Source organism: Sycon ciliatum, chromosome 2 (genome assembly GCF_964019385.1).
Source record: "Sycon ciliatum chromosome 2, ocSycCili1.1, whole genome shotgun sequence".
NCBI lineage: Eukaryota > Metazoa > Porifera > Calcarea > Leucosolenida > Sycettidae > Sycon > Sycon ciliatum.
The window spans coordinates 48,696,461-48,749,595 of record NC_088644.1 but is presented as its reverse complement, the minus strand read 5'-3'; the positions used below and the strand labels follow the sequence as shown (position 1 = coordinate 48,749,595).

The following is a 53,135-nucleotide window of genomic DNA, read 5'->3' as shown; positions in this document are numbered from 1 at the left end:
AACGAGCTTGAATAGCAGGGCGTCTCGCAAGTAGCAGGCCACCACTTGAAATGTCTGATTTTCACTTTGTTTGTGGTGAACGTTACTGCAGCGCCTAACCGTGAGAGGTGGTAAAGTGTAATGAATCCGTTTCCAGAGACTTTCAGCATACACGTATCCTGCACCCAAGAGAGCTTTGAACAACCCAGCCCTGTGTTTATTGCTCATTATGTAGCATATACTGTAACACGTGTAGTTTTCCTCACTGTTTATTTCTATTGCATGATTTGCATTAGGAGATCCCCTCGACAGGCCATCGCCTCTGGGAGATCCTTTAATAAAGATTATTAACAGAGGGAGATTGAAACGCACATTTGGAATTCTCGATTCGGCCTGCATCACATCCGTCTCAACAGACATATCCTGTGCCCAAGCGAGGAAGCCGGAGAAATATCTTTTGCATTCCCGATTCCTGGATGAAACCCATCTCAACATTATCCTGCATTCTAGGGAGGAAGACAGAGAGTTAACTTTGGTATCCTTGATTACTGGATGATCTACCAATCTCCGCTATGCTCGAGAGAGCTGGACTTAAAAGAGGTAGTCAGCGAGTGAGCGAATGGAACGTGTTGGCTGCCAAGCCAGTACAAGTTTCACTGCACACATCGAAGGAACGGTATTGCCCAGTAACATACGACATGAACAAGGGGAGCGAATGGGAAGGAATGCTATGACTTTACAGGCAACGTCGAGTTCGTGGGATCGCTGGGCATACGCGTACACGAGGAAAGCAATATCGATGGGCGCTGGCCCAAGAAGTCTACTTTTCTCCGAGGAAACTCTTCGTAGAGAGTGAAGGGTTGAGATAATGTGCCTATGGATGTGCTCTCTTGGAAGACCGAGTGTCAACTACGGGCTCAATCATCCGGGTAAGTGCTCAGGTTCACAGCAGCATAACTGCCACCATCAGTTGGTGTTGTTGGCACATTGTGTCACTCGGATAAGCCCTCTGCGTCTGAATAGGCACTCTCCGAGTCCACTCCACTGGGTCAAGCAATCAATCAGAAAAGATCACCTAGTGCATGCGTAGTGGCCATGCCAGAGCGTACAATAGGCACCTGGTATGAAGCAAGTCACTGTTACGTATCGGTGATAATGACAGTAATGACAGTAATGCTGATTGTTGTTTATTGTATTCAGTATCCCACACGCACACATGCACACACCAGGGGTCTGTCCTGCAGCCTGGTGCCTGGTCACATATTCGAGATATGCAGAACTGCAAGTGGCACAGAAGAATGGCAGTGGGTGGGCAACCTTCACCAGAGGTACAGCAGGGACATCTCTGCTCATACGCATCGAGGATTCCAAGTCGTATCACCCAGACCATAGCCAAAGGCATAGTGTAATTCGACCGTGCTCTGCCATCCACCTAGTTGCTGACACACACACACACCACCAACGTGGCTACTACTACTGCTAGCACACTGCATACACTGTAGCAGCACGTTCCCCCTATGGCCTAGCTCAGCTAGTACATGTACATAATCGTTGTATCCAGATCCACTGTACCAATAAACCGAGTATTGCTGGTAGACCATCAACAGAGCAATGTTGGTGACAACACCAACCACTCCGTGTTGATTGACGCACTCGAATACTGCCCGCTGAGACCTCAGCTCAGCCACGCACAAACTCACCACCACCTTCACCACCCTGTACCATCTTACACTCCGGCCTCGAGTGTGTTTCGAAATGTAATTGCCCCAACATGCATGACCGCACACTGACGAACGGCTACACAGCCAGTGCACCACAAACATGTCGTGACTTCGCAGCTGCTCGCCTCTCGACGAGATCAGTAGAGGCAAGAAGGGACCGATACGAGAGAGGCCCAAGTTGGCCAGCCAGAAAATGTCGAATATAAGAAGCAGATCTAACGCAAACGCGCAGCCAGTCTCAGCTGACCCTTGGGAAGAACTAGTATCAGCCTCTGGGGTATGTCAATTAGGGAAGTCACGAACACAACTGCTTGTGCCATCTTTCCGCGAATTATAGCGTCTTTATTTGTCTCATTCGAACAAGAAACTTGTGTCCCTTCCCCCTTTCCAATAGAGAATACATTGTGGCTTGCGCTAAGTAAGTCAGACCTCGTGGTGCACAGTTCTTGAAGATCGGCGAAAACTAGCTCCAAGGCTCCTTATAGTGTCTTCAAAGTTATACCAATCTGGTGGAAAGAGTCGGGAGCAGCGAAGACTGGGGAGAGTCCCCTGGTGGAAGGAGTTCGAAGTTTAGTTCCATAGCTGTTCTCGTTGCTGTTTACATCTACCGTGTAACGACCCATCGCCTAATTGCTCAAGTACCCAGGATTAAAATCGCGCGCTGGCAATCTACTAACTACTGTCTTTCTCAACGGTCGCGATGGTGCAACGTTCAGACACGCTGGCGAGGTTCGTGGTCGCTCTATCCCTCACAGTGATCAGTGCGAATCTTCCCGTGTGTCGTGCAAGCTTTAGCCAAGTGATGGACATCTCGGAGCATACTAGTAGTGATGTCACGCTGGGCATCTCCGAAGCCTCTCGCAGCGGAAACCATGGTTCAGCCTCGGCCAGGGGGCGCGGCGCGGCGGCAGCGGGCGCGGGAATGAGTGTCGCGGACGCGCAGGACACCCACCGCGGTACGACGTTCTTCTTGGGCGCGCGCTACGCCGTCGGCTTGCTGACGGACGAGGAGAAGTGCGCGCTGCAGAGTGCGAAGGTCACCGTGCTCTCTGGCGATTCTGACAATATCGGAATGCTGCTGCGAATGATTGGAGTAAATTACACGCTGCTGGATCGCTCGAGCAGCGAGGAGGATGTGAGGAATGCGCTGCACAAGGAGCAGTGTCGAGTGGCCTTCGTGAACGCTGGAACGCACCTACTGAACGAGGATGTAGCGGGCAAGAAAACTGTGCTCGTCGCTCGGTTTGCCAAGCGATTACTCAAGGTAGGGGGAACGCTGGTGACGACTGATGACGCTGTACGGTTACTGGATCAGGCTCCGTTTCGCACTCCCAAAGACGAACTGCCACTGAAGCACAAACCCTTTCGTGGTCGAACCAACATTCGCCTGGCCAGGACCCATTACAACGAGAGCGACGAAGCCATTTCCGATAACGCCTGCCTTCGCGACAGAAAGGTGATCGAGGTGGTGACAACACTCACGGAGCTGCTCAATCGCTTCGAGTCCACTTCCAGGTGGCACTTGGCTCCGACGTCGAAGGTCGTCAGGCGGCGTCGGCGCAAGATCGGAAAAGCTCCGACAGTGTTCAGCCTTCTGCGCTCCGACGATCTGCCGTCGCGATGGGACTCCATCCTTTCGTGCGGAAACAACGGCAAAGGGCTGTTCTGGCACGTGACCGGCCCTCTGGCCCAGACGTTTCCCACGCACCGCAACGGCAAGTCTGGGATGCCGCTGACGCGACTGCTGCTCTACATGTTCCTGCACAACGACATGCTGGAGCTGTCACCGACGGAGGAGACGTTCGTGCTGAATACCATAGCAACGCTGTCAGGTCTCGGCATGCCGCTGATAGTGGAGGATGTAGCGGCAGCGGCGATCAGCTCCACGTGGCTGGCACGGTTCGTGCTGCAGTCGTGGCGCGAGGACCGGGCCTGCATGCCCACGGCATGCCGCAGCAGATGTGAACAGAGCCACGGGGCGACGGCGGGGGAGAATGGTGCCACGCCGAGTGCCAGCTGCATCACGACGGCCGTGCGGAGCGGCGGTGACGGAGAGCAGGTTAGAGTAAGCAGTGCCGCCGTCCTGCAGACACCGCACGGTGAACCGGAGAGTGTGCCGGAAGGCGAGCCCGAGGCTGAAGCCGAGCCGGAGCACAGCCAGACCGTCACCGATCCACCCAGCACCACGGCGGCAGAATCATCCTAGTGTCGGCCATTGCATCGCGGTGACCCACGCAGCGTTTCCGTCACGCAGTCCGCAGTTAGGAGTGTATCCGGCACTTCTCCTTATCACAGGATACTGTACACTTTGCAGGACCTTATGGCTAAGTTATGCAGCCAGCATCACTGTGCCTGAAGGCTTTGTCTTAGCCAAAAACAGATATGAATAGAACCTTTTCACTCACAGATTCGTAGAGCTCAACTCTGAGTAATATGCGAGCTGTTCATATTATTACTATTATTATTATTATGCAGCCAGCAAACTTCTACCCATCTCATAGTATTGCTGAACCCGGACAGGATCAGCCTGCTAGTAGCTCCCAATGTCTAGAACCTTTTTTCTCTCTCTCTCTCTCCCTCCCCCCCCCCCCCCCCCCCGCCTCTCCCTCCCCCCCCCCTCTCTCTCTCTCTCTCTCTTTCTACAAAGATGGAATGTCATCCCCTCCCCACTCCCGATGACCACCTGCCCCACTTTGTCTATTTCTAAGTTCAATCACATTTGTCAAACTGGTAGTGTTAGATGAAGTACTTGTATAAATAAATTTTCTAAACTTCATTTAATTTGAGGAAGCTGAAGTTGATGACGCTAGCTTGTTACTAGGGAGTAGGTATTTTACTACTCCCTTCTTGTAATACTGGCAATGCTGTACATTCTATCATGTAGATATTCATACATGTATAATGGCCAATGTACTACATGACTTTAAACCACACTTTTCTATGCTGTTTTGAGTATGCGACAAATGCGGGGCAGTGTAACCACGTAATCCACAGGGGACACTCGGAGTTGTTACGGCAGCTTGAGAGAGAGAGAGAGAGAGAGAGAGAGAGAGAGAGAGTGAGAGAGTGAGAGAGAGAGAGAGAGAGAGAAAGAGAAAGAGAAAGAGAGAGGATGATCCGCGGCTTAGGCATGTACGCGTACACTCCTATCTCGTATATCCGGGCAGTCCAGGACCGGTCACTGCCCGTAATAATTTTGGAATGTCCGTAACTCGGAATTTGATACATGTACATTTCGATGGGGAAAGGCTAGAGATATGGCATGTGATGTGACTGATATCACTATTGCCACTAAAAGTAAGGAAAGAGTGGGAATATTTCCACCGCCACACTGACCCAAAACCAAGGGTACCTGGTAGACGAGTGCCTATAACTTTGGTGTCCGGATAAGCGAGGTATAAGTGTACATAATGCACTCATTCCGGGCGGTCCGGGACCTGTCCGTAACTCCCAATCGTATGCATTTTGATGGGGAAAGGTCACACACATGGCATATGTATGTATGCATTTAACAGTATGTATAAGTTAACCCATAACCATTCTGGTCGTAGGGGCGCCATGTGTGTCATAAGGCAGCAGCACCCATCTTGAAAAAGAACAGAAAAAAAGAAAAAATTAACTACACTGATAAACAAGCTGCCTGTACATATCACGATCAGCAGCAATGCATAATAATAACATCACTATTTCCACGAAAAGTGATAAGAAGAGTATTAATTCCTCTAAAACTCACTCAAAGGATGCCCGGTAGCAAGAGCACGTGAAGCCTGAGTTTCATGTGCTCTTGCCATGGTAGATCATGTACCAATGTGCCTGTATTATAAACGTTGGTGACCAGATAACCAGTGCTAGTGAGGCACACCAGGCACATGGATGAGTGTACGTGTGAAACTGTGAGTTCATTTATACAGCTAAAACATTTTTAGTTTCCTTTCTCTGTGCAGTAAACCAGTTACCTGGTGAATAAGGACGGCTCGGGTATACTATTAAAGTGTATAGTAAAACAATCTTCGGACCTTGTAGTGATTTATCATTGTTTCCTGCATCAGTACAGTCTCAACCTCGATCATAATACAGGTCGTCCCTCGTTAATACATAATCTCTGGGACTTGACAAATGTTATGTATTAACGGGGTTTATGTACTAAACGACAGTGTACATAACTTGCTTGTATACCAGAATTTTTCACTTTTTTCAATTTTTCTGAGTATTTCTTGCTGCCATGACTAGGGAGCGAGATATTCTTGATTCCCTCGATATAACATAAAAATTTTGTTATAACGGTCACAGTCAGCGAAGATTCTACAGTTGACAACATGATACATGCCCAGCGGCGCCTGTAGTCACTCGAAAAAACAACAGAGCTTTGTCGGTTTTTGATGTGCGCTCTGATTTCTGAGCTAATTGCGTCCACAAGTAGAAACTAGAACACGATGTGCCTCCACTGGAAGGCCAAAAGAACAACAAATTATGTACTATTGAGGTAGGTGGCATGCGGTTACGGAGAAATGTTATGTACTAACGGGGTTTATGTACTAACGAATTATGTACTAACCGACAAAATTTGTATGGAAGTGACCACGTTTCGTCCGGGACTTGAGATTTCTTATGTACTAACGGGGTTTATGTACTAACCGGACTCGTATTAACGGGGGACGACCTGTACAGTAGGATATTAAATACCGACACCTTGCCTGTCCCTCCAGGAAATCGCGATTCCACGGACGCGCGATTTTGGCCCAAACCCGCGATTTTCTGAAAAATCCGCGATTTCCCGCGTTTTTTGTTGTTTTCTGCACTTCTTTTGACATTTTTCTGCACTTTTCACGCAGTATACAGTGCTTTCCATGATTCTGCTCATAGGTTATTTCCACAGTACGCAAATAGCGATTCTAAGGATACAACAAATTTCGTGATTTGGCCCAAATCCGCAATTTTCTGCCAATAATTCCGCGAGTTCCTGGCAAGTTCCGCACTTTTCGCCGCATTTTTTGTTGTTTTCTGCCGCACTTTCTTGCGCAAGTTTTCGAGGATTTTTTCCGCAAATTCCCGCAGGGACAGCCTTGCGAATAACACTTTTATGAGGACCATTGCATGATCGAGGGCTATTATTCGCAAGTTTGACTGTACCGTGAAGTCTACAATTACAAAATTTAATATTCACTGTTCGTTTGAGCCTCGACTCATGGTGCATTCACATAATATAATTATGCTGACTACGGGGATTATATTTTGTAGGCCGAACTGACTGGTTCCCGACCGGAATCGGATGCCGGGTTGGAAGTGCTAGCACTGTGGTCGGCATTCATGTATGTGTATCACTATATGAATGCTCTACAACCTTCCATGGCATGGTTTCATACTCCACGAAGGAATTTCAACCTTGCTACAAGTAAATACGGCCGATATCACAATCTGATATTATAATTATTATATTCGGTGTCCTTTTTATTTTCGGTACTTTCGATGCATCTGTTTCATACCTAAAATTTCAATAACCAAACAAACATACTTGTACAATCCAGTAGGGAACTGCTTCTCTGTACCTATTATTTCTGTTCACCTAACCTGGCCTTTTGCCCTCGTACCTAAAACTTTGATTTTGAGCACTTAAAATTGGAGTATATCATAAATCTCTCTCCTCCCCCTCACACACACAACACCGGTATCGCCTCAAACACTAGGTCATCACGTGGGGTGAAACGAATGAACACGAGAAATCAAAGACTGAGAACCGATCTGAAAAATAAGAAACTAAAATGGGTTGAGAAGTACGAAAGCTGCTCAGGTGTTAAAATTCCAGCAGAGTTCCAAAGTTCCAAACCACCACACCACATACTTTAGGCGGGCACTACTGGATGTGACTATCATTAATACCGGTAGTGACACGTTCGGGGTGAATCGCTTACCGGTACATACAATAGGTTGGGTATAACGATAAGGCTAATTGGGAAGAGTAGTAAGTGTGCTGTACATGTACTGTCGATTGCGCCAGTTCGAAATTTGGGAAAGAGAGAAAGACACTGCGGCAACTAAAAAATTGGCCCGCACGAAAACAACAAATTCACAACGTGCGGATTTTGCTGATGACGAGCTGCAGTTTCGACATGTTGCAAACGTTGGTACATGCACTCGCATGACCTGTACGGGTATCTCAAGCATCGCACGCCAGGAGTAATATACACATTGTCCAAAACACTCACAACGCACCTAGCACAGCATGTATCTGTCTCGTCACGAAGTGGAGCACACACACACCTGGAAATGCAATGGGTACCGACACACTGCTTTCCTCATACTCATAGCAAAAAAAAAACAAGAAACAAACACTTACGCACCGTCCCCGGCACTGTCGCACACGGTCACACGCCTACTTCTGGCTGGTATTGGCCAGGTGCTTGGCGATCGGCGGCAACGCGTTGACACGGTCCACAAGCGCCTGAATCAGCGGGTACTTGGGCATGACGTCATCCGCCAGCTTCGCCCAGACCAGCACCTCCAGGAGCAGGCTCACTGCAATGTCGGCCATGGTAACCTTGCCGACGAAGAACTCGTCACTGCCAAAGTCCTGCTTGGCCTGCTCCAGCTCCTTGGTGAGAAAGTCCATGCACACAGGGAGCTTGTCTTCCAGGAACTCGCGGCGTAGTTCTGCCTTCTTGGCCTCGTCCTTCTCTCCAAACATGGGCATGGGCAGAAGAATGTACTCCATGGCCGTTGTGTGTATGATGTCGACCTGGAGACGGGCAGCCGGCGACTCGCCTCCGTTGAGGCCCGTCTGTGGAGACGAACAGACATACACACACACATCAATATGCACACATTGTACACACACACACACACACACACACACACACACACACACACACACACACACACACACACACACACACATATTGGTACACACAGGCGTCCTCATCTGGAAATTGCAATTGAAGCTGGGATTGTCACGACGTTGACATGATGCTCAACGTCATGAGATTATTTGCAGTGTAGTTTCTTAGTCTTCAGAGTACGCGTACTAGCCAATGTACACGTCATAGTTTTTGTGTTCTCATTCCCAGTTTGTTTCCGCGTTCCCACACCGAAGCTGGGCTGCGAGTCTATTGTTTCTGCTGACTGATGATGTTTTCTTGTCATCAGATTTATGCTATGCCGTACTTCCGTACGCATAGATTATTCCAGACGTACACACTCACCTCTAAGCTACGTCCTCCATGTTTTTTCCTGCTCCTTTTTGTCTCTGCGCAAGCGCCTTGCGCATTAGTTGTCTTCTTTCTCAGTTCACAACAAGAACAAGAATTTACCCCTTGTGCAATGTCAGATAAATTCAGTCTAATCAAGCTCTCCCAAGAATAAGAATATTGAACTGCCTGACGTGTGCACAGGGATTGCATACTTGCCAACCATACCGGTTTTCCCGGTATTATACCGGGAAACTGCGGTCACTACCGGCATACCGGGGCCTTTTGATTGACGTTGATTGAAAACTACCGGTATTGGCACTGAACCATGAGTGTTCATAAAAAAGGTTGTTTTGTGGTGTGACCGTTGAAGGGCACATGCGGCCCTGCATTTCGCAGAATCACACAACATAGGGGCGATCTGACAATAAAGAAACTCAGGTTTTGGTCCCCCAATATATTGCGAATGAATATAAGGAAAGAAAAAATATCCAAAAAGTTGCGGAAAAATACGCAAAAATAATCAAAAATTGCCCCCCCCAAAAAAAAAAGAGAAAATGGCCAAATTTGGCGAAAACCAGGAAAATAAGGGAAATGAGAGAAACTGGGTTTGTGACTAAGGGCCTGGTCAGACTGCGGCAACTTTTGGTTGCCTGACGAAAAAAGAACAGCGTCCAGAATTTGAATCGCGATCACACTACACATGTGGGGAGAATGAAAATTCAAACTTCATTTCGAGCGTCAAGTGGTAATCTCCACGAACGACGTCAAATTCCTTCACCTTGGGATCGCCAACACCTTCAGTGCAATCCTTGCAACCATCCTTATGAGTTTTGTTGTTGTCCGTGGCCAATTAGCTCCTCGATATCGAGATGAAAAATCAGTGATTATCAGCGTCAATGGCGTATCAGCGTCAAATCCTGTTTGGAGCGGAAAAGCGTGGCCCGTTCTTGCTTTTTTTTTGGAGCGTCAACTCTCGCTTTTGCCGCTCTGGCGGCAAGTTACTATGGAGATTCGGATTATAATCCCAGGATTATTTCGATTTTGCCGCAGTCTGACCAGGCCCTAAGGGATTTGCTTTGGCTGGGTTGGCAAGTATGGGATTGCCGAATTTTTTAGCAAATTTCCATGTGTCCTCTTGGACAGGTTTCACTGCCTGCGCTCACCTTTTCAGCAACATAGCGTTCAATGCATCCACTCTGCACAATCAGCTGCCCATCGACCTCCATGACCGGCATCACCTTGAGCGGCATGACCGCCTTCAGCTTGGGCCATTCATCTTTGCTTACACGAACGTCCTCGAACTCCACTCCCGCCAGTTTGAACATCCGCCGGCTCAGCTCTGCCCTTCCCGTGGCATCGAAATAAGTGAGCTTGTACGTGGGCATGTTCGGTTCTTGTTTATTTTCAATGCAAGGAAAGAAAGTCAAAAAAAGACTTCACGGAAAGCTACGTGATGCCCTGCACAACAGCAATGGGATAGTCTGGCACTCTGAAATGCTCTCGATCGATTGGCATGCTGGTTTTATCCAAACACATTCCCGCTCCTGCCTCGTGGTGACCTGGACAAGTCTGGACAAGTTTTCCGAAGACTGTGTCAGTGGAGTAGATCTACGACTTCACAATCGATCATACTTCATAGCCATACTATTACTAGATCTAGAGCGGGACTGTACTTGTTCGCTTTCACTTTCAAACGCACGTGGAACCATGAGAAAGGGAAAGTGTGGGATTTCCCCGCGGCCCCTGAACAAGGAGAAAGCCCGCGAAAAATAGATGCACATGAAAAAAACTCGGGAAAAATGTATTCGTTTTTATTATTAAATTTTGATAGGGCAATCCCTGGGCAATCCCATACTTACACTACTTGTAGTACCTGGCAATTGGCAGTATGAGTCGTATGTCGACATGGTGATACTACCGGTAGAAGGCCTTGGGGGATAAGGCTAAAACATTCGCAGATTCTGCTCGAAAAGAATTGAAATAGGCAGAGGCATACAGAACTTATGGCGGGCAACTCCTCGAATTCTCGTTAAAAATTCCATATCCACATACGGGTACATGCGGCGGTATGCATGGCACCAAGAGTACATGAAAACCTTTGTACTCTTGATGGCACATACCAGAAAAACCATCAAATTTTGCCGATTATCCACCAAGGCCTTAGGGTATGGTATGTAAGTTTGCTTGCTCACCGTCTAGGCAAAGATGTGTTCCACGATGATCAATTTGTCGCATTCGTACTTGTGAATGTTGTATTGAAGTTCTTCACATGCACAAACAACAACATTCAAAAGTACGAACACAACAGATTGATCATAATCCATCGCATCGGAAAACATCTTTGCGTAGACTGTGAGCAAGCAAACTTACGGATACCAGTACAAAAACAACCAGACTATAGTAGCACACTACACACACCACACACATTAACACACACACACACACCACACACATAAACACACACACACACCACACATAAACACACACACACACACACCACACATAAACACAGACACCTCAAACTTCAGACCCGTCCATCGTGGAAGCGATACATACACACTCATACTCACACACTGACCCAGAGATCGAGCTGCTCTGTAAAGGGCGGCAAAGCAGCAGGTCAGAGATCATGTAACGGTATCTTGGCGAAGTTCGGCAACCCCACCACCACCACTACTACACCCACATACACACACACATGCGCGCGCACACACACACGTACACAGACACCCCCCCCCCCCCCCCCCACACACACGTACCCACACATATGCGCGCGCACACACACACACACACACACACGTATACATACACCCACACACACACACGTACAAACTCACACACGTGTACACACACACACACAGGCAGCAGATCACATGCACACACTACACTACGGGCAACTCAACACAAACTCCATCATCGGCAACTTAAAAAATTTCAAACAGAAAAAGACAAAAGACACTAAGCAGCTTGCAGAGCTGAGACACCACGCGGCTATACTACAAGGTACTAGAAAGGAGCCAGAAATCTCCATGTACATGTATGTGTACGTCAGTCCCTAGGGCAGATAGAGACAGAGAGTAAGCTAGAGGGAATGGGTGAGAGAGGTAGTGGAGGAGTAAGCTAGAGGGAATGGGTGAGAGAGGTAGTGGAGGAATTATAAACTAAGTGTGAACAGTGCCGAGCGGCGCAGGACTATTGCGAGAAGCGCACGCGCCGCCAGAGAGAGAGAGAGAGAGAGAGAGAGAGAGAGAGAGAGAGAGAGAGAGTGAGAGAGGGAGAGCAGCAGCAGCAGCCAATTACACTCTGTTAATACATGCAGCATAATGGTAGTCATGACGATGACATTCCTGACATTTCGTGAACCGGGTATGTGCAGGCCTTGGTGACACGTGATCACACACGCACGCACGCACACAAACACACGCTGTGTTCACATATCCTGCAGCGCGTGGTCACAAAGTCATAGCGCGCGCCAGACGGAAGCGGTTAGAGAAAGGCCGCAGAGCGCAAGTACACTGCTCGTGCAGTGCATCATCGCCAGGTATCTACACACACTTATATACGTACACGCACACATGAACGAGAATGTCATATGTACAATCCGAAGAACAGATGGCTGACAAGCCGCCAACAAAAAAAAGAAGGCTTGCGAGCGAGGAGCACACACATGTGTTCGCACGCCACCAGGTAACCACTTGCGGGTAAAAGCAATCAACAGCTGCAGAGTAAGTGTTAGTCATATCACACCAGCAGTAGCAGAAAGGAAAGAACATGGTACGCAGAGCACCAGAGAGAAAGAGTGAGAGAAGAAGAAGAAGAAGAAGAGAGAGAGAGAGAGAGAGAGAGAGAGAGAGAGAGAGAGAGAGAGAGAGAGAGAGAGAGAGAGAGAGCGAGAAAGAGAGGGAAAGAGAGCGAGAACTAAAGAGAGGGAAAGAGAGAGAGAGAGAGAGAGAGAGAGAGAGAGAGAGAGAGAGAGAGAGAGCGAGAGAGAGCGAGAGAGAGCGAGAGAGAGAGAGAGAGAGAGAGAGAGAGAGAGAGAGAGAGAGCAGATACAACAGCCAATTCTATAAACATAGCCTATGGGAGCAGCATACGCAAGGTTCTATAATGCCATACTCCACAGATCGTTCTCAACACCGCCATCATTCGTCCGCAGACAGAGCTGCCAAAGCAACAAGTGATAGAACACTCTCGCATTGTCACCGGAGTTCCTGGGAACATCTGTGACAACACCACACTATCACGACTCTCACACCTACCACCACTGCTGGATCAATAAACGTTAGACGCCTGCGCGCACGATGATTATGTCACCGTCCACGGCTGGACTTTTCCGACGCGGTCGATAGCTTGGCCTGGTCGGCGCGATGGTGATCGCGCCGGCAGTTCGGACAATACCACTTGCCCTTCGGCTTGGAGACCAGACTGACACAGGCGAAGTGGAACCACTCGATCTCGCACGACGTGTTGTCGCAACCGATCATCTCTCCGTACGACACTTGATGGCACACGCAGTAGGTCGGCTCGTTGGGGTCGATCACCGTGTCCGATGGAATAACGGTGGCCAGCGGCTTTACGGCCACACCGCTGCCCGACGACGAGGAGTTCTTCTGCGAGCTCGAACCGCCACCGCGCTCGCCGCTCTCCGTTCGCTTGGCCATCTTGTCCTTGACGCGCGGTTTGCGGTTGCCCTGCTTGACCGGCCGGCCCACGCTGGCCCCCGTACTGTGCCCAGTGGTGGTGACGGCGCTAGCGGCAGCAGAGGTGGCAGAAGCAGCAGCAGCAGCAGCGCCACCGCCGGATGCCGCTGTCGTTGCAGTCCCCGGCCCGCCAGAACTGCTGCTCTCTTTGTGAGCGTGGGCGGACGATGTCATCATCGCGTCGTCTGTCGGGTCGCGCTGCTCCGACTGCTGCTTCGACTTGGACTTTCGACGTTTCGGATTGGGTCCCGAAGCCTGGTGTGTTCCGCGCTCGTCGCTTCTGGCCTGCTGATAGTGATGGTGTGACGAGGAGCCGGCTGTTGCGGTCGAGCCAGCTTGGTGCTGGTGGTGCGCATTGGCAGGGTACGCCTGCTGGTGAGTGAGACTGTTACTGGTGCTGGCTGCAGACGTTCCCACTCCACTGGGTCCGCCATGCGCCGCGTGGTCGGCTTGATGATAGTCATGCCGTGCATAGCTGCCACCATTCGCCATACTATAGTCTGGATCCGTTTGCACAGCCTCTAGATGTTGGAAATCCTCATCCAGCACCCGCGTCGCTCCCTCTACCATGTCCACAAGCTGGTTGGCCAACTGCAGCTTCTCGTCTCCCAGCTCACGTTCTCTCAGCAGAGATCGCCGGAGAGCGATGTGAGAACGAGCACGAGCACTGGTGTCGCCAGACGTCAGATCCCTGACGAACGTCGAGTGTCTCGTTTGATATTCCTTCAGCTCCATGCATGTTCGCGTGTCCAGCTCACGTACCTGCGTGATCACTCGTTGCAGCTCATTCGGGAAGTTCTCAACTACGCCCAAATACCTCTCCACATAGGCAGTGGCTGCCTGCTCATGCTCGTCCACCTCGGACGACTTGCCACCCTCCATTTTCGTTCTGCTGTACTCTTCCTATCTGACAGAGCTGGAAATATACGTGAACACCTGGGAAGCGGCTGACGAGACAAGAGCTTATGCCCTACCAACGTACAAGAAGCTACAGGCTCCTGCAGACCACCCGCACAAACGCAAAAGCTATCCCGAAGACACGAAGAAACAACAATTTGGACAAATTATTTTAGGTGAACATAAGCATGCACCAGATGACTGCATGCTGATGCACGATGCATCGATGATGAAGAGTGAAAACAAAATCGATCTGCCGCATTTTTGCTGTTGCATTCGTGTTTTCAGGCATTCCCGCGACTCAGGGCGAAAAATCGGCATTTTGTTGATTTCACTCTCGCTCAGAATGTCGAAAAACATTGTCTTGTGCATGCCTCTTCATCTCCCTAAGCTGCAAGATTTCAAACCTAGCACGAAACTCGCCTAAAACCTTAGGAAATCACTCGAGAAGGGGAAAAACAGTTTCAATCCAGACTGGGAAGTAAAAACGGACGGGAAGCCTACGTTTCTCGCTAAAAACACCTCGAGTTTGTAGGTCAGCTTTTCGAAAACGAATTGCATGTTTGCTGGATTACGTCATCGACAAGCGTTTGAAATGTCAAGTCTCCAGTCCAGTCCAGTCTCCACAGACCAGTCGATCGAGTCAGAGAAACAGTAATGACTAATGAGCATTGATTGTTTCTCCGAATATTCTCGATCAACACCCTTCTTTGTAGCTTGATACTGATAGCGCTAGTGAAAAGCTGAGCGATGCCCAAGCGAGGACTGCTTGCGCTGCCATGAGCACCCGGGAGCACGATTTCCTGTGACCATATTTCTTGAATTTCTGTTGGATTACTGTCGTGGAATTCCTACAATTGCTTGCTGAGCATGGTGAGGACGTCGGTCATTGGTGGCAGTGCTGTGTCTATGTTGAATGAAGTACATGACTGTATTGAGGAGTAATGCAATCCATGTATTGAAGGGCCCCAACACACTCTCTGAGATCATTTCACTGTGCAGGGAAACTTCACTCATGATCACACGTACCCTGAACATAACCAACTACAGTCAAACCTCTTTAGGACGAACATCAAGGGACCGATGATATTTGTTCGCAATAACGGGAGTTCTTCTTATCCATATGTTTTACCCAGTGAATACACAGGGTTTTATCCACTACAGTTACGAATACTAGTTCTTCTTAGGCAAACATTTGTCTTATCAGTGTTCTTCCTAACCAGGTTTCACTGCACATGTAGCATGTAGTACCAAGAGTCTTGCTAGTACTTAGAGTCCTGTCACATGACTGGAATATGACAGAAATATCTACCATATTTTCTGGAGTGTAAGCCGCACCCCGATTGTTTGTCACGAAATACAGACGTCCACCCTGTTCACCCTGTTCATCCTGTTCATCCTGTCCACCCTGTTCATCCTGTTCATCCTGTCCACCCTGTCCACCCTGTTCACCATGTCCACCCTGTCCACCCTGTCCACCCTGTTCACCCTGTCCACCCTGTCCATCCTGTCCACCCTGTCCATCCTGTCCATCCTGTCCACCCTGTCCATCCTGTTCATCCTGTCCACCCTGTCCACCCTGTCCATCCTGTCCACCCTGTCCTCCCTGTCCACCCTGTCCACCCTGTCCATCCTGTCCACCCTGTCCACCCTGTTCATCCTGTTCATCCTGTTCATCCTGTCCATCCTGTCCACCCTGTCCACCCTGTCCATCCTGTCCACCCTGTCCACCCTGTTCATCCTGTTCATCCTGTCCACCCTGTCCACCCTGTCCACCCTGTTCATCCTGTTCATCCTGTCCATCCTGTTCATCCTGTTCATCCTGTTCATCCTGTCCACCCTGTTCATCCTGTTCATCCTGTCCATCCTGTTCATCCTGTTCATCCTGTCCATCCTGTTCATCCTGTTCACCCTGTTCATCCTGTTCATCCTGTTCACCCTGTTCATCCTGTTCATTACGTCTATTTGCTCATCATAGTATAAACTTTGTTGGTCCAGAGCCACCGGGTCAGCCTGGTCAACAACCCTGTTGGGGGGGGGGGGGGGGGGGGGTACTTGGACCCGTTTGGAAAAAGAACACGGGGTCACTTGTGAGCTGGTTGGGAATACATGCGTCATCAGTAAAATAAATAAAATGAATTATATATTTTGAAGTAATAATCAGGGAGTCATAACATATTTACAACTCCCTGATGTACCTGCAGTAGCCGCACTTGAACGGACCCGCCTCTGACCCGCCTCTGACCCGCCTCTGACCCGCCTCTGACCCGCCTCTGACCCGCCTCTGACCCGGTTGCAAGAGTTGTGCCAGGTACACATGTACCCGGTTGCAAGAGTTGTGTCAGGTACACGTGTACCCGGTTGCAAGAGTTGTGCCAGGTACACGTGTACCCGGTTGGTTTGAAATCCTAGAGCAGACACTGTAGACTGATGGCATACAGTACTCTGGATGTAACAAACTAGTACTGTACCTTTTAGGGAACTTCACTTCTCAATTCCAAACTCCAAAACCGGCCTCTTCACTGCGATTCAAATTCAAATGTACATTACACTACAGTGCATTTCAAAACTATAGACGCGTAGGGTTTTTGAAATATTTCAAATTTGGCTGGAACTTTTTGAGAATAGTTTTCGGAATATTGCTCAGGATCGCTCCACAATTACTCTCATATAGTTTCTAAAGGATTGGATAACAGACGCCCAATTTGGAAAAAATTATGCACAAAGTGATCACAGATTTGATGTGGTATAGATGCTGGCATAACGGTTTTTGCCTAGGTACGCGTCTATAGTTTTGACATGGACTGTAGATGTGTAAGTGGCTGCGTTGGAGTTTACGGACAATTAGAAAAGTTTAGTACTTTCCCATTGGAAATAAAGTACTTTGTTGAGCACCGGCTTTTTTGCGTGAATTACAGTAAAACCTGGTGCAAGCGACCTCTGGGTTTAGCGACCACCTGCTCTTAACGACCGTTTTTTCCATGCACCAACTGTTCTACACAGACACTGTGGGACCTGCTTCTAAAGACCACCTGGCTTTAACGACCACTTTTGTTTGCACCGTGGGGTGGTCGCTTACATCAGGTTTGACTGTACTGTTGTTTAATTAAAGTGTGGCTTGTACTCCAGAAAATAGGGTATCAGTATGTTCATGGTTTGCTCACTGTTCTGCCGTGTGTGTCCATTCAGGGTCAGGAGGGGAGTAAGCCGGTGGCGCGGGCCAGGCCAGCTGAGCAGGTGAGAACCGTAATAATTATGTTCTGCGTTCACAGGGTACTGGAAGTCCACTAAATATTCGGCACGTATTTATTTTCAGCTATTTTCGGCCTGGTCGTGTTTGGCCGAAAAATTTGTTGCGGCCGAAATTTTATTTTGCTAGGTTCAGTGTGACAGTGTATACAGGCGGCAGCAGTACAGGCCGAAAATTTGATGCGGCCGAAATGGGTTTTAGCCCTGGGAGACCGCAATTTGAATGTGCTGAATATTTGTCAACTTACAGTATGTTATCATGTACAGTGAACTTTGCTGATAACGACTGCGGATATAACGACAATTTGCGAATGACGACAGAATGTCCATGCCCAGAGCAAAGTTCCATCCAACTGTAACACATATACTGTAAATTGCCTGATATTCGCGGCGGATTAATGTTCGCTATTTTCGCGAGAAGTGCGTATCGCGAATATTAACCAGCGTGAAATCAAACTTCAACAGTGAGTGTATGTAGGTGGCCCCAGTGCTGCGCAAACTTTTGCCATCGCAAACTCGCTGGTTCTGAGAAATCGTGAAAATATATTGACGCGAATATTGGGCGGTTTACAGTAATGAGACTTCGGGTATAACGACACTTCGCGAATAAGGACACTTTTTTGATGCCCTGCTGAGTGTCGTTATAAGCGAAGTTGACTGTAGCCTATATTCCGGTTACAGTAGCTGCGTCGGCGTTTAACCGCATTCTTTGCTGTTCTTCTTGCAATGTTGCAACTGATTTCTTTGCTGTACCCAATCGACCTATTCACCGTTATGTCACTTATGTGTGTGTGTGTGTGTGTGTGTGTGTGTGTGTGTGTGTGTGTGCGTGTGTGTGTGCGTGCGTGTGCGTGCGTGTGTGCGCATGTGCGTGCGGGCACTTGTGTGTGTGTTTGTGTGGGTATATATGCGTGTGTGTAACTGTAAACAGGCTGAAGGTGACATCCCGTACACGTCCTATTCCGTGCAGCGTCAGACACAGTAAGCTGATATTGTAGAGCGGCTCATTTTAGCGCCGGTGATATTCTAGCGATTTTAGGGGTCATCCATTAACTTTTTCACAAAATGAAGTAATTTCGTTATGGGGTGGGAGGGGGTTGACCAATTTTGTTTCAGAAAACATTGAATCAAGTACATGTACATGGCCGTTGAAGCAGTGACACACTTGCAACTTTTGTTGTATATGCGTGTATGTCAACATTTTTTTACGTTCTAAAGGGGGGGGGGAGTGTAAACTAAAATAATTCGTTTGGTGAAAAAAGCTCGATATTTACGGACGGCCCCTTAGCGAAAGTTAGAACACGGAACAACCAACTTCATCTGACACTCAGATCGCTAAAATAATTCATCGCGAATTGGTCCAGATTCAGAAAACGCTAAAATGTTACCCGCTAGAATAATCCATTCTACAGTACATGTGCAAACCATGCAGCATGTATTTGATGATGATGTCATCTATGTATTTGATGATGATGTCATCTATGTATTTGATGATGATGTCATCTATGTATTTGATGATGATGTCATCCATGTATTTGATGATGATGTGACCCATGTACCGTAATTCCCCGAATATAAGTCGCACCTTTGTACACTAAATTCCAAGGGTAAAAAAGGGGGTGCGACTTGCAATCGAGCATGACTTATTACTGAAGTCAATATATCAAATCAATATGGCTAAAACCAGAAAATGGGGGTGCGACTTATAATTGAGTGCGACTTATATTCGGGGAAATACGGTATTTGATGATGATGTGATCCATGTATTAATGATGATGTGATCCATGTATTTCGCCATGGCAGACACCCATACGTTGGCTTCACACTCCGGCTTTCATCAAGTCTTTTCGGCTAGTTTTAGCCAATGAACAACCTCAGTGTTTCTCCTCTTATCTTGTTTCTTTCTACCTGTGATTGTGTGCTGCTCTCATTCTAGGGAAGCGATTATCGATGAGACAGACTCTAGACCCAGTGAGGTGGGTAGTCACTAGCGTTATCAGTAGGGAGGTTAAGATGCACGTTACTTCCGACGTGACGCGCAATTTTACGTCACGATTTGGCGTAAAACTCCAAATTTCGACGTGAGCTGCGGGTCACTTGCGTTGTTTTTCGACGCGCGAGCCGAAAAACGCGAGCTGAACTTTCGCGTCACGTCAGAAATAACTTGCATCTTAAAACCTCTCTACTGTCATGTTTCTATCTCTACTGGTGATACTTACTGTGTACAGGCAGAAAATTTCGTCGGTCAATAATTTCGTCCAACTCCAAAGAAAGGGAGTTCGCCCGGTTGAAAATTTCGTCCATGGATCACAAGAGTGTATTGAAAAGCTGGACAGATCGACGTTAGTCCGGCGTTTAATTTAGTCCAAAAGCTCCTTGGACGAAAAAGACGAAATTAAATTCCAGACGAATATTTCTGCTTGTGCGGTACTTGAAGTTCTGCTACAGTACATTTCAAAACTATAAACGCGTAGCGTTTTTGAAATATTTCAAATTTGGCGGGAACGTTTTGAGAATAGTTTTCGGAATATTGCTCAGGTCCGCTCCACAATTACTCTCATAATTATAGTTTCTAAACGATTCTATAACAGGCGCCCAATTTGGAAAAACATTATGCACAAAGTGATCACAGATTTTATGTGGTATAGATGCTGGCATAACGGTTTTTGCCTAGGTACGCGTCTATAGTTTTGAAATGGTCTGTAGCCTGTGTGGGTAGTGTGGCGTTGAGGTTTAGGCACCCAAGGTGGCACAGGTCGTGTCTGTACACGTGATGACAGGTGATTCCCGGGACATGCATGTACCACCCTGGGGCCTAACGAGAGAGCTTGAAAGCTCAGGGCCGTACGCTATGCTGTTTTTGCCTAGCTCATCATGCCTGTTGTTAGTTCTGATCGGCTACATCATTGTATGCGTGTTAGCACATAGCATGTCTGTTACAGTAAAACCTGTCAAGGCGACCACTCGGATAAGGCGACCACCTGTCCCAAAAGACCACTGAGACCAGGACTAAGGGATGCTATGTGCAGTCAATTGACCCTGGATAAGGCGACCACCTGGTGACAGAGACCACATTTTGAAGGTCCCTTGAGCGGTCGTCTTAGACAGGTTTCACCGTACCTCTATGCGCGGGATTACGCTTCTTCATTTCATTCTATTTAGTAATAGGTTTTTCATTTGATCCGACGAGACCACACGACGCTTGCAGACCACAGCACGAACAGTTCACCAGCCACACTCCACGAATACAAGTAGTATTACGCCTGACAAGTCTTGTCTTGTTTGTTGTTGTTGTCTTGTTTCGTTTTTGTTTCGTCGGGTCAAATGAAAAACCTATTACTACTATTTGACGGGGCTATTGAAGATGGCAACAAAGAATCATTCTATTTACATGTGTAAAACCGTGCTTTCAAATTAATTCTAGCCATTTATTATTCTCAACCTTCACTGATGAGACCTGTAGTGGTGGAAACAGCGCTGCATGGAGGACAAACACTGTTTGTCAGTATCTGCAACTTGGAGTCATACTGCTGGTGTGTGAGGTCGGCCAGAGAGCGTGTTAGATGGAGATGGAATTACTCTATTGATAAACAGGCCGAAAGCTGCTGGTTACCTTTTGAGATCTCCAGGAGAGAGAGAGAAGAGAAAACAAGACGAAGTACAAACTCACAGCATGGCCCGAAAGCGAACAGGAAAAACGACAGAAAAATTATTATTATTATTATTACAGAGGCAATATGCTTTGGTTCTGCAAGAGTGCTCAATGCCTGATTCAGGCAGAGCGGCGTACACAAAAGCACACAATGAAAACCTTGGCAAATTAATTCCGTTGTGACTCAGAGTTTCATGGCTGAAACAATCGTTGTCTGATGATTGGTTCAGCCATGAAACTCTGAGTCACAACGGAATTAATTTGCCAAGGTTTTCATTGTGTGCCTTTGTGTGTTGTTATTATTATTATTATTATTGCATCATCATCTCGTGGCAAGCAATGCCAATATTGAATGAGAGAGGGGTGACAGCCAGCCAAGGCCAAATCAACAAAAGAAAAGTAGTAGACATACATGTATAAGAAAGAAGAAAGAAAGAAGATAACTCAAGAGATGCGAATTACACAGTGGCCCAGAACAAGTGAATACCTAGCGAAGTAAAGTAGCAAAAGTGGAAAGTATTTGGCAAGTGTTGAGGTCCTGTGACAGCAACGACCAATGTGTATATGCCAAAAATAGAGGGGACTTCAGAAGAGTGGCTGTGCGAGAGATAGGGAAGCAGAGAGAGAGAGAGTTTCGGGTAGCTGAGGACTGATGAAACCAGTTAAGCTGGGATAAAACGTGAGGTGGGGCAAGACCAAGACGAATTTTATGAATTAGTTTACATGATGAAAGTCTGAGCCTGTTAGAGAGAGGGCAGCTGGATGCGATAGCATAGACAGTATGAGAGGGCGTCAAACGGGGGATAGCAAAGACAGCGCGAATTAAGCGACGATGTGTGACTTCGAGACAATTCGTGAGCGATATGCTGATGCCAGCCCAAATGGAGGAACAGTAGTCAAATACAGGCAGAACATAGTATTTATACAGCATTAAACGGCAATCACGGGGGAAATGAGATAAGTGAGAGGAGAGGAAGCCAACAATAGAACTTGCTCGTTTCTCCAGGTACGTAATGTGGGGATCAAAGGACAGATGCTGATCCAGGATAATCCCAAGGTGTTTGTGCTGATCGACTATTGAGAGACAGGTACGGTCATCAGGGAACGTGAAAGGCGAGGGACTTAATACAGACAAGTCACTATTGGGACGAGGAGGAAAGCAGAGAATAGCGGTTTTAGATGCGTTTAGCTTCAGCTTCCAGAGCGTCATCCAATTGACAACTTTGTTGATGTGGGTCTGCAATGTGACAGATGCAGCTGAAAGTGAAGAGGAGGAAACATGCAGTGCTGTATCAAGTACCGCTGCTGTTGGTACTTCAGGTGGTACTGGTAGTTGTGCCTGGGGAGCAACTACGGCCACCTCCTCGCCATCACTCTCACTTTCCTCATCTGACCCCAAACTTGTCGAGACTGCAGGTCGCTTTGAAGCCTGGTTCGGGACTGGAGAACCACCAATGCATACGGGCGCGATGCTCGGCTTCCAACCAAACGCATTGTTCATGTCGTCGACGAACGGCGGGGGAGGCTTTCGTGCACTCCCGGTCTTTTGCTGGCTGTCCATGTACGCTATATAAACTTTCATCAGGCTGTTCCACCTGTTTTCGCACTGTTCAGTGGTGGGTAGCAACACTTCATCTGGAAACGCACGTGCAATCCTTTCTGCAATCCTCACCCACACACTTCTTTTACACCAATTTACATCTTGAGATAGATGGTCATTGTCCGATCTTGCTGCTATTAGTTCCATGGTCTGTCGCTTGCTCCACTGAAATCCAGGCCAACGGCCCGCTCCAGTGGGTGTCGGACAAGACATGAAGAGTAAAATGCAAGCAAACAGAGTCGGAAAAGGAAAGGACTGAACGAAAATGAAAGCTTTTTCCTCTTCTCTTCTGCCCATCTCGATTTTAAAATCAGAACAAGAAAATGAAAGTGCATATACGGAATGCTACGAGCGAACTGTATCTTGATCCGCGTGGGTGTGTGCGACAATGAGTAAAAAAAAGATTTTTACCCGCCATATTCGCACAAAGGTCACATTGGATCCGATGGGTCCGGTCAACCCTGCTCCCGGGGTAGGGTTGCTCGGATCCCAATCCGAAGGATCTGGATCTGGACCCGACCAATCGGCCACTACAGATCCAGTGGATCCGACGGATCTGGATCTGGACCCGACCAATCGACCACTACAGATCCAGTGGATCCGACGGATCTGGATCTGGGTCCGACCAAACGATCACGGCCTAAATGTGGGCATGATAGTAGTGTGCAAAATCCATTCCGACGGGTCATGTGATGCAACCTTGAATGCCAGTTTGACCTGGCATGGATGTGCAGCGCACTGTGCACGTTGCGTCAATCATATCGTCGGCTGAGACACACACGTGTGTACCTATGTGTTTGTGTACGTGCATGTGCGTGCGGCTGTGTACGTGCCTGTACGTGCATTGGAGTATGTGCCTGTGTGTGCGTTTGTGTACGTGCCTGTGCGTACATTTGTGTACGCGTCTGTGCTTGCGTTTGTGTACGCGTCTGTGCGTGTGTTTGTTGGTGTCATCACTGCAGACCTTACCAGGTGATATTGTGGTGGTGCGGAGTGATCCACTTGCCGCTAAGCCTCAAGAACGGGAAACATACCTGACAAAGCTGGAACAGACACCTCTGGTACGTCTTTACTCTAGAATGACTACCGTATTTTCCCGATTGTAAGGCGCACTCGATTATAAGTCGCACCCACACTTTGAGGTTTGAACCACATTGTTTCAATACATGCATATAAGTAGCATGTCACTCTCGATTGTAAGTCGCATCTCCTTCTTTGCCCTTTGAAGTTTTAACTTTAGTGTAAAAAGGTGCGACTTGTATTCGGGGAAATACGGTAATTTTAGTGGTTAATACAATTTTTTTTACGTTTTCTGAATCAGGACCAATTCATGATGAAATATTGTAGCGATCCGAGTTTCAGAGATTTAAAAAAAGGTATGGCTAGTACACTTACTGTATTGTACATGTGAAATTTCGATTAGAGCGGCAAAACGCTAAAATTGCTGAAATGCCACCGGCGCTAAAATGAGCCGTTTTACAGCAACTAAACGCACGGCACTGCACTGTGACTGCAAGCGTTACCAAGGGAATGTAAGCTCCAGGAGTCCGCGGTTGCCTGCACATTCTGCGTAGACACTGCGTACACACGATGTCATCGTGATGTCATCATGATGTCATCTGTACACGTTCTCTAGACGGAATGGGTGCTCTTCAAGAGACTGTTAGTGCTGTGCAGACCTTAAAGCACCCTTGGGCCTATGCGTTTGTGTCTCTACTGGTGTGTAGTGTGTAGGGAGTGTACTGGCGGCATGCTCTATGGTATAGTAACCAAGTTGAATACTCCATGTTGGAATGAACATAGGGATACATAGATGCTTCACAGTCAAAATAATATACAACGTGCCTGTATGCAGTCATGCGCTGGCAGACACAAGACTAGTGCCTGTTTGCAGTCATGCACTGGCAGACACAAGACTAGTGCCTGTTTGCAGTCATGCACTGGCAGACACAAGACTAGTGCCTGTTTGCAGTCATGCACTGGCAGACACAAGACTAGTGCCTGTTTGCAGTCATGCACTGGCAGACACAAGACTAGTGCCTGTTTGCAATCATGCACTGGCAGACACAAGACTAGTGCCTGTTTGCAGTCATGCACTGGCAGACACAAGACTTAGTGCCTGTTTGCAGTCATGCACTGGCAGACACAAGACTAGTGCCTGTTTGCAGTCATGCACTGGCAGACACAAGACTAGTGCCTGTTTGCAGTCATGCACTGGCAGGCACAAGACTAGTGCCTGTTTGCAGTCATGCACTGGCAGACACAAGACTAGTGCCTGTTTGCAGTCATGAACTGGCAGACACAAGACCGGTGCACCATGCTTGTATATAAGTCGGAGGATGCATTCATAGTTTTTCGTTTTCTGATGTCCTGTGTGTGTGTGTTTTCTGTGCAGTTTTATCCACTTGTTCGCTCCTCTCTCAACGTAGCCAATACCCGTGACCTGGGAGAGCTAGGTAAGGCGGCAGGCCGTACAGTGCTGTTGGCGGGCCGAAGAACGACCAGGCTAGAATTTCACCAAGCACAGCATATCAGTTGAATGTATACACGGTGGCTCAACTGAGCATTGGCTGCAATACATGAAAATAAGAACGCTCTAGGCTAGGAGACTGACCCCCCCCCCCCCATTCTTTGGCGACCAGATGTGTGCTTCCGTTCGAATACAAGACTGGGAGTCTGGTCAAGGAATGGCTGTCTTTTTTATTCATTCCCAGTGATGGGATATAGTGACCTAGCAAATGTGTGTGTGTGTTTTTGTGTGTATGTGTGTGTGTGTGTGTGTGTGTGTGTGTGCAAGTGTGTGTGTATGTGTATGCGCTCGTGTGTGCATATGTGTGCATATGTGTGTGTGTGTGTGCACGTGCACATGTGTACATGTTCACACACGCGTGCGCTGCGGGTATATTACAGATCAACTGAACGACAAGCAAGTTCTCGGCCTGTGTCTGCGCTACCAGTCTCACCTACGGGAATGCGCCGTGGCCGTAGCGGATAACCAGGTCAGTGTGCCCGGGGCAGCTGATCAAAATCCGGCCATGTTGGACTCACCAGCGCCTGGCATGTTTCTCCGGGGTGCCAGCACTGCTGGGCGCCGAAGAACGGAGCGCCGAAAAACGATCAGGCTGGTATTTCATCAAGCACAGCATACCATTGTATACTATACACACTAAACTCAGCTGCGTGTAGACTGCAATACATGAAAATAAGAACGGTCTAGGCTAGGAGGCTGACCCCCAGTTCTTCGGCGACCCACAGTACTGCAGTACACATTGGGTTAAGATTCACTTGAATATTCACTCTATGAGAACATGCGCTCGCGCAATTGCATACTGATGATGCTGGCACATCACACCACTGTATGCACTGGCATTCCTCTCCTGGCGGTAGTGATTGGGTTAGGCACTCCCGGTCATGGACCCACACATACCGGTGGATGTGTCGCGATGCGGCGAAGGAAAACCATCCAAACGTGTATGGACCCAAGTGGATCCAATGGTCGTTATTTGTCGTTAGATTTTGACTTCTGACGTCATCATTTTCAAGCCCTATTGCCAAGCAATACGGAAAAGCGCCGCGCATAATACCCTGTACAAGGCCGCCCATCAGTGGATATTCTACTGTTGCTTATGTGGCTGCCGCTGGATTGGGTGGGGAATCCCCCAACCGGTCCAGCCACACGTCTGATGTGTAAGCACACGTGGGCGAGTTCATGTTCACGTCGAGTGAATCTGCACACGAAACATGACTTTGGTTTGTGCACATGCTACCCTGCCCTAGAGTGATCACGGTGTGATGACAAGCATAGCTAAGGGGCCGGAGCTACAGTTGCGCTCGGTGAAATCCGACTCAGAGTGCATGTTCGGCGCCCTAAAGTAGCACGGCCCGCGACACCCTGGAAATGGTATGAATGCTGCTGGACTTACACATGTACAAATACAGTGATGTAATCTGAACTGGTCCAGGGCGTCGGTTTTGCACTTTAAGGTCGGATTTCAGTGAGCGCAACTGTAGCTCTCTTGCTAAACCGATGTGTGCTGTTGTGTCATGTTTGAAATCTTTTATTCTCACGATGGCCTGTAGCCAATAAGAGAGATGTTGTTGTTGTTGTTGTTGTTGTTGTTGGTATTTTCTAGGACTATCTAAGCCGACGTATTCGTGACATGGAGCAGATGACGGCGGCTGTGTTTCAGTCCATGGTGATGAGACACCAGGCCATCAGCAGAGTGGCACCGCAGCTACGCGCAGGTACGCTGTACTGTGTACTGTGTAGTGGCACTGGAGATAATGGGGGGACATCTCTTTTATCAGCGTGTGTGTGTCCGTGTGTGTGTGTGTGTCCGTGTGTGTGTGGGGGGGGGGGGGGGTGTGAAGCCACTTCATAGCTGTGTGGTGTAGACCAGGCTGAATAGTGGCGGTCGATTGCACATCCATAATAGTGTACCCATATCCAGGCACTGCCCATAACTTTGAAATGTCCCTAACTCTGAAGCACATACGTGTATTTCGAAGTGCTCTTCAGTGCGGAAGGGCCAGAGATGTGGCACATGACGTCACTATTTCCACTAAAAGTTACAAAAGAGTTGTCATATTTCCACTAAAACTCACGCACAGGGTGCCCGATAGACCAATGTGCACTTAACTTTGAGGTCTGGATAAGAGAGGTACAGTCTGTATCGGCTATAGAGTGACCGGATATAAGAATATATCGGCTACAGTGATATTGGTACGAAATATCAAAAGCAAAACGTATTTTATCCAGTACAAATATCACTATAACCAATATTATCGGATGTAATGATATATCGGATAGTATGATGGCAAAAAAGAATCAAAACATGCGTAACACACTATATTATTTTTTTATTTTTTATTTTTACTTTCTTCACGTTGCTTATTTTTATAGTGATACATGTGCATGTACATAACAGAATTTTTTTAAGGAAATGCGGGCACTGTCAACTATGCAGCAGGCTTATTTGTCAAAACGCCATGCTGGAAGTATTTCCTTGCCTTTCATGTGTCGATCGAAAAAAAAGAAAAAAGAAATCGATCGTATCGCATATAGTGATGCATCGGTTATAGTGATAAAATCACGGAAATCAAAAGGGTACGCTATAGCCGATACAGACTGTATGTGTATACTTGTAGAAAGTGTCTGCTCCGAACGTCGGAGCTCGCGCTTCCTGCTGACTGACTTGACACTTGACTGACTCACAACTGGGTCTGGAGCACACGAGAAGCCCGCTTAACCTTCCACTCGGCAAACCTGCAAGAAAGCACCGCTCCCTGCTCAATACACAATGTGTCGGGGAATTCACCCCTCGTCAGGTGAGCTTGAGTAGGCTAATGGAATTTCTGCTCCGAGAGGTTCGGCGAGCTTCTCGTGTGCTCCAGGCGCAGTCGTGAGTCAGTCAAGTGTCAAGTCTGTTACCCCAATGCCTTGCTTTTTCACGCTAGTAATTATGACTTTCAGCTATGCAAAATGCGAACATGATCACCTATCCAATACCGGTAGTCTATTATTATATTAATTATTCATATCTTTTTGCATCTTTCCCTCGAGTGGGTCTATTGTTATTAGGCAATTGTCTGTTATAGTCACCACTATAAATAAAAATCCAATCCAATCCAAAGTCAGTCGGTAGGAAGCGCGAGCTCTGACGTTCAGAGCAGGCACTTTCTTCACTATTCACCGCCGATGTTGCAACATCTTTTGTATGAGTATACTTGTGTTTTGTTTTTAATACTTTACGTGCAGTGAATGATCTGTCGCGCATGGTGTCCCAAGTCGAGGACAAGATGGCGAAATGCACGGCCATGGTGGAGGAACTGAATGCTCTTCTGCCGCCCAAGGATCGCTTGGACACATCCTCTCTGGCCCATGTGGAGACCAATAGTCCATCTTGACACGTCGGTCGTAAAATACTACCGATGGTGGGCTGTTCTCTCCCTGCCGTTTGTTTCTTGAAGTACGGGATGCCGCATGGCCAAAGCGTCGGCTGTGCCGAAGCTCAGTGTTAGGATGTGCCATGTATATACGGTGGACTACGGCACGTGTCACTGCCTGCGCGCTTGTCTGCGATGACGCGTGAACTCAGCACAAGTCCGTGCAGGGTGTGAGTGTGTATGTGTGTGTGTGTGTGTGCGCGCGTGTGTGCGTACTCTGTGCAAGCTGTGGATGCTGTTTTGCTTTACTCTGAGCACCCGGGCTGGCTCTCGGTGATGTACATAGTGTGACGTGCGCACAAACAAATCACTCGCGCGTTAACAAGGTCCTTTGAACTACACGCGCCCGCATTCCGATGTTCCGATATTTTTGCTGACAACCAGTTGTACTGTGATCCACTGAATTGCCTGCTGCGGAGTCCACTCTTTCACTGTGTGTGTTATCACGTGTATGTGCGTGTGTCTGTGTGCGTGTGTCTGTGTGCGTGTGTCTGTGTGCGTGTGTCTGTGTGCGTGTGTCTGTGTGCGTGTGTCTGTGTGCGTGTGTCTGTGTGCGTGTGTCTGTGTGCGTGTGTCTGTGTGCGTGTGTCTGTGTGCGTGTGTCTGTGTGCGTGTGTCTGTGTGCGTGTGTCTGTGTGCGTGTGTCTGTGTGCGTGTGTCTGTGTGCGTGTGTCTGTGTGCGTGTGTCTGTGTGCGTGTGTCTGTGTGCGTGTGTCTGTGTGCCTACGGTATGTAGAACACTATACACGACGTGTTAGCTACCGTCACATGACTTGTTTATGTTGTTCACCGGCACAGCAGCATTTCCCGCCAATACAATCCTGCATACTGTTGTCAGCCAAATACGGCAGCCGGAATCGTTCTACCACCTGAGCGTAAGGTAGCTGGTTCGTCCTTGTCCTGTCTCGGTCACTTGATGGGAAATTCATGGATTTTAAATAGTCTAGCGTTTTAACGAGGAAGAATCCATCATTAATTCCTTCTCTCCCCTGGCCCTGTACTAGAGTAATACTTCGAAGTAGAAGACAGGTGTGTGATGGCAGGGTCGTTAAACTTTGCTAAGTGAGAATTGCTCGCAAATCTAGACTATAGTAAAGAAAAGGACCAAGGAACCCAAGGAACTACAAGTTACGCCATCATGCCCACTAACACCAACAGTTAGTTGACAATCAGCTCATGCGATACTAGTAAACATCGCACGAAACTGACCAACGGTACTGACGGTCTACAGTACAACTAACTGGCTATCAGCTCTAGCCTAGTCTTGGATGCGCATGCCAACAGCCTTCCAGCTTGGGAAGGTAAAAAAAAGAACTTTTTCTAAGTTAGACTTATTAGAGTGATGACATTCTAGGTGAGGCAGGTGAGTACAACCAAGACAGTAGCGGAACTTGTAGTTCCTTGGCCCTTTTCTTTACTACAATTAATCCTTGGCTCTCCATCCGAGCCTATGTGTGCACATCGTTAAAGGGGAAGTTAAGGCAAAAATCAAAATTTCACCAGTTGTAGTCTTCGGGGTGCTGAGTCGAATGGTCTTGGTCCGAGAAAGCTGAGACGCTCCCTTCCTACTTGAATCCCAATCGAACTCGCGCACTTCCACCGAAACTGGGTGACTGCGCCCTACTAGATGGGGATTTGTATGCAAAATGTCACTGAAAGCGCCGTTTCGTTCTTATAAAAGCACGGATGACCGCGATTGGCCCATATGTTGTAGTCTTTTGGACGCTGAGTCGATTGGTTTTGGTCCGAAAAGGCTGCGATGCAGCGTTCGGCCCTTATTCCCAATCGAACATGGTTGAACAAGCGGTCACGTGCTCCTGGGTGCCCAAATCACCTGGTCACCACGCCAGCAGGCGACAACTTTCACACCAAGGTTCAACTCGAGTTCAACTCGAGTGACAGGACTGCACCCAAAAAAGGTCAAACAGGCTAGTAAGTTGTACCCTGCAGGCACGGTGACCAGGTGACTGGTGTACGCAGGAGCACGTGACCGCTTGTTCAACCATGCTCGATTGGGAATAAAGGAGGAACGCTGCATCGCAGCCTTTTCGGTAGGGGTGCGCGGATTATTCGCGGAATAATTTGGGAATACTATCGTCGAGAAAATGTTGGGAATTTTAGGGGAATTCTATCGATCTTTTGTCAGATCCATTGACCTTCAGAAGAGTTTTGGGGGAATTCTGTCAATTTTGATCTGCCAGAGAACAAGCGCGCAGCGCATCCATGGACGCACGTACATTACATGCAGCAATACCCGGACACGACATACATGTACAGTAGTAGTGTACATTGTAGTAGCTGTGTACAGTCAGTCATATCTAGTACCGGTAGTGTAGAGTGTAGATCATGCATGCAGTGATCACGTGCCTGACAGTCCATTTTGCATACGAAAGAGCATCCGCAAAGCACGGTTCGTGCTGGGGGTCTTTTTGGGGGGGGGGGGGGAAATTCTGGAGAATTTTTTCGATGTTTTGGGAGAATACTTTCGAAGTTCCGCGGGAAATGCCCAAAAGCATAATATCGGTTGCATGCGAGCATAATCCGCGCACCCCTACTTTTCGGACCAAAACCAGTCGACTCAGCGTCCAAAAGACTACAACATATGGGCCAATCGCGGTCATCCGTGCTTTTATAAGAACGAAATGGCGCTTTTAGTGACATTTTGCATACAAATCCCCATCTAGTAGGGCGCAGTCACCCAGTTTCAGTGGAAGTGCGCGAGTTCGATTGGGATTCAAGTAGGAAGGGAGCGGCTCAGCTTTCTTGGACCAAGACCATTCGACTCAGCACCCCGAAGACTACAACTGGTGAAATTTTTAACTTCCCCTTTAATCTTTAGACTCGTCACACTTTCAACGCGTACAGTACATGACACATGATTGTAGATTGCAGATTCAAACTCTGGCTGTTCCAATCACCCAAGCAAAATCACCTGCCACTGTGCAGTCGGTAGTGGTGACGGTGTGGCAGATTTCCCACCACCGCACTGGGCGAGCAGTTTTTCCGGAGCCTATTCGTCACAACCGTCGTCAGGATTTCTCCTTTCTCCGCTGGTGAGCGCTGCAGTATAACCCTTGACGGCTTTTTAAATTTTAGAATGATGATGCTGGAATGGCAGATTGTAAAGTTCAAAAAGCAATGACGTGAGCGGAACTCAGACTGACCATGCGCAGGGTCCAGTGAGCTGATGAGTGCGTTCGATTATGCACGCGAATCGATTCACGAATCGATTCATGAATCGATTCGCGCTATTCACATCACCCCATGTGAATAGAGTGAATGGATTCCGAATCGATTCCAGGGCTCATGACATGAAAATCGAACGACTTGAATGCACTTGAATCGATTCAAGTGTGTAATCGAACGCACTCACTGAGAAGCCGGATGATCACTGAGCGATGATCAGGTAATTTTTCCGAAACAAGGACTGTCATTGTCAATGTAAAATGGATCGCAACTTTTGAGAACGTAGTGAGTTTGAGGATTGCAGGGCTACAAGAATAGAACCGGTCTGCTATTTTTTTAAACAATTTTCAATACAAATCACCTGGCAACATACATGTACATGTACTTATGCTGTGTTTGCTTCGGCCAGCATACATGTAATAGTTGTAGGCCAAGAACATAATGACACCAATGTCATTGGCAGCCTACGTCTGCAGACTCGACTGTCAAGTCCGGTGAAAGGGCAAGTGCTCGCACTACTGTCTGGGCAAAGTGGGCACTCGCGATCACGCGATACTCCGCACAACGAGTACAGTACAGTGCAGTGCTGGCAACTGAAATCCGACCCGGCCTGAGCGGTGCGCTCACATCGCAAAGAATGCGAACCCAACGCTCAGGGGGTCGGATTTCAGTTGCCAGCACTGCACTAGACTGTCTTTACTGAATAGTACTATAGTGGACACACCCACGGACAAGCGTCGTGAAGGAGAACGTGAGGTGTGTCGCTTTTATGCCCCGTCAACGACTGACATGTGTTTTGGCATCTGATTGCCAAGAGCCCCGAAGACGACGTGTCAAGCAATACCAAATAAAGTCATTGCACAGATTGTACTGTCAACGACAGACCTGGCCTGGCGCTCAAAACTTCTCAGAGTCTGCTCTGTAGAGACGTGTACTAATTGTACAGTGATTAGCTGTTTGTATGCATTCCACAGCCCACGGCCCCACCAGGCACTTCATTTTCTTTCTGTAGCAGATCCTAGTACATACTCATTACACTGTACCGTGTAAAGAGGGTCACTTTGTGACAAACGCATGTTGTGACGCACAGAAGAGACTTGCATAGGTCCTGACTCCTCCTTTCTGCATGCCGTGCGAATGCTTTCATAGAACATACTACATGACCTTGCATTCAATGATTGCTAGGGACAAAACAGTAGCAGTTTGAACACAGCTAGGCACGAAGACAGGGATCCAAATGTGAAGGAGAGAGAGAGAGAGAGAGAGAGAGAGAGAGAGAGAGAGAGAGAGAGAGAGAGAGAGAGAGAGAGAGAGAGAGAGAGAGAGAGAGAGAGAGAGAGAGAGAGAGAGAGAGAGAGAGAGAGAGAGAGAGAGAGAGAGAGAGAGAGAGAGAGAGAGAGAGAGAGAGAGAGAGAGAGAGAGAGAGAGAGAGAGAGAGAGAGAGAGAGAGAGAGAGGAGAGAGGAGAGAGAGAGAGAGAGAGAGAGAGAGAGAGAGAGAGAGAGAGAGAGAGAGAGAGAGAGAGAGAGAGAGAGAGAGAGAGAGAGAGAGAGAAAAAGAGAGGGAGAGAGAAAAATAATTCCCAGCAACACTGGACAGGTGCGTACAGATGTTGTGCATGCATGGATGGGAGGGAGTGCACAATCGTCGGAAATGTCTGCACAATGGGAAGGACAATGAAGACGGACAATGAAGACGGACAATGAAGACGGACAATGAAGACGGACAATGAAGACGGACAATGAATTACTCGTAGTTCAAGTAAATGTACCAGATTTCTCAGGTCAATGATTACTACTGCACAGTACTACTGCACAGTACTACTGCACAGTACTACTGCACAGTACTACTGCACAGTACTACTGCACAGTACTACTGCACAGTACTACTGCACAGTACTACTGCACAGTACTACTGCACAGTACTGCTGCACAGTACTACTGCACAGTACTGCTGCTGCACCAATGCGTCTTTCGTAGATCTACGTCGTTATGTCGAGTACCACAGTTCACTCCTGAGTGATTCAAAAACACACCCCTGGCCCTAACACACACACGCGGGCACGCACACATGCACGCACACACGTACACACGCACTGCGCCACTTCTGCTTCGCCGCCGCACTACACGACACAGAACACTTTGTTTCAGATCTCACACATAATTTGTTCTAGACAGACACGGATGGACCGACACGGGGTCAGGGAGAACGAAATCCAGGATACGCCAAAGCAGGAGAATCACAAGAGAACGCTGCACAACACCACGACAGCGGTTACTGGTATAACGGGGTATCAAACAAAACGAAACAAACAAATAGTCATGGCGAAAAACCAGAACGAATCTATACGACTGCACTATGTAGGGAACATAACAACAATAAGAGACGACGGATATTGGGAATATACAGCGGCGGACTCTGCTTACTCGAAATGCTAGCCAACATCCATACACATACACGTACGGACTGTGTGAGAAGTTAGAACGTTACGTCGATGAAACATAATAAATTGGGACACTACCTACGAATAATAATTATGACATTGTGCTAAAAGCGGAGAGAGAGAGAGAGAGAGAGGGTGAGAGAAAGTACCGGCGGTGCGTAGGTGCATGCGACCAGATCCAGCCAGGACAAGATCAAGCCTCGCCGAGTGGGACGCGATAGCGAATGTCACCACCAGGAGTTCCAGACGACATCATGATCCCTCTTCAGAGCGCAGCACGACCGCTCGGCGACGGACGCTGAGACGCAACAGCAACACAGGACGGAGGGAACGCGGCAATCGCGCGCGCAGTTCAACCCCCAGCGTCCCTACACATCGTCCAGGTAGCGAGAGGGGATAAGCAGCAGAGTGAAGAGAGGACATTAGAAGACGAGCTAACTTACGGCAATCAACATTAGCGCTCAGTGAGTGGGTGGGCTAGTGATCAACTAGCCAGTAGCGATGCTAGCGAATAGTCTGACAGAGGCAAGCTGGCACCCAGGACGAAAGACCAGAAAAGGGTAGAGTACTAGACGACAAGAGGATGGGGAGAGACTGCGCGCGCTCCAGCGTCCAGTTTAGGAGAAGACGCCGACTTCGTTGGCCGTCTGTACCACCGAACAGAACGGGCAGAAGAGGAAATAGAGCAAGTCGCCGCAGCAGCTGCCGTCAATGTTCTGTTTCTCACGCACGTCGCCGCGAATTTGCAAGAAACACAAGATGTTGAGGATGGGCACCATGCTAGCCAGACAGCACATCACACAGCTCTTATCCACAGCCTCGGCAGTCTTTCCGATGACCATGCACGGCACTAGACATGTCACGAGGCATAGCGTGCAGTTGCTGAAGCAGCCGCAGAGACCATTCGACCAGTCACCCATGATGATGATTTAGGAGATTGAAAAGAAGACGAAGCTACAAATGACTCGAGTGCGAAAAGGCAACGAAGAAGACTGAGAGCAACTGGCATCGTTTCCTGCACAAATCCCTGCACTCCAGCTGGGGTCTACATAATCATTGCGTACAACGGCAGCACAGCGTGCGCGATCGATCGGTCCGTTCCAGACCAGCTCAGAGGCTGAAAATATGTCAAAATCAAAAGGACGTGGCCGGCTGCGTGCGCGCGCTAGCGCGCTGGCGTGGCTAGCCCCCGACCCCAGACTGTAGACGTAGTGACTACTACTACTAGTGTAGTGTAGGCTGTACCTAGCGCTAGTCTACTACCGTACTAGTACTAGGCATAGGCATAGGCGCATAGGATAGCTGTAGCCGAATCGTGCACGTGCCGGCGCATGCACTATAATCGTTCGATCCGCACCGGTGTGGGCACGTGTACGATCACTGTATACAATCAATAGTGTTATTCACTTGCATTTTATTATTATTTTCTTTGACTTCTTTGCATCCTAGTCCTAGATCCTCCCTGCCTGCCATACACCATGTACACGGCAGCTTGTACATGTAGTAGCCTCTCGATCTCACACAACGCGCCCCGCCGGTGGATCGGTCTTGCGCACAGCTACAGCGTTGAACACGACACTGACTGTGCTCGTAGTAGTAGTACGCTACTGGTAGTTTTCACGCACACTACAGTGTACATGCTAACACTACACTACAGCCTAGTACACATGGTACAGGTACTACTAGGTGGATGTGCAGAGCATGAATATGTATCTAATATTGACTGAGTACGAGGTCAATATAGGAAATAAAAGCCGAGTAAAAGACCGAGGCGAAGCCAAGGTCTTTTACGAGGTCTTTTATTTCCTATACTGACCAAGTACGAAGTCAATATTAGATTTATCACGACTAACCAAAGCATGTGTTCAATCGCTAAAAAGGAGTAGTAGTAGTAGTAGTAGTAGAATTTATTATTTTACTAGGGAACTCCCAACAGGCGTTGCCTTTTTACTGGGAACCCTAGGAATGACTTGGTGCTTGTGACAAATGCAGAAAGGGGCTTAGCTTGACGACATCCAGGTGGAAGCATGTTCCATCTGTCTGCTGCCAAAAATGAAATAGCATTCAGGCCGTAACGAGACGTAGCTCTGGGTAGGTTCAGAGCAGCTGAAGCTTGACCGCGGGTAGCAGCATTTGTGCGGCATGATGCAGAGCGGGGGGTAAATATCGTGCTTAAAAGAGGACTGGTGCAACGAGATAGACACCTAAAAACAAACACAAACAGCTTCAAGTTTACACGGCGAGAGAAAGTATACAGGTTATATTTGGTGAGAATGAAATCGATAGAAGTATACTGATCATGGCCAAACACTCGCCTTAGGCACCTATTGCTGGTCAAATATAAGCGGTCAATATAGCCCTAAGGAGTGAAATATGCAGGAATATTAGGTATGGCAAAAATCTATGGGAGTCAATACTAAGGGAGTGATAAATCGGGGTAGATATCGGTCTGTAGTACAGTATTAGACGAAGAGAGATACCTGGTCTACGACGCGGATGTGCCATTGGTACTTTGTACTAAAGTTTGTAGCATGTATTTGGAACGGTCCCTAGGACCCTACCTACTGACATCGACACAGTCTGTACATGTACATCATGCCACGGTACATGGAGCTACTCAGTAACTGCCCGCAAGTACCCAAAGCCACGGACCCAGGAACACCCATGGCCATGACTCAAGAGTACGGAAAAATCATTATGATGTACTGTTACTAGTACTAGTAGTACTGTACCAGCCGAGCTATTCAGTATTCCCATCCCCGAAATGTTGGAACCCTTACACACGCACGCCCACACGCACACATACAATGTACACACCATGATGTACCATGTACATGTACGCCCGTCGCAAGAGAAGCACGCAAATCTGCAAATGCACTGGATGTGCACCCACAGTCTCACAGGTTTTCTCTAAACGATAGCGGACAAGATCTGAATGAGACAGATCAAGACTAGCGCCAGACACTAGTAGTATTGAACTGCCCGCTCAACACAACCTGCGAACTTGCAGTGTGAAGCCATGTGAATTGACCACCAATAAATTATGTATATGCAATGCACACATGGTCTACACCACACGGAGTACATCGGCATAAAAACGGCCAAGACAGTTATGGCAACAAAGAATTGGATTGAGTCTTCTTCTTCAGATTCTTGGCGTTTTGTTCATTTTTTTGGATTGAGATTTTGTGTCATAATATTTAATGTAAGCACATTTGCTTTGCCCGTACAAGAGGCTTTTTGTTACCTATGCACACCCTACTAGGGCTAGGCGGATAATGCTCGCCGAAATCCCTCATTCTGCTTTTCGGTCTGCTCAATATTCTGCTCATGAAAGTGCATTTTCTGCTGAAATTTCTGCTGAAATCCAGTTATGTAAAAATACACTTGGCACACATAATTGGGTTCAGGATCTAAAAAGATGAGTCATGTGAAATACTAGACAAGGCATGAAAAAGAACACAATGTGGCCGGCGCAGGCGCACTTCAGATGAAGGCTAGCCACACTACATAATATGGCCCAGTTGCAGCGATTTTCGACCTTCGTTGCAAAATGCTTGTTTTGCGAACATTTTCAAGTCTGACTTCACTGGTGTCGTGATCCACGGAATACCCGTCCGCGGCCCGGCTTGCGCAGCAAAAGATGATTTGATTTGAATCTTTTCACACGCGGGCTTTTTCACCGAAGGTCGAAAATCGCTGCAACTGGGCCATATTATGTAGATCTACGACTCGTAGACTTCTGCCACTGGCCTGCCATTCAAGGCTGCTACCTTCCGCAAAGTAATAGTTCCGGCCACATTTGGTGGATGGATGGACTGCGTGTCGAAGAACGCGGCAAATCTGCTGCAAAAGCAGAACGTCGCACGCCAATTCCGTGGTAACTGTCATTTGACATGGCAGAGAATGCTTTTTCAGCCCCCGTTCTGCCGAAATATGCTCGACCCCCCCCCCCCCCCAAACAGGCGTTTTCTGCTGAAAATTCTGCCGGCATTATCCGCCAAGCCCTACACCCTACACGTTTTTAAACAATCGACGAGGAGACAATAGTCGTAAAATGGCAATAAATAAGATAAATTGTGCACTCATAACAACAGCAAAAATGAAGAAAGTCAAGTTCCATAACGTTTTCTTGTGACTATCAGTGGAACGCCGTCACATAAAAATGTAATAACTAAAACACACACTTATATACATGTAGCTAATATGGTTTCAGGTAGAAATACAGCAGCTAACAAGTACAAAAAGCGAAGTTTGCACCTTTGCAATGTGTGAATATACATGTAGTGTATGTGAGAAAGGTAGTGGCAGATGAATGTGATACTGTGTGAATGAATGTAATGGTGCGTGTGTATTACTTGAAGAGTGTGAGTGATACAACGTTTTCTTTCTGTTTACATAGCACAGGGTCACGAGTACGAATATACACAGCTTCCAACACCTGCAATTGCTTGAAGAAACTTTCTTCACATACACTCACTCACATACACTATATTCACACATTGCAAAGGTGCAAACTTCGCTTGTTGTTCTTGTTAGCTGCTGTATTTCTACCTGAAACCATATTAGCTACATGTATATACATGTAAGTGTGTGTTTTAGTTATTACATTTTTATGTGACGGCGTTCCACTGATGACAGTCACAAGAAAACGTTATGGAACTTGACTTTCTTCATTTTTGCTGTTGTTATGAGTGCACAATTTATCTTATTTATTGCCACTACACGTTTTTATTTATTTTTATTTTTACTATTGACACAGCCCTACTGGAAAACAGGTGGAGAACAAAAAGAAACGAGGAAAAGGACAAAACATAGAGGATGTAGGGACGACGTGCTGATGTGCTGGGAGCAACTCAACCGACCAGAGGTCTCGGCGTCAGCGTTGCAACTAGGCATCGAAAAAATGGGTGGGGGGTTGCACAAGAACAACTGCAAAACAAACAGAAGCTAGAGAATACCACAAAACGAGAGAGCTTGGAAGCTCAGGGCCCTACGCTATGCTTTTTTGTCTTGATGACCTAGACAAAAAAGAATAGGGATGTTATAAATTCTTATAAGTTTCTACTTTTTGTTTTTAGACATATTAAACCTGGGATTCGAACCCGCACTATCGCCCTGCATGCATCCCCCGATACACTTCGCATACATACTAATTCTTCAGTTGCTTCACGTTATGATCTTGTATTTGAAAGCCCTATTTGAATATGCATTGTGGCCAGCCGTCTTTGATTGTACGGTACGGTACGGGATAGGTATGGGACAGGTACGGGACAGGTACGGGACAGGTACGGTGGAGGGTAATACGACAAATTTTGGTTGCCTGACGAAAACAGAACAGCGTCCAGAATTTGAATCGCGATCACACTACACATGTGGGGAGAGTGAAAATTCAAACTTCATTTGGAGCGTCAAGTGGTAATCTCCACGAACGACGTCAAATTCCTTCACCTTGGGGATCGCCAACACCTTCAGTGCAATCCTTGCAACCATCCTTATGAGTTTTGTTGTTGTCCGCAGGCGCGTGCACCGTATGAGTTTTTTGGTGTCTGGAAACCACATTTTTTCGGGCAATCTTGCTAAAGGAAAAGCGTGCCTATTGGATTGCTTATCGTGCATCCACGTCGATCGACGGGCAGTTTACAGTACAGTGACTATGTCCTTATTTCGAAGTGAGAGAGAGTTGCTTTGCATGCAGTTCAAAATACATTATTCTCTCTTTCTTCAATGGAGAGTAGCCACAGAGAGATCGATCTCTAGCTCTGGTTCGCTCCTGGATTGGCGATGACATTCAAGAAATCCGTTTTGTCTCGAAATTTGAGTCAAGCACGCGCGATGCAAGTCAGTTCAAGGATATGATTGACGATATCTCCTTCCAAACTGTTGACTCAAATCAAGATGATAGCCTTTCGTTCTCGCTCATGTGCGCAGCAGAGATATTCGTAAAAAAACGTTGTCGACTGGAAGACGTAAAAATGTGCATCCCTGATCCACTTGCGCTGCTTCAGAATGAAGCGCTGCTCCGGCCGCGACTCAAGGAAGCGGGGCTCCGCTTTTCTCCCGCGAGCTTCCTTCGAAGCAAGGTCCATAACTCTTTATTGGAATCATGTGGAACATTGCCAATACATGCCGAAAACTTCGTCATAAGAACAGAAAGAAAGATACGTCCAATGTAAGCAGTGTTCTGATGAAACAAACATGCCTGCATGGAGTGGACTAGTGAACTACCATAGCATAGTGTTATACAGTTATAGACTGTAGAGTGTAGTGTATACATGTAGCCTGGGCGGCTAGGCCTATCAAACTTTTACGGGTTCAATATGACAAACATGTACACGTATATGAGTACATTGAGTTTTGCACCCCCTTTGCAAATACTTTTTGAAGTGCTGGTATGTAAAAGGTAACCCGTACCCGTTTTATCCTCCTACCGGTTATACATGTACATGTATCAACATTTCCATGTAACATCGTCCCCTCCCTAGCCCTTCATTCCTCATTCCTCATTACTTTTATTTCTGTCCTTTCTACCCCTGTACCTGGTGCCCTCTCAGACGCGTTTGTGCCGGCATGATCTGATGACAGCAGTCGGAAGAGCCCCGCATCTCATCAGCACCAGTGTTCATTGGTGCCCTGCACCCCTGATCTTGAGTCCCCCCCCCCCCCCCCCCCTAGCCTCCTCCCTAGCCCTCACCGTTATCTCCGACGGGATGTTCGGGGGATGCGCATGTGCACAAATACATAATTATGCAGTGGGTCTCCAGAAATTGTTTTACCAACTCTAGAAATCCCCCTTTCAAGAGTCGGTGCACGCCACTGGTCCGTGGCCAATTAGCTCTTCGATATCGAGATGAAAAAATCAGTGATTATCAGCGTCAATGGCGTATCAGCGTCAAATCCTGTTTGGAGCGGAAAAGCGTGGTCCGTTCTTGCTTTTTTTTGGAGCGTCAACTCTCGCTTTTGCCGCTCTGGCGGCAAGTTACTATGGAGATTCGGATTATAATCCAAGGATTATTTCGATTTTGCCGCAGTCTGACCAGGCCCTAAGTCGAGGGGGTCTCCGTTCATGGCTTGCTGGGAATATATCTGCAAAATTATAACATATAGATTGAGAAGAGGAAGCGTTATAACAAATGCATACTGTAGAAATCAGCCATACCATTCTTTACTATGTTATAGAAACTCTGGAAGGAATGAAACCAGCGGGTTCGAAGCGAGTGTTGGCAAAGATGGTACGGACACGAGACACAAAGCAATGACTATTTTGGGTGGTTCTAATGTCAGTGGGGAGAGAATTCCAGGTGGCAGCGGTAACAAAGAGGAAGGTGGCACGCGAGTAGCTGCTCGCCCTGGCAGGCGGTACAAGTTGGAGAGGGCGCCGCGCGCTGGTGGAGAGACTATAGCCCAGCTCCATAAGGGCAGTGGTCTGGTGGTGGGCCAGGTGATGGAGCTCCCGGAGGCACTGGATGTGTCGCCGCCATGCCAGACTGGACCATTGCAGGTGCGCGAACAGAGATGCCTTCGGTTCAGTAGCGGAGGGAAACACACCATACTGTCTCAAGACGATGCATGCCAATCTGGCCTGCAGACGCTCAAGCACCGCCGCTTGGGATGCGGACAGTTGGAACTGCCACAGTGGCGAGGCGTATTCGATGGTGGGTCGGACATAACCAGTATAAAGCCGGTTTGCAACTTCCGGCGTTAAAAAAAAAGAGAAAAAGGGATGTTTCCTATTTTTTTCAGGCGTTACCTGGGATTCGAACCCGCGCTATCGCGCTACATGCATTCCCCCATGCACTTCGCATTCATACTCATTCTTCCAAGTTGCTTCACGTTATGATCTTGCGTTTGAAAGCCCTCTTTGAATAGTGCGACCAGATGTATGTGGCCAGCTGTGTTTGATGGTACGGTACGGTACGGGACAGATACGGGATAGCGCCAGGCGTGACACAAACACACAAACACACAAACACACAAACACCAAATTAAAGCTGTGTGGACCCTGGCTAGCGCCAGACGTTACTGAAGTAACGTCTTCTGCATAGCTACGGGAATAATAATAACTTGCTGGGGTAACCAGTATAGACAACACGCTGCTTTGACAGAAGCAGACACTAGATGCACTAGTAGTGGTACCTAACTTCCTATTACTTCAGAAGTCCTTGGAGAATGGAGTTACTTAAAGTCTTTATCAACCAGCCTCGGCTACTGAGCGCTGGGAACCCAGAGCCAACATACCAACAACCTCAGCCATGAAAGCTATAAAAGTATAATAATAATTATACTAGTAACGACACGTGACTGGATTGTGGAGCCGAAGCTAGTCCAACTAACATTGAACCAAGAGTACATAAGAGTACATCTGTACTCTTGATTGAACCCATAAATACAAAACGCAAAATACAAATGCTTTGGCAAGAAGGTAGCCTTCCGACAAGTTCATACACACACACGCGCGCACGCACACACAGTGACACCACATACACTGTTACACACACACACACACTCGATTTTTCATACGAGGCGTACTAGTACTAGTAGCGAGAGGGGGTTATGTACTCTTGCTAGTAGTAGTAGTATTTTTTGGCACAGTTTGTTGTTGTTGCACTTGGCCTACTATACTACACGGAGAGTTGTTTCTGCTGCAATCCAGGGAGTCGTAAAATATTTTACGACTCCCTGCTGCAATCTGTATCACAGTCTGTGTGGGCACATGCACACAGCAGTTACAGTAGCTGTTGGACATAATAATTATAATTATATTATGCTGCTGAGCGCTCGCGCTTGAGTGGCGCTGGGCCATAGAATGCTGAATGGTGGTGTAATGCTGAATGGTGGTGTAATGCTGTTTGTAGTGTTTCTTTACAGTGTCATGTATTTTGCTAATGGTGCACTTGAGATGATCCGTGCCGCCGGTACACCAGTACAGGGACGCATGGATTCAAGTGGTGAGGTTCTTGCCAACTTACTTTTAATATTACTTACTTTAGTACTACCACACCCCCCACAACTGCCGGATATTGACATACATAATAACTATATTGGACAGAGCTGGAGAACAGCAGCGGAAGCATGGCTGTGCATGTTGTACGCGTATCTGTGTTATTATTATTATTTTTTCAATGGATCAGTTGGGGAAGTGAACTGCCTGAAAAGAGAAAAAATCGCCAGACCCACCAGGACTCGAACCCGGGACCTTGCTTGTCATGAGCAATGCTCTAACCACTGAGCTAGTATGGGACCGGGCTGAACCTACAATGTAGAAGGCGCTGACAAGATTTTCACTCCAAAGGCATGCAGCTCACAACACGTGCCGGCCACACATACTGATGGCACTTGGGTCTTTCTCCCTCCCCCAGGGGACCAACCACGGTCAGTTTCTGGACCCTACCAGAAGTGAAAGAGAGTGATACATTTTGAACGGATTGGGAAAACTTCAAATTCAATGGATCAGTTGGGGAAGTGAACTGCCTGAAAAGAGAAAAAATCGCCAGACCCACCGGTTCGAGTCCTGGTGGGTCTGGCGATTTTTTTCTCTTTTCAGGCAGTTCACTTCCCCAACTGATCCATTGAATTTGAAGTTCTCCCAATCCGTTCAAAATTATTATTTAATAATACTTTACTTACATGTACTTCTTGGCCAGAGCCAGCAGAGGCTCAGTACATGTACATTGTGTATGTACATCTGTGGTGTGTGGTGTGTGGTGTGTGGTCTGTGGTGTGTGGCGTGTGGTGTGTGGGAATAATCAAGAACATCCACTAGGCCAGGGCTTTTATAATGTATATGTATATGTACATATACATGTACATGTACATTACTCAATCTGCGGACAGAACTGTTTCGTCCTTTGTGGACTCGTCAGCGCAGCACAGAGGAAATGAGGCCGAACCTGATAGCAATGGAAATAAAAATTTCCAATCAGGCCCGAACGTACCTTGCCAGAGTGCTCAAACTGACATGTCAGTGAGCTCTGCATAAAGCAAACAGCAAAGGCACTACCCCACGCAAGAGTGCTCAACTGCTACAAGAGCAGGAGCGAAATACTCAATCTGCGGACAGAACTGTTTCGTCCTTTGTGGACTCGTCAGCGCAGCACAGAGGAAATGAGGCCATACATTATACATGTATATGTATATGTACATTATACATGTATAATGTACATAATACACATTATACATGTATAATGTACATGTATAATGTACATGTATAATGTACATGTATAATGTACATGTATAATGTACATGGCTTGGACAAGTGAACTACATGTAGCTGGGTAGCTTCGCTTTCCGATTCACATTCCGCCTGGTTAGAACCCCCTCAACGAGTGGTGCAGAAAGAAGTAGAACGAACACCACCTACAGACTATCTGAGAGAGAGAGAGAGAGAGAGAGAGAGAGAGAGAGAGAGAGAGAGAGAGAGAGAGAGTTGGAGATATGAAGAAAGCGACTGAGTACACAAGGATAGAAGTGATCACAGCTGAGTTGACGTTTCGACCATAATATCAGTCTATTACTGGTCCTCTTCAGAAAGAATGATTATTGCTGTTGGTGGAGGGAAGGCACTAATCAATGAGAATGAGAAGCAGGAGGGTGAAAATTACAAATTAATTAGCGCTGTCAACTACAATGTTGTTAGATTGACAGCATGAAACAGGGTGGAGGACACCGTGTTCGGAAACAGTGACCTTACTACAACCACCCACGGTTGGTAGAGCCAGGGTGGTTATAGAAAGGTCACTGTTTCCGAACACGGTGTCCTCCACCTTGTTTCATGCTGTCAACCAACAAGTATAGTCGTATTCTTTTATTTATAGTAGAGAAACCAACACAGGCAGATGCCAACACGTGTGAACTAAAACAATGTTTATCTAAAATTAATAGTATTACCAATGTTATCATGATTGTATTATGTACATGTAGGACATTACAGTACATGCAGTACACTTTGCAGTAGCAGCAGCAGCAGCAGCAGCAGAATACTGCACAGTACATGTAATAGCCAGTATGGGAAGCCTCTTAGTCTTATACGGGCAATCACAGAACATGATTTCACTGGCCTGATCGGTCGACCGCGGCAACAACTGCAAAGCAAAATGAAACAAAAAATTTAAAAAACAAAACATGTCCATGTACATGTGCAGTACATGGTATTATATAACCGTGGATGGCTTCAAATCTTTATTCCCACGATAGCCAATGGCCAATAAGAGATAATAGTGTAAGAAAGGAGAAAGAGTGAGGAAGAATTGGGTGGGCAGAGCCTAGGGGTTAATGACTACTTAAGTGTACGGCAGCTGCAAGCTGCAGGAGATAGACTAACTTGGCTTGACACTGTTGACAGATGCGTCGACTCTCCTCCCGTATAACAGGTTCAGGGAAGATGTGAGCTGTGTTTATTATTAAGGGGGCAGCCTACCCAAAAATTTCATATGGCATTCAATTGACCGCAACTTTGGTGTTTCTCAATGGATTTGAGTGAAATTTTGACCACACCCTCCTGCCACTATGCTGGCCCTCAAGATATGATTTACAAGTTCTTGCGCCTCACTGACAGGCTTTCCAGGCCGGAAAAACTCAAATTTCCGGCATAGTGCCACGGTGTGCGAGCCACCCAGGAGCCAAACAAATGCATTTACAATTTTTTTCACATTTTCGTGCTCATTCTGTTCGTGCGCGGGACCCAAACCTAGAACAAGTCCAGAAGCAGCCATGGGTGATGGGATAGGGCCCCTCAACGAGGCCCTGGAATCTGTCACAACGGAACGAGTGGGCGTTCTCTCACACACTCCCACAGACCCAAGTCAATTTTTGATGTTTTTAGGTTAAGCACGTGCTACGAGGTCGTACCTTTGATACAACATCCAGTGCTGGGACCTCCACAGCAAGCCATTTCCACAGCGCTGCACACCAAATCCAAGATACCCTCAGAAACCGGCAAAGACTACCACTCACGTTTCACTACTGCCTAGTACTGAATCCTACCTGACTTCTTGACATGACTCAAACTTGCCAAAGTCACTAAATCAACGTCAACTACAATAATCAAGCCACATATCTGCAACGTCACGAGCGTGCTGGCAAAAGTCCTGCTGCACGGCGGCGGGCAAAGCCCGCCGCCGTGCAGCCCAATACGTGGCTCAAAAACCTGATTTTTTGGACTTGGAGCAAAATTCTGCACACTTTCACGTGTTTCCATGATACGACAAGTTGCGCACGGTCTGCTCACATTCAAATACAGTGCTGCCAACAAATCACAGCGTGCAACAAAAAATCTTTCCTTGCAAGGGCACATTTTCGGCCATAACTCTTGAACGGCCGGTCAGATCCCTCCAAACTGTCGTCAGGCACAATCTGCTGGTACTTTTGCTCACCTCACAAAGATTCACCTAGGGTTCCCTGTAACAAGGCCATGCCTGTTGGGACTCCCCTAGTCAAATAATAAATACTACTACTACTAGATTGCCGTGCTCTCCTGTTTGCGGACGACATCGCGTTCTACGTCATCGGTCGCAAGGCTTCAACCGTGCTCAGAATGCTTCAGACAGATCTCTTGAATCTGGAGGACTTTCTCAGCGAGCGGGGACTGGTGCTGAATCCCAAAAAGTCTCAGCTACTGCTGCTCAGACGACCTACTGCGCAACTGGACGTGATCCCCAGCATCACCTGCAAAGGCACCGTAATCCCCGAGTCCAGCCATGTTCTGTACCTTGGCCTCCTATTGGACTCGTCGCTCAGCTTCGAGCAGCAGGTTGAGCGTGTGTGCGCAAAGGCACAGTGCAAGGTTGCCTCATTCCGCCACGGGCGCCGCGATGTCTCCATGACCGGCCGCCGCATGTTTTACCTGACAATTGTCCAGAGTACCTTGGACTATGCCAGCACATGTTATGTTCACTGCTTGTCTGCTAAACTCAGAGACAAACTTGAGTCAACCAGCAATAGGTGCCTAAGGCGAGTGTTTGGCCATGATCAGTATACTTCTATCGATTTCATTCTCACCAAATATAACCTGTATACTTTCTCTCGCCGTGTAAACTTGAAGCTGTTTGTGTTTGTTTTTAGGTGTCTATCTCGTTGCACCAGTCCTCTTTTAAGCACGATATTTACCCCCCCGCTCTGCATCATGCCGCACAAATGCTGCTACCCGCGGTCAAGCTTCAGCTGCTCTGAACCTACCCAGAGCTACGTCTCGTTACGGCCTGAATGCTAATTCATTTTTGGCAGCAGACAGATGGAACATGCTTCCACCTGGATGTCGTCAAGCTAAGCCCCTTTCTGCATTTGTCACAAGCACCAAGTCATTCCTAGGGTTCCCAGTAAAAAGGCAACGCCTGTTGGGAGTTCCCTAGTAAAACGAGAGAGCTTGGAAGCTCAGGGCCCTCCGCTATGCTTTTATGCTTTTTTGCCTAGCTCATCGTACATGTTGTAAGAACTGAGGCAAAAGTATTTGCAGAATTTATTGCGGATTGTTATTTCTCTAATAATCATCTACTTTTGGTTTGCTCCTTCTTTCCTTTTTATCTCCTTATACTGTAAATCAACAAATTTTGGCCGATGAGAAATAGAAACCTCTCTATCAGAGAGGTTAAGATGCACGTTATTTCCGACGTGACGCGCAATTTCACGTCAAAATTGAGTCGATCGGTATTTTTGCTCTCACATGCATCCATTGCTCAATCATGCATCATTTGCCTGTATGACAAACTTTGGCCTGCGTTTCACTTTGGCCGGTTGGTACCAAGACGCGAAATCAGCGAAATTAAATCGCCAGCGAAAATTAGTTGATTTTAATACAGTAATCGGATTTTCTGGCCTTTTTAGTAGTAGTGACCGGACGGGTTCTGGTGCAAGGTTGAACCCACTTGACCTTATGAATGGGTACTTGAACTTTGCGGTTGTTAATTAAGTGGCCACTTGACCTTTTAATTGGATAAGTGGTAATGAAGTGGCCACTTGAGATCTGAAGTGGTTTTGAAGTGGGCCAGGTGTCATATTTAATTGGATTAATGATTAAGTGGTGTTTGAAGTGCCTCTCGGCGTCATAATTGCTTTTAAAGTGGTGGGTGTGGTTGTTGACAAGAGTCACTGTCTGAGAATGTGTTCTGGAAACTTCTAGGTATTCCCAGGCTAATTAGAACTAGCTCTACGGTATGATGTCATAGGGGGGTATTTTTTAGGAGGTGTGACTCATTTATAAATTTAGCATATTGGATATTGAAGAGCAATTTGAAATACTGCGTGCGTACAAGGAGCGTCAACGCGCCGTCGTTGAGCATGACGATGACCCTTGTCCTGATGCCCCTCCTCCTAGTCCAAACATTGACAAATGTTTTCATAATCATCAAGTTGTGAACGAGGGGCACTTTGTGTGTACTGTATGCGGACTTGTTCTTGATAGCGTGCTGTTGCCGGAGGTGAATTTTACAGAGAGATGCATTCTCCCACGGCTATATGCGGCTCGGGAGCGATTGACTGCCGTCGACAGACATCTGGTACGCTTCATGCAGAAGACCGGTGTCCTGCTGAACCTTCACGGTGTGCTGGAACCGTTGCAGTACATGAAGAAGGAGAGTGGCTACAAGAGCCTGAACTATGCCATAGCTCTGACATGCATCTGTGCTGAGCACGACGAGATTTGCCAGAAGCTTTTGCCATATCTTCCAAAGAGCCATGTGGCGTGGGCACGATCCAGCAAGCTAATGAGTTGCAAACCGCAGCAATTTTCGAAAGCCTGGCTCCGCCAACTTCTAATCCGTACAAAACCTCTTACCCCTTTTCAGCTGAAGAAGTTTAAGCAGAATATCCGAGAGTTTAATTCTGAGGAGAAGGAACTGATGCAAAGACTAATCCAATCTTACGGGTGCTGTGAACCTCGTGTGGAATTAATTCCTGCGGAGATGAAATGTGCGCTGTACCGTTTCTCAAGTGCCATGTGTAGGGCGAGGAAGATGATGATGAAGGGTACCGTTGCCGCTGTATAAAACCCCTGACATCTTAATTTTCCATCATTTCGCAAAGCATCCTTGCCAAGTCACAAGTAATTGTTGTTGTTGTCTTCATCCTTGCTATTACTTTGGTGAAGAAGAAGAAGAAGAAGAAGAAGAAGAAAAACAACAACAACAACAACAACAACAACAACAACAACAACAACAAGAAGAAGATCATGAACATGTGGTCTATTTTGAAAGATCATGGTGAGGACGGCCATTGTCCAATGGGTGCGCTGATGCGTTGTGCTGCGCGGTTAGGAATCGCAACCTCGCTGACAAACCTGGTGGAACCTTTTAATGGAGACCATGGATATGACCAAGCAGTTGTTGAAAGTCACCCCATAACCAACTTGATCTGGATTGCTGCCAAGGACATGGCTTGCTGCGGGCGGAAAGAACTACTTGATGTAGTGAAGCTGCTGTTTCCAGTTGATCCAAGCCCTGATGGAAGTACGCCTAGTACTGCTACTGGCAAGTCGGACATTGCTCAACGCCACCTCATGAAGAACCTATCCTGCGTGTTCAAGAAGGTGAAGAGCACCCCTTCCAGTAACAACATTAGTATGATCATCGTGTTGGTTGCAATGCTCATTCTCTTGTGTGAAGAAGTGTCGCTGAGAGGATACGATCATGAGCTGCACTGCACTCTAGTTGAGTTCTTCGATCGAGAACTACATGGTCTTGACGTGGTGCACTACAAGCGTTGCCAGCAAACTCAGTCAACATTCACGAATTGTGGAATTCCACAAATGCTCACATTGATTACTTTTATGTCTATCCTTGCCTCACTCACTTTGAGCTATATTATTTGACATGTGGACACACACACACACACACACACACACACACACACACACACTCAAATCATCATCATCCTCATAATACATGACGTTATTCATTAAAAACATTTTATTATAATTTATCAATACACTTGGTAAAGAAAACGGAATGAATCATAAATGTTGTAGTTTCTGTACACGCCTGTGATGGTATCGTCCATTCTCAGTACGGCTTGATTGGCATGGAGTGGGTTGGAAGTGAATGACAGCGTGCACTTGTTCTTCCTGGGTGTTTGACTGTGTGACATCCAGTAGCGTATCTCCTTTGTCCCGCGCTCTGCAGCATCTGCAGGGTATCCAACTAGAATGTATAACCCAAGCGGCACATGCACCGACATGGGCGACTACCATGATCTCTACCTGAAGACCGATGTGCACCTTCTTGCAGATGTGTTTGAGAAATTTAGATGCACTGCAATGGCCACGTACGATTTGGACCCGACACACTACTACACCCTGCCTGGATTCGCGTGGGACGCCCTTCTGAAACATACAGGAATCTCGCTCACTCTGCTGGACGACGTGGACATGCATCTGTTCGTCGAGCGCGGTCTTCGTGGCGGTGTTACAATGGCGTCACACCGCCACGCCAGGGCGAACAACAAGTACATGAGCTCACACGACCCTGAGCAGGCGTCAACATATCTTCAATACCTCGACGCGAACAACCTGTACGGCTGGGCCATGTCGCAGCACTTGCCGACATCAAAATTCCAGTGGTGTGCCCCCAGTGACGAACTCCTGCAGAAGATCCTCACCCAGCCAGATGACGCAGACACTGGGTACATGGTTGAGTGTGATCTGTCAGTGCCCACAGAGTTCCACGATCGCCTGAACGACTACCCACCCGCACCGGAGCGTGTAACCATCACCGAGAGTATGATGTCGCCATACCAGCGCGACTTGATTGCAGCAGATCCTGTCTCCGGACTGAGTGCTCCGAAACTGGTCCCGAACCTCATGCCGAAGCAGCGCTACGTAGCACACTACCGTAACCTCAGGCTGTACAGTCGTCTAGGTCTGAGGATCGATGCTGTACACCGCGTGCTCAGTTTCCGCCAAGCTCCGTGGATGAAGCCCTACATCCAGCTGAACACGGAGCTTCGGAAGAAGGCGAAGAACGATTTCGAGAAGGACTTCTTCAAATTAATGAATAACGCTGTGTTTGGGAAGACAATGGAGAATGTGAGAAGAAGGATCTCCATTAGACTGCTGCGTGTGGAAGACGAGGAAGATACCATTCTCACAGCTGTGGCTAAGTCCACCTACGTCCGCCATGTCCTCTTCGACAACGGGCTTGTGGGCGTCGAGAACAGGAAGCTTGCGGTCCACCTCAACAAGCCGGTGTACGTTGGCATGAGCATCCTGGAGCTGAGCAAGGAGCTCATGTACAGATTTTACTATGACGAGCTCCAGCCACGCTACGGAGACCGCATGAGCCTGCTGTACACAGACACGGACTCGCTGGTGCTGCTGTTCCGCACGGAGGACCTCTATGCGGACATGAAGAGTATGGCCGATCAGTACGACACCAGCAACTTTAGCCCCGACAGTCCTCTGTACAGCGAGAGTAATAAGAAGGTTGTAGGTAAATTTAAGGACGAGCTCGGAGGGAAGCTCATGACAGAGTTCGTGGCGCTCAGATCCAAAATGTACGCGTACGATGGCGAGGAGAGTGGTCAGCGTGCAAAGGGCGTCAAGAGAGCGGTGACGAGAAGATTCACGATCGCGGACTACCGTCAGTGTCTGGTCGACAGGACGAGGATGTCACACGCAATGACCACCCTGCGCAGCCATTCGCATCGTATCTTCACCGAGACGATGACCAAGTCGTCTTTGTCGCCGTTCGACAGCAAACGATACATCCGAACGGACGGTGTCAGCACACTTGCACATGGGCACCACCGCATCGCACTGCTGGATGACTGAACAATGATGGTTGTGGTTGACAATCACAATTATTAGTCACACCCTGTACCATATCAATTCCATTTGTCTAATGAGTTACTGATCTTGATCTTGATGATGATGATGATGATGTTGATGTTATTATTTTTCTACATACTACATAATTTTGTTTTCTCCATAACTTAACTAGACTTTTAATATAGCTAAACATAATTGCGTGAAATGCAATTGCACAGTTGATGATGTTTACGATGATGGCAATGTTTGATGTTGATGTTGATGATGATAATAAGAATAAGATTGCTCTTGTCGGCAGCTAGAGCTTGCTCAATTGTCCGTTGTCAATCCAGGAGTTGAACTTGTCCGGGTAGCCTTTCCACTTGACCAGAGACTGTCCGGGGCGTTTGCGCAGGACTTTCTCCACGCGGAACTTGGTTTTCCTTGGTTTTCTGCAGTTGATGTTCGTAGAAACTGCCCTGAATAGGCTCGTTCATGAGATCTCGAATGTTGTAGGTGGGTGGTTGGGTGGGTAGAACTCTATTCACGACGAACACCTCTTCAGTCCAATTGGGTGTGTAGCCCTTTGTTCGAAATGAGCTTTGCTCACAGCAATTCTCACTTCATCGTTCACAGCATAGCGTCGCCGCGCTGTGCGTGCATCTGGACTTTTGCTGGGGTGATCCTGTACAAACGATGCATTACGCTCCTCGGACGCCTCGGCAGGTTTCATACCAATACTGCGGTACGGTGCTTGCTGGTGTTGTAGTCATGTACAAGTTTGGACTTTGGGTAGCACTTTGATGTAGACATTTGTTGATTTTGCTGTAAAGTGTTTCAGCGTTCTG

At 47.5% G+C, this 53,135-nt stretch overlaps 5 protein-coding genes across 5 annotated transcripts; 2 read left to right on the top strand and 3 right to left on the bottom strand.

Annotated features, from left to right (window-relative positions):
* Positions 1-7,393: 7,393 nt before the first annotated feature.
* LOC135810313 (hematopoietic prostaglandin D synthase-like) lies at positions 7,394-10,493 on the bottom strand. The gene is made up of 2 exons (XM_065323801.1): positions 10,048-10,493; positions 7,394-8,475 (listed from the first exon to the last, which is right to left on the bottom strand). Exons 1-2 carry the CDS (start codon positions 10,267-10,269, stop codon positions 8,071-8,073), a joined length of 627 nt encoding a protein of 208 aa, XP_065179873.1. The 5' UTR covers positions 10,270-10,493; the 3' UTR covers positions 7,394-8,070.
* Positions 10,494-11,787: 1,294 nt separating this feature from the next.
* LOC135810312 (inhibitor of growth protein 2-like) lies at positions 11,788-14,692 on the bottom strand. The gene has a single exon (XM_065323800.1). It carries the CDS (start codon positions 14,464-14,466, stop codon positions 13,195-13,197), a length of 1,272 nt encoding a protein of 423 aa, XP_065179872.1. The 5' UTR covers positions 14,467-14,692; the 3' UTR covers positions 11,788-13,194.
* A 418-nt stretch (positions 14,693-15,110) lies between these two features.
* On the top strand, positions 15,111-29,346 carry LOC135810311 (BLOC-1-related complex subunit 5-like). Its single transcript, XM_065323799.1, has 9 exons — positions 15,111-15,354; positions 17,671-17,718; positions 18,662-18,711; positions 19,667-19,706; positions 23,945-24,043; positions 25,378-25,438; positions 25,893-25,981; positions 27,116-27,227; positions 28,741-29,346. The coding sequence occupies exons 1-9, from the start codon at positions 15,352-15,354 to the stop codon at positions 28,887-28,889; spliced, it is 651 nt and encodes a 216-aa protein (XP_065179871.1). The 5' UTR covers positions 15,111-15,351; the 3' UTR covers positions 28,890-29,346.
* A 5,827-nt stretch (positions 29,347-35,173) lies between these two features.
* LOC135810675 (uncharacterized) lies at positions 35,174-35,476 on the bottom strand. The gene has a single exon (XM_065324167.1). It carries the CDS (start codon positions 35,474-35,476, stop codon positions 35,174-35,176), a length of 303 nt encoding a protein of 100 aa, XP_065180239.1.
* A 15,212-nt stretch (positions 35,477-50,688) lies between these two features.
* LOC135810674 (uncharacterized) lies at positions 50,689-52,311 on the top strand. Its single transcript, XM_065324166.1, has one exon. It carries the CDS (start codon positions 50,689-50,691, stop codon positions 52,309-52,311), a length of 1,623 nt encoding a protein of 540 aa, XP_065180238.1.
* The last annotated feature ends 824 nt before the right edge of the window (positions 52,312-53,135 follow it).

Excerpts from the sequence above, each read along its gene's own strand:
- LOC135810313 (XM_065323801.1), bottom strand. The coding sequence starts at position 10,269 with ATGCCCACGTACAAGCTCACTTATTTCGATGCCACGGGAAGGGCAGAG. Across the intron at positions 8,476-10,047 it reads AACGCTATGTTGCTGAAAAG|ACGGGCCTCAACGGAGGCGA; the intron begins GTGAGCGCAGGC and ends TCGTCTCCACAG.
- LOC135810312 (XM_065323800.1), bottom strand. The coding sequence starts at position 14,466 with ATGGAGGGTGGCAAGTCGTCCGAGGTGGACGAGCATGAGCAGGCAGCC.
- LOC135810311 (XM_065323799.1), top strand. Across the intron at positions 18,712-19,666 it reads TCCGTGCAGCGTCAGACACA|GGAAGCGATTATCGATGAGA; the intron begins GTAAGCTGATAT and ends CTCTCATTCTAG. Across the intron at positions 25,439-25,892 it reads CCGTGACCTGGGAGAGCTAG|ATCAACTGAACGACAAGCAA; the intron begins GTAAGGCGGCAG and ends GGTATATTACAG.
- LOC135810675 (XM_065324167.1), bottom strand. The coding sequence starts at position 35,476 with ATGGGTGACTGGTCGAATGGTCTCTGCGGCTGCTTCAGCAACTGCACG.
- LOC135810674 (XM_065324166.1), top strand. The coding sequence starts at position 50,689 with ATGTATAACCCAAGCGGCACATGCACCGACATGGGCGACTACCATGAT.